We start from the raw sequence: 72,089 nt of genomic DNA on the forward strand, positions 1-72,089 counted from the left end.
ATCAATATTCTCACACAGTTCCATTTTTGTAATAATCCATAAATATTATCTTGCTCTCATTAATTTCCTCTTGCTTTTTTTTTTTAAAAAAATCTTTTTTAACACAGTATTTCCAACATTCCAATAACAAACAAATATACTTTTTGCTCTGCCGAGCTTGTGACTTCCCTCCATCCCTTCAACCGTTTTTTTTTATTTTCAGGTCTTTATACTGCACTTAAATTGTGATTCGAGGACCCATTCACCGCATAGTGGAATGAAAACACAAGGACACGTGATATAAGGTTAATGGGCAAGAAAAGGCCACAACTTTATTGATTACAGCAAGTGAAAAGGTATTGGCTTAGGCATTGGATTATGTCAGCTGACTTCACCCACTCGGAAAGGGGTGAGTCTAAAACAGGGGGGTGTATTCACCAGTAGGTGGAGCCTGTTGATGCTAATCCAACTATAAGCTCTCCCCTGATGTCACCGAGGGTCGTGCCATGGCCTCCCGCCACGCAGGCATCGGACAGAATACACGACCGCCGGATTCCTTTAACGGAATACCCAAAAATTGACGGCGTAGGCGATGGCCACACCTAGCCCTTCCACACACCACAACACATTATTCTAATGCCTAACCTACCCACCAATACCACGAAAGTTGTGACGATTGCTACAAAGTAGGCGAAAAAACCAAAAAGCCTAATGCCAAATGGAAAAATTCCTACCAGGCCCCCTGGACAACCAGGGCGACCAACCTAAGGTCCATAGCAAGGCCAAAAGAAAACTGAGACCCTGAGCTCTAAGGGAGTGGAGGGTGGGTAGCTCGCGACGGGACGATGAAGAGTGAGGCCGGGAGGCTGGTGCCACAGCAATTTACGCTGCCGTACACGCCCCCTCGAAGGCACCTGGTTGGGTGCCTGTCAGTGGGCGTGGGTGCCAGCCAGGTGAGTGGGAGGCAGGGGGCTAACGCCCCCTGCTTGAGGTGGAGACTGGCTCCCGCCCACAACCACTCCCCTCTTTTGCAGGAGGAGAGTCTTTTTTGACTTCTGACCTTTGTATCCTTATAATCAACTCTGTCTCTTTGGTCTAAAAAGTTTTTTAAATTTTCATTGCAGGGTTTTTCAATCCCACTAGTGTCTTCACATTTTTACAGTAATTATTCATATACCAAATAAATTTATTCCAGTCTCTTTGAATTTTTTGGTCATCTTGGTTCTGGATTCTACTGGTTAGCTTGGCTAATTTCACATAGTCCATCATATTCATCTACCACTCCTCAATCGTTAGTAATTCCTGCAATTTCCGCTTTTGGGCTAATAAGGTTCACCGCTGTTGTGGCGTACATAAATAATCTTTTATCTACCTTTGCAATTTCCTCTCCCATCAAACCCAGCAAAAATGCTTCTGGTTTTTTGGGGAAGGTATATCTAAACATCTTTTTTAACTCATTGTAGATCAGTTCACCAAATGCTTTTACTTTATCACAAGTCCACCACATACAATAAAATATCCATCTTTCTCTTTACATTTCTTTGCCTTAGCCTTTACCGATTTAACATTTATCCTAAAATAGGGTTACCAGATGTCCCCAGTTCCTGGGGACAGTCCCCAGATTCATCAATCTGTCCCCGGACAAAATCTGTCCCCGGAATGTCCCTAGATTTTAATTAATGTCCCCAGATTTATGCCTGGGGACTTCCAGTGAGGCAACATGGTGAGCGCCATGGCAGCAAGCAGCACTGGAGGACCCGGCCACGTCAAAGTTCCAGCCAGCCAATCCGCTGACTGGGGGGGCTATTTAAACAGAGGTGCGAGCCAGAGAGCTTCCTTCTGGCTTGCTTCCTCGATCAGCACTTGCCCCAAACCTGTGCAGAGCTGCCCGTAGCAGAAGAGCCCACAGTGCTCTTCTGCGGTGGGCTCTGTGTGCCCAAGTTTGGGGGGTGAGCGAGGCACTGAGGTGGTGAAGAAGAGGAGGAGAAGCATAGAAAAGAGCTGTGCCGTATTGCAAGAGAGAGAGAGAGAGAGAGAGAGAGAGAGAGAGAGAGAGAGAGTGCGGCTGTGGCTTCTCCTCACGGGAACAAAGAGGTGTGAAAGTGAAGGCTGGGGGGGGGGGACAGGGGGAGGAAGGAAGGCGGGCGGGTAGGCTCCTTTGCTTTCTCTCCCTCATCTCCCTCCAATGGCCACTGCGGAGATGGTCAGTTTAACGGGGTGAGGAAGGTGCCTTGTCCCTGCAGCAAGTGACCAATATGGTTTTAAATGTTTTAAGTGCTTTTAATTTGCTGCACCTTAAATGGTGGTTTTTTAATAATATTATATTATTTTATTATTTTATTTCTGCTTGGGGTGGGATAAGTATTTAGTCAGGGTGGGGAGTAGTTTAACATAATTGTTCCTTGCTTTGTTTTTATTTTTTATTCTGTTAAATTACTATATAGTTTGTATTTTGCTTTTTAAGGGGAAGGGTCAGGGCTGCCTGGGAGTGGGCCTCAGCCAAAAGAATGGCTAGGGCAGGTTCCACAGGGGGGGGGGATGTATTGGGACACGCGATCTCAGTGATCACGGGCAGGAGGAGGAGTTATGCTAAGACCAGATCATGTCATTACCGAGGAGGCAGGTTTAGTCGTTAATTGAGGACTATCCCTGCCTCCAGGTCTTGTCCTGACTGGAAGGATACTGGAATCAGCAAGGGAAACCCACATGACCTGAAAGTGTTGTTGTGCAATGCCAGGTCAATGATGAATAAAACCACTGTCATCCATGACCTGATTGTGGATGGAGGATTTGACCTGGCATGTGTGACAGAGACCTGGTTGGATGAAGCAGATGGGCCTGTCCTTGCCACTGCTTGCCCACCAGGTTTCTCTTACGCACACCAACCCAGGTCAGGTGGGCAGGGGGGGGGGGTCGCAGTGATTTTTAGGAAGTCATTAGTCTGTACCAGGCGTCCTATTGGGAAGACCCAGTTTTCTGAGTGCATGTTCTGGGTTCTGGAAGCTGGGCAAATAGGGGCAGTACAGGATTCCTCTTGGTGTACCGACCTCCCCTCTGCACCAAGGATTCCATGCCCTAGCTGCTTCAAGTCATGGCGGATATGCTCCTGGAGACACCTAGTTTGGTTGTCCAGGGGGATTTTAATATCCATGCCGACACAACCTTAGAAGGGGCTGCTCAGGACTTCATGGAAAGCATGGCCTCCATGGGGATGTCCCTGAATAAGTTTGGTCCAACTCATAGCCGTGGACATGCCTTAGACTTGGTGTTTACCTCTACGGATGTTGGTGATCTGACACTAACTAAAAGCGAAACAAAAGAAGTCAGCCATGGTCAGATCACTTCCTGGTGCAACTGGACTTCTCCACGACCCTTCCCCTCTGCAGGGAGGTGGGACCGATTTGGATGGTCCGCCCCTGCTACTTAATGGATCCAATTGGCTTCCAGGCAGTGGTAGGGGATGTTTTATCCCAAGTTGATGGCCTTTCAGCTGATTCCCTCATGGCCCACTGGAATGCGGAGTTAACCAGGGCTATTGACTGTCTGGCTCTGAAGCGCCTTCTCTGATTGCATGGAGCCCAGACAGCCCCGTGGTTTTCCCCGGAGCTGAGGGTGATGAAACAATCGTTGAGACGGCTAGAGGGCCGGTGGCGGAAAACCCATTCTGAATCAGACTGGACACAGGCTAGAGCTCAACATTGAGCCTACCAAGTGGCAATGGCGACAGCAAAGAGGGCCTTCTTCGCCGCCTCCATTGCATCTGCAGAAAACAGCAGCAAGATACTTTTTCTGGTGGTTCGCAATCTATAGGAACCACATGCACCACCGGGGCCTGGTAGGGACCCCAAGAGCTCCTGCAATGCTTTTGCAAAGTTTTTTGCAGATAAAGTCTCTCAGATTCAGAACGAGGTAGACTCCACCGTGGGAGCTGGGCCAGGGCGGGAGAGTGCTAGAGTTCTGTCTAGTCTTGTTACATGGGATCAATTCCAATCTGTTACCTCCGAGGATGTGGACAGGCTGCTTGGAAAAGTGAAACCGACCACCTGTCTCCTTGATCCTTGCTCATCCTGGCGGATAAAAGCAAGCCGGGAAGGGCTGGGCAATGGGCTCTGCAGGGTGGTGAATGCTTCCCTCTGTGAGGGAGCCTTCCCAGACCCGCTGAAAGAGGTGGTTATTAAACAGCTTCTTAAAAAAAATCTTTAGACCCGGCCAATATGGCCAACTATCGCCCAGTCTCAAATCTACCATTCTTGGGCAAGGTGATTGAGCGGGTCGTTGCCAAACAACTCCAAGCATGCCTGGAGGATGCGGACCATTTGGATCCCTTCCAATTGGGATTCAGGCCTCACCATGGGACTGAAACTGCCTTGGTTGTGCTGGTTGATGATCTCCGGTGGGCTAGGGACAAAGGTGAGAGCTGTTTCCTAGTTCTGCTGGATCACTCATGAGTTGACATTTTTTGTAATTTGGACGTATTTAGGTCATATTGAATGAACTAAAAAAATCCTCATGCAGAAATAAACTAGGTTCATTTTCTTATTGAATTCTTTGCATCCCTCATGTCTGAATACTGTAATGGATTATAGTTGCTTTTTGTGAATGTGTACTAATGTTTATATGTAGAACACCTGAGCATGGGCTAAGTTTGTTTTACCTCTGTGGGACGAGTGGATTACTTTGGGGGGGATTTGTATCTGTGGACTGCTATTACTTTAGATCTGAAAATTGATTACATTTATGTATGAGTTTACATGTATAACATCTGAGCATGGATTGCTTTACTTCTGTTGTGCCATATGGGTCACTTTAAGAAAGAAATTTTGTATCTGTGGATTGCCAACACCTGTTACTCAAACCGATATTGTGCTTGTCCATATAATCCTGCTTTGTAACAGTCACTGCTTACTGCACCACTACTATGCCATAAGATCCACTATCCTGTAATATTACATATGGTATATACAATGGTTTATGGTTTTCTATATTTTTGCTGTAAAAAATATGTGAGATTACTATGTTGTATTTATTTGCATTACCTAGAGCCTGATCTACTGATGAAGCCTAGGATGGTGAAAAAAGGCTAATATTCCAGAAATCCTTGTCTTAGACTCTGTGAAAGGATTCTGTAGAACTGTAACAACCCTTCATGTGGATTATTGGACTCTATGAACAAACAGGTGGAATAGATACTTGTACATGTATGAACCTTATGCATGAACTGATCCACTGGGTCTTCTGCTTTTTTCCGTTGAACTTTATGAGACTTCTGTTGAAATCTACAATTTGATACAATGAATATTATATATTATTTATTCAAAAGTACAGCCGGTTACGTCTTGTGTGTTTATTGATTACTGTTACACATGGAGCTTTGCAAGTCATCACAAGCACCTGATTGTGCATAAAGTAAAACAAATAAAATGGATCACCTCACATCATTGTGACATCATGTGACTGAAAGTTGGAGGAGATAACATTCCAGCCTGCTGATGAGATCCACTCCCCCCCCCCCACTGCTCTACGCTGACTGGCAGCAGTTCTCCAGGGTTTCCAAAGTGTCTCTTTCCTGCCCCTCCCTGGAGATACTACAGGTAGAACATGGAACCTCCCTGGGGTGAAGCAAGTGCTCTACTACTGAGCTAAGGTCCACCAAGGACAGTAGTCTAATACATCCTGAGAATCAGCATTCCAGCAACTAGGGGCTGACATCAGTGCAGGTATTGAAAGTCACTTCCAATTGTGCTTGGTCTCAAGGTGCCAGTCTTCCAGTGTGACAAACCAAGTTGCTTTCATTTACTGTTTTGGAACATCTGAATGTCTTCCTAATTCTCTGATGGGCAGTGGGGGTGGCATTCAACTTAGTCATGTTCATTAATTTCAACAGATCTACTCTGCATAAAACTTAGTTCAATACCACCCAAAGCATGTTTTCATATTGCCAATTCCACAGATGTTAGCAAAGAACTTGTCTCCACCCCACACTGCAAAACAAAGTTTGGGAAGATCAGAATTCCTTTCTTCATGACTACTGTTTTTAGAAGTCACTTGAGTTATGTCTCAACACCTCTATTAAAAATGCATGGATTTAAATAATGATAATCAGTTCAAAAATGTTATTTCCAAAGGGATTATTTTGTGTGAACAAACATAGGGAATTTTCCCCAAGGTGATTTTTTAAAAAAATTGTAGTAGTTATAGTTGTTGTTGTTGTTGTCGTTGTCATTATCATCATAGACTGATGGTGATGGTTTTTGGAGGACTATTTTAGGATCCCAAACTCACTCATAATTCTGCATAAACTCAATTATCTCTTCATACAAGTGCTGTGGAGCATCAAGGCCCAAGAAGAAATCTGTGTGTTGCCAGTCAGGAATCATCTTGTGGTAAACTAAGTTTGAGACCTGAGGCAACCACCGGGCAATATTCTTTGGGGTTGAAACCCAGTCGTTCCCACCATTCCAGAGAGCTGTTGGAGCAGTCATTTTTTTAATATCATAGGAAGGTGCTGTTTCCTAAAAGAGGGGAAAATAACAGGTTAAAAATAGTTTGTAAGTTAGGACTTTGCAGAAACTTCATGATCAAAGCAAACACACACACACACGTCATGGGGAATATAAGTTGAGCTGTTAATGTGCATAACAACTGGACGTTGTGCAGATTTGCAAGGCATCATTTAGAATGTGCATATCATCCATGAAGAGGAAATTGTGCACTTTCCTGGTTAATATACATAGTCTCCAACCGGCTTTGGACAATTCCTTGAAATCACTTGAAATTGTGAACACATTCCTTCCACAGGTTGCACCAGCATCCATTTACAGTTTCAGGCTTGATAGCATCCACTGCCTGCTCAATGCAAAATGATGCAAAATAAAAAAATTCCTTCCAGTAGGACCTTAGAGACCAACTAAGTTAGTTATTGGTATGAACTTTCATGTGCATGCACACTTCCTCAGATACACTGAAACAGAAGTCACCAGACTCTTATATATAGTGAGAAGGTGGGGAGGGGTATTACTCAGAAGGGTGGTGGAGATGGGTGATTGGCTGATAGGTGTGGTAAACCAGTTGATGACTGTTAATGACTGCAATTAGTCTTACAGGAAAAAGCAAGGGATGAGATGGCCAAAAATAGCTTTATCATGTATAATGAGATAAGAATCCAATGTCTCTATTCAGACCAGGTCTCTCCATGGTTTTAAGTTTGGTAGTAAGTTATAATTCAGCAACTTCTCTTTCCAGTCTATTTCTGAAATTCTTTTGTAATACGACAGCTACTTGTATAGAATGTCCTGGGAGATTGAAGTCATCAGGCAGATATTCTAGTTCTAAAAAGGTTTGCTGTAGATCTCTTGGGTGAGAATCTCTGTTTGTAGAGTTAGAGCAGATGTGGCTGTGATGTAGGGCCTGGCTATATACAATGGATTGTTTGGGATGTTTGGGATGGTAGCTAGAAGCATGTAGATATGTTTGTTGGTCAGTTGATTTATAGTATAAGGTGGTGTCTATACACCAATCCTGTATTTTTATAGTAGTGTCCAAAAAATGTATTTATTGCATAGATTGGTTCATAGTTATGTTGATGGTGCGGTGAAAGCCATTGAACGTCTGGTGGAAGGTGTCCAGGGTCTGTTGATCGTGTGTCCAGATAATAAAAATATCGTCAATGTATTGCAGGTACAAGAGAGGTTTGAGTGGGTAGGAGGTTAGGAAACATTGTTCCAAATCTTCCATGAAGATGTTGACATACTGTGGGGCCATGCGGGTGCCCATTGCTGTGCCACTGATCTGGAGGAATAGGTCATCACCAAATTTGAAGTGGTTGTGGGTAAGGACAAAATGGCAGAGTTTGGTAGCAAAGTCCACTGTGATTTTATCTGAAATGGTGTTCCTTATGGCTTGCAAACCATCATTGTGTGGGATGTTGGTATACAGAGATTCCACATCCATAGTGGCTAGTATAGTATTGTTAGGAAGATTATTCAAAAAATGTATTTTCCTCAGAAAATCTGTGGTGTCATGTGCATAGCTGGGAGCACTGATGGCATACAGTTTCAGAACAGAGTCCATATAACCGGAAACACCCACTGTAATAGTGCCAATACCTGAGATGATGGGGTGTCCTGGATATCCTGGTTTGTGTATTTGAGGTAGAAGATAGAAAGTTCCTGGTCGAGGTTCTACTGGTGTGTTAGTAAGGATCTGTTCTTGGATGTGTGGGCGTAGCTCCTTAACAATCTTGTTCAGTTCTTTTTTGTATTCCTGTGTGGGGTCTGAGTCCAATTTTATGTAAAAGGCGGTACTGGAAAGTTGTCTGTGAGCCTCCTGGATATAATCAGTTTTGTTCATGGTGACGACAGCTCCACCCTTCTCCGCCTCTTTAATCATAATGTCTGGGTTGTTCCTGAGATTATCTATGGCTCTCCTTTCAGCATGGTTAAGATTTTGTTGTAAGCAATGGTGTTTTCTGGTCACATCCGTTTGGATTCTGTGGCTGAAGTAATTGATGTACAGGTCTAGTGTGGTATTGCATTCATCAGGAGGGGTCCATGTGGAGTCCCTTTTTGTGTAGCATTTATTCGGTGGTAGCTGGTGGTCAATGTTCTGTTCATTAATATGTTGGGAGGGTGGTGGTTGTTCCCCAGTAGGCTGAGAGATGTTGTGTTGTGGAGATGTTGTTTGTTCTACTTTGTCTTGTCCTTGTGTGTGTTGAAAGTACTCCTTCAGGCGTAAACAGCGGAAAAATGCTTCCAAGTCTCTGCAGAACTGAATCACGTGTGGGGATTTGGCAGGGGAGAATGATAGTCCGGGTGAAAGGGCTGATTCCTCAGCTGGGCTGAGTGTTTGCTGAGAGAGATTGACAATATTGTTGATCTTGTTATTTTGATTAGTAGCCTGTAGGTTGGGAAGGTTAGAGAGTTTTTTGTTTTTCTGTTTTTTCAGTAATTCTAGTTGAAAGTGGTAAATGGTTTGTTTTTTTCATTGTGGAACTCTTGCCAAGCTGGGTGATTCCTGACAGAGTTGTCCAGTGCAGAGAGTTCCTTCTTTATAAGCTTCTGTTTAGAGTACAGAACACCAGTCAGATGTTTGAGCAGCTTCTTGGAGAAAGCAGATCAGTACCCATCGTGTTAATCCTTCACAGCTTTAAATCAAAGGGCTAACTGCTCTGCTTTGGCAATGCATGTCTGCTCAGGCATCTTCTTCCAGAACAGGCCCATCTTGTCTGTGTTGAAAACCTGCTCTTGAAGATACTCCTTCTGCTGCAACAGCCTCTTCAGCAGCCTCCATGTCTGCAAATGCAGCTTCACCAGTGCTGGGGATGTTCTTCAAATTGAAGCAACCTTTGAAGCAGTTCAGCCAACCACAGCTGGCATTGAACTCCTTCTCAGGCTGCTTGCCCTGTACCAGTATCTACCCTCATATAAACACACAGAGAGAAAGAGAGAAAGAGAGAAAGAGAGAAAGAGAGAGAGAGATGCATGCAATTAGTGGGAAATTCTGACCTGATTGTAGTGAGCCATGTTTTCTTCCTTGCTACCCCAGTCAAAGGCTTTGAACTTCCCACTCTTCAAACCCTGAAAAAGAGATGTACCATATTTTGAAAAATAAAATGGGGAAATTATCATTATATTTATTCATTAATTATATTTCTATACTGCCCTACATCCAAGGATCACAGTTCAGTTTACAATATACATAACATAAAAAAGCAACAATTCCCCTCCTTTCCCACCCAGTTTAAAAGAGGTGTAATTAGCCAAAAGCCTGGAAGAAGAGGAAAGTTTTTGTCTGGTGTCTAAAGATACCTAATAAAGCCATCAGATGCGCCACCCTGGGGAGAGCATTCCACAATTGGGGATTTGCCACAGAAAAGGCTCATTCTCGTGTTTCCATCTTCCAGACCTCTTGTGGAAGAGGGCACATGTAGAAGGGCCTCAGATGATGACTGTGCCATCTGGGTTAGCTCATATGGAGAGAAGCAATCCTTGGGTACAGCAGCACTGAGCCACTTAAGGCCTTAGAGGTCAAAACCAGTACTTTAAATTAGGCCCAGAAACTGATTGGCCACCAGTGCAGTTGGGCCAGGATTGATGTTATCTGCTCAAACTTGCCTCTCTGTGCAAACAGGCTGCTGAATTCTGTATCCTCAACTTTCTGAACCACCCAAAGAAAGGCATGCAAAGCCATTGAAAAGCCACTGGTATCATTTCAGCTTTTGCAGTTTTTCACTGAGATGTCTAATGAGAATTAATAGGGACACATTTCCCCTGTCTAGATCCAGCAGAAGTCATCATATCAGGCAACCAAAGCAGCTTCTCTGTCAAAACTAGGCCTAAACCTCAACTGAAGTGGATCTAGAAAATCCACTTCTTTCAAGACTGCCTGGATCTGGGCATGATCTTCTTCTTCTCTGGCGATCACTCATAGCCGAGTAAGATTGTCTTCCATGAAAATGGTTTTAACAATGACTCCGTAAATGACTGTGGAGGCCAATTCTGGATCCACACGTCCTTCCGCAGTGGGGACATTGGTTTCCGGATGGGAGTTGATCACAGTGTGGATTTGCCAAGCGTGCCTTCCTCTTAGCCTGTTTATCCCTTGCATCCTGAGTTTGAGTGTCTTCAAAGCCAATGACACCTTTGGTAAAGGCTATTCTCCACTTGGAACGCTCACAGGCAAGTGTTTCCCAATTGTTGGTGCTTACACATTTTTAAAAATTTGCCTTGAGACAGTCTTTAAACCTCTTTTGTTGACCACCAGCATTACGCTTTCCATTTTTAAGTTTGGAATAGAGTAGTTGCTTTGGAAGACGATAATCAAGCATCTGCACAACATGACCAGTCCAACAAAGTTGATGTTGAAGAATCATTGCTTCAACACTGGTGATCTTTGCTTCTTCCAGTACACTGGTATTAATTTTCCTGTATTCCCAAGTGATGTGTAAAAATTTTTGAAGACACCGTTGATGGAATCTTTTGAGGAGTTGGAGATGCCATTTATAAGTAGTCCATGTTTGACAAACATACAGTAAGGTTGGTACTACAAAACCTTTGTAAACAAGCATTTTGGTTTCTCTGTGAATGTCCCAGTCTTCAAACACTCTGCGCTTCAATCTGGAGAAAGTCGCACTCGCAGAGCTCAGGCGATGCTGGATTTCGGCCTCAGTGTCAGCCCTTGTGGAAAGATAACTGCCCAGGTAGGAGAAGTGATCAACATTTTCCAACATTGCACCATTGAGTTGGATCTGTGGTGCTACAGAGGGGTTATTTTGTACTTGGTGCAGCACTTTGGTTTTTTGGATGTTCAGTGATAGGCCAAGTTTTTCATAACCTTCTGCAAAGATATTTAGGATGGTTTGGAGGTCATCCTCTGAGCGTGCGCACACTACGTTGTCATTAGCATACTGAAGCTCTATGACTTTGCTTTCAGCCTGCTCATTAAAGAGCTTTCCATCTGTTCAACAGATGATTTCTACTCCAGTGGGGAGTTTCCCTTTGACAAAGTGTAGAATCATGGCAATGAAAATAATGAATAGAGTTGGGACAATAACACAACCTTGTTTAACACCTGATCCCACTGTTAATGGTTCACTTTGAGAGCCATTGTTATCTGCGATTGTTGCTGTCATACTATCATGGAGGAGCTGAATGATGTTCACAAATTTATCTGGGCAGCCAATTTTCAGAAGGACAGTTCACAGAGTATTATGATTTACAGTGTTGAAAACCTAAGTCAGGTCAATAAACGCCATATACAGGGGTTGGTTTTGCTCTCTGCATTTTTCTTCAAGCTGTCAAGTGGCGAAAATCATGTCCAATGTCCCCCTAGAAGGCCGAAAACCATCAGGAATACTCAAAGGCTGACCTGCAATCTCTGAAAGGCTATCTGTAGATTCCTCTAGGCTGGGAGGTGAGCTTTTGCCTCGTACCTACGGGACCGTCTTTTCCGATACGCCCCACAGAGAGCCTCAAGGTCCATAAATAGCAACACCCTAGTGATCCTGGGCCCTAAGGAAGTTAGGGCCCAGAGCCAGGGCCTTTTCAACACTGGCTCCGGCCTGGTGGAAGACTCTGCCTCATAAGACCAGGGCCCTGCAGGATCTGATTTCTTTCCGCAGGGCCTGTAAGACAGAGTTGTTCTACCTGGTCTTTGGCTTGGAGCCAATTTGATTCCCTCCCCCTCCTTTTTTTTCTTTTTCCTTTCTCCTCCTGTGATGAGGCTGCATTTTAATATTTTAATGATTTGATAATTTAATGTTGTATTTTAATCTTGTTTTTAAGTTGTATTCATTCTCTGACAGGACAGTATCCAGCTGAGCCTAATTTTTTTTCTTTGATGTCTGCATCGGCATCCAGTGTTGGTGCATAAGCGCTCATAATAGTAGCCATGTAAATAGATCATGGCCCGGGGCATAAACAGGGATTAGTGAATGAATCAATAGTCGTGCTGTAACTCAGGTTATGCAATAATGTTTAACCTCCTCCCTTTAGGGAGCAGAACAATGTTGTAAACACCCAAAGAAAGATTTGCAAAGCCATTGAAAAGCCACTGGTATCATTTCAGCTTTTGAAGTTTTTCTAGACTATTCATTCTTAACTGACTTGCTGTTGTGAGAATGATGGAGAGATATACTGCCACTTAGGAGTCGTCTAATTTACACTTAGGTAAAGGTAAAGGTAACCCCTGCCCGTACGGGCCAGTCTTGCCAGACTCTAGGGTTGTGCGCTCATCTCACTCTATAGGCCGGGAGCCAGCGCTGTCCACAGACACTTCTGGGTCACGTGGCCAGCGTGACAAGCTGCATCTGGCGAGCCAGCGCAGCACACGGAACACCGTTTACCTTCCTGCTGGTAAGCGGTCCCTATTTATCTACTTGCACCCGGAAGTGCTTTCGAACTGCTAGGTTGGCAGGCGCTGGGACCGAATGATGGGAGCGCACCCCGCCGCGGGGATTCGAACCGCCGACCATGCGATTGGCAAGTCCTAGGCGCTGAGGTTTTACCCACAGCACCACCCGCGTCCCCTAATTTACACTTACTTGGAAGTAATTCCCATTTAACTTATGGGCTGCAAATTTCTTTTGTCATGTAATCTGAATTTTCATTTCTGCTCCCAGCAGCTAGATTACATGGATAAGTAGCTCGGGTAACCCCTTGTGCAGAAGTGAAATATATTGCAGAGATCAGGAACTTTCACTCCACAAGACAACCTTATTCTGCCAGGGGACCCAGGTTGGCCCACACACTTTCTCCAAAGACTCCCACCCGCTAACCAGCTGAGATTGCAGCTCAGAGAGGCGTTCTCATTGAAATACTTGGGGAAACAAATCAGCAAGAGGTTTGCATCAGAATCCCCAACTAACACTAAAGGGAGGGACTTGCAACATGCTTTGATATCCTCCATTGTTACATCAGGTAATTGACAGGTAGGCGGTCCCACCCTGCTGTTAAATGTGACCTATGATAATAATAATAATATTTTATTTATATCCTGCCCTTCACAGCTGAAGCTGGGCTCAGGCTAACAACAGTAAAATAATACAGCATTCTAAAATCAATTCATTATAAAATCAGTTCAAATCAATTTGATGGCAACCATTGGGCTAAAGTTCTGTGAAGAATTACCAAAGGAGGGGGTCAGCTCTGTCTTGCTCTGTCTTGCAGGCCCTGTGGAAAGATGTCAAGTCCCGCAGGGCCCTAGTCTCTTGTGACAGAGCGTTCCACCAGATCAGAGCCACAACCTAAAAAGCCCTTGCCCTGGTTGAGGCCAGCCTAGCCTCTCTGTGGCCTGGGACCTTCAGGATGTTTTTGTTTGAAGACCGTAAGGTCCTCTGTGGGACATAACAGGAGGTGGTCCCATAGGTACAAAGGTCCTAGGCCGTGTAGGGCTTTAAAGGTTAAAACCAGCACCTTAAACCTGATCCTGTACTCCACGGGAGCCAGTGCAGCTGGTATAGCACTGGGTGAATGTGATCCCGCAGCGAGGACCCCGTAAGGAGTCTCGCCACAGCATTCTGCACCCGTTGGAGTTTCTGGATTAGTCTCAAGGGCAGCCCCACGTAAAGCGAGTTACAATAATCCAGTCTCGAGGTGACCATCACATGGATCACAGTGGCTAGGTCAGGGCAAGAGAGATAAGGGGCCAACTGCTTAGCTTGGCGGAGATGAAAAAATGCCACCTTTGTTATAGCTGCAATCTGCACCTCCATGGAAAGAGAGGTGTCGAAGATTACACCCAAACTCTTAACAGACGGTGCTGGCACTAATTGCGCCCCCGCAAGAGATGGGAGTTGCCCCCCCCCATCCCATATCGTCCCAAACCAGCCAAAAGACCTCTGTCTCCGAAGGATTTAACTTCAACCGGTTCCCACGTAACCATCCAGCCACAGCTTCCAAACATCTGATCAGTGTGTCTGGGGCTGAGTCAGAATGGCCATCCATCAACAGATAGAGTTGGGTGTCATCAGCATACTGATGGCAGCCCAACCCAAAACTCCGGACAAGCTGGGCGAGGGGGCACATAAAGATGTTTAAAAGCATCGGGGAGAGAATCACACCCTGAGGCACTCCACACACCAAGGAGTGGCGCGATGACAATTCCCCCCCAAGTGGAAGATTCGAAACCGGGCAGTAATTGGATAGCTCTAAAGGATCTAACGATGTTTTCTTTAAGAGCGGGCGCACCACTGCCTCCTTCAATACCCCTGGGAATGTCCCGGTGCCAAGGGACAAATTGATGATATCCCCTAGGGGGGGCCGCACCTCGTCTGCACACGCTCTAATCAGCCAGGACGGGCACGGGTCAAGAGGACAGGTGATTGGCTTTCCAGCTTGGAGGAGTCTGTCCACATCGGCTGGGGATATCCGGTCAAAGTGGTCCAATACTAGACCAGAGGACAGTCGAGGGGCCTCCAGTTCTGTTATTGTATCCAAATTGGCAGGGAGGTCACGGCAGAGCAACAGGACCTTCTCTGCAAAAAAGCTTGCAAATGCCTCACAGCTGTATGTCAATTTGTTATTTAAATTTGATTGTCCCTCCAGGGACGTTAAAGACCTAATTATACTAAATAATTGCGCCGGGCGAGAGCTAGTGGGTGCAATGGTGGCCGAGAAGTAAGACTTCTTAGCGGCCTTCAATGCCATCTTGTAGGTTTTCATAAAAACCCTATAAGATGTTCTTGAAGCTCCGTTGTGGGCACCCTGCCATACTCGCTCTAGCCGTCTCAGGTCCCGCTTCATTTTCCGGAACTCCTTGGTAAACCAGGGAGCCCGGTTTCTGCGGGGTCGCAGAGGGCGCTTAGGTGCGATCTCATCAATGGCCGCCAGGAGCCAGATATTCCAGCCCTCAACAAGCTCAGTCAATGAGTCGCCAGGGGGAGCAAGGCTTGGCGGAATCTATCAGGGTCCATCAGCCTCTGCAGGCGGGCCCAAATCGGCTCGCCACCTAAGCAGGGTGGGGGTGGGAAGTCAATCCTGGCTTTCAGAGCGTAGCGATCAGACCATGGCACCTTCATCAAAGGAGACATGATCACATCTATACCTGTGCCAAAGATCAAATCCAGCGTGTGGCCTGCTTGATGTGTGGGGCCCGAAACAAACTGGGAGAGCCCTAGTGTTGCCATGGAAGACACCAGGTCCAGAGCCTGAAACTAATCCTGATAAAAAACTATCCTGTGGTGTCAAAAGGATTCCCCAACCCCATTCTTTTCACAGGGCCACGCAGATGTTACCAGTGACTACATTCAAGACCACGTACTCCCAAATCATAGCCCTTCTTGGCCTGCCTTATGCTACAACACACAGCCTTCACTAGCCTGGAGTCCTCCAGATGTTCTGGACTACAATTCTCATCAACCCCAGCCAGCGTGGCCTGGCTGATGGGAGTTGTAGTCCAAGCAGGTTGGCAGAGGTTGCGGTTGCACTCACAACACCTGGGTTATTTATTAAAACACATGTCAACAAAATACCACAGAAAATTAATATATGTTCATCTACATACAGAGGAAATATATTTTCAATTTTAAAAAAATCCACTGGGGGAATGATTATATCTGTTGCTGGTGAAATACTTCTGTTTGGTAAAATACTAATAATACTACTACTAATAATAATTTTATTATTTCTAGCCTGCCCATCTGGCTGGGTTTCTCCAGACACTCTGGGTGGCTCTCAACAGAATATTAAACAGAATAAAACTTCAAACATTAAAAACCTCCCTAAACAGGGAAGTTAAAAACACAAAAGCACCCTTGGCTTTAAATCCTTTAGCTTAAAAGCAAAATATATTTGTTAAATATGTACAAAGAGAGGCTGAATTATATAGTTGAATGCTTCCTTCTGTTATATTTCTAGATTTCTTTCTAATAGTCTGTTCTTTCGAATACAATCAGCAGTGCTATTTTTATAGAAAAAGAGGTGCCAGAACTCATCACTTGTTCTCTTATAATGGCAATGGCGCCCACCTGAGAGGTTCCAGAACTGAGTTCTGGTGAGTTCCGGCTAAAAAAAAGACCTGACAATCATCCATTCAAAGCTTCAATCAATACATTAAGCTTCTTTTAACATAATTTAGGATTTAGGTTCTACCTGAGCCCAGTGAAGCAAGTTCTGAACCGATATCCCAGCTGGCCAGTGTGATAGATACACATCACTACGACTCTGTAAGAAAGAAGAGCAAAGTGGTTAGCTGAATTCATCACAAAGTACAACAACCAACTTCACTTACATTTGGTTTGTTTGAAGAAAACAAGTACACCAGAGCTCAACATCTGGATATTATGAAGGAATCAGTGTTTAGTTAGTAAGTCCACTCACTATCTAAGGCTCTTCCAAAGGCCCAGATGAGGGAGCGCAGCATTGGCAAATGAGGGTGCAGGCTTGGATGTGGGTGAAGCCAGGGGGCAGAGCTGACAGAAGAAGAAAGCTTCCCTCAGGTCCGTATTCAGGACATCTAAACAGCTTGCACCTGGAGCCCTTACCTGAGTTTTTTCATCGGGGTCCCCACCCACCCTTGGTTCAAGTTGCTGCTCAATGACCTTGCTGTGGTTATGATGGTCACCACTTTCTGGGCCAGGTAGGAATTTGTCCACCAGGCAAACTGGCTCTGGCCTAGTGGTTTTCCCTATCTCATGGCAATCATCACAACCAGGCTTTCTTGGCAGTGGTGCCACCCTGTGGAACACCCTCCCATCAGATGTCAATAAAAGAAACAACTATCTGACTTTTAGAAGACGTTTTAGAAGGGAAGTTTTTAACGTTTGATGTTTTATTGTGTTTTTAATATTCAGTTGGAAACCACCCAGAGTGGTTGGGGAGGCCTGGCCAGATGGGCAGGGTATAAGTAATAAATCTATATTATTATTAATTATTATTATTATTATTATTATTATTTATTACTGGGTTGGTCACTGGGGTAATCTTAGTCTTGGATGGAGGGGAGGTTATAGTCTCTGCCTGCTCCTCCAAACCCTGGGGTATTCAGTTAAAGGGATCCAAGGGAAGTTGCCATGTCCTTCTGCCCAGTCAGGGGCCAGAACTCTCTCCCAGACGGCGGTCCCTGTTGGCGTCACCCTATTTGTTGTAAGTATTAGGAACCCTAGCACAGATTGACCTATGGCATCACTTCCAAAAGGTAGGACAGAAGTATTTTGATTGCCCCATGCCCAAGCCAAACCCTTCATCTGTATTCAATAAAATTGTGGCCTGTTTCAATCCAAAGCAGTCTCGGTTGTCCATTAATTCTCCAGGGGGTTGGGGACTGAGGTGCCTGATGCCTGGCCTGCAATTACATGCACCTCTTTATGGAGATCAGTTTAACACTCTAAACTAGCTGCCATTCCCAATATTATGTTACCAAACAAAATGGAAATTTGGCATTTCACCTTTAGCTGTTCCACAATGTAAATGCATTTCTTTCTTTTTTTCTTTTTTTAAAAATATTTTTATTCAGCAAATTTAACAAATCAAATTATAAATCAAATATAACCAATTACATTTCCCCCCTCCCACCCTCTCCCACCCTCCAGAGACTTCCCTCAGCTCCCCTCTCTGATTTGTTCATACATATTATTCTCTGCATGTTGTAAAGTTGTGTCATATATTCTACTAATAAATTTGTGGATGTTTATTCAAAACCTGCCAAGGAGTCCAAATCCTTTTCTTGTCTTTTTAAATAGTTTGTAAATAGTTCCCATTCCTCCTTAAAGTCATGGTTGTCCTTCTCACACAGTTTATGTGTTAACTTTGCCAACTTCGCATAGCTCATCAGTTTTCTTGCCATTGTTCTTTTTTTGGGATTTCCTCATTCTTCCATCCTTGTGCTAACAAGACTTTTGCCACTGTTGTTGCATACATAAATTTATTTTTCTTGGCAGGTCTTGTCCTAAAATCCCTAACAAAAATGCTTCTGGGTTTTTTGCAAATGTTATTTTGAACATTTTTTTCCAATTTATTGTATATCATCTCCCAAAAATTTTTAACTTCTCTACATTCCCACCACATATGATACAAAGTACCTTCTTTTTCTTTACATTTCCAACATACACTTAACCCAGTTTTATACATTTCTACCATTTTCACTGGTGTAATATACCATCTATACATCATTTTCATAATTTTTTTTTCAAAAGAGGACAATCTGTAAATTTCCAATCTACCTTCCACAGCTTTTCCCAATCCTCAAATTGTATAAAAGGTAAAGTGGCCCCTGACCATTAGGTCCAGTCGTGACTGACTCTGGGGTTGCGGCGATCATCTCGCTTTATTGGCCGAGGGAGCCGGTGTTTGTCCGCAGACAGCTTCCTGGTCATGTGGCCAGCATGACTAAGCCGCTTCTGTCAAACCAGAGGAAGCACACAGAAATGCTGTTTACCTTCCCGCTGGAGCGGTACCTATTTATCTACTTGCACTTTGTGCTTTCGAACTGCTAGGTTGTCCTATATCTTGTGCCCATTTAATCATGACTGATTTAACCTCCTTATTTTTCATTTCCAATTCTAGCAGAATACTATATGCTTTCTTCAACAACTTCACTTGTTCTTCTATATGCCTCCACACACTCCTGTAAATAATCAGAAATCTTACCATATTTAGATTTTTCATATTAAAGCCAGTTCCTAGGTGGATAATAAAGCTACAGAGATATTCAATTAAGAAACGGTTACACACATGAGTAGCCATCCATTTTACAAATTTGCTTTGAGGTAACAACTGCTTAGTTCCAAATATTCCCTGCCAAAAGAAAAACATCAGTACATAGGTCATTTTGTTATTCAAGCCTGTTTTCCTAGAGATATGTCTAATAATATCAAGTAGCAACAAAATACCACAAAAAAATATTGCCCACTCATGGTGACTCCCCCCCCCCCCAAGCAAGGCCTCAGCTCCAAAAGGGAACAAACTGGACAAGACAATGTTCTGGGATTTTAGAAACTGGCCACAACTTTGTTGGTTCCAGATGTAGGTTGGATTTGGCTTAGGTGTTGTGTGTATATCCCTCATAGCCCCCTGGCAGAGAGCTGTGCCATGGCAGGCAGTGGCGGAGGTTCATGCTCCAGCACCGGGGGGCAGAGAGCAGGCGGGGGCAGGGTTGGCGCACGTCCCAGGGGCATGGCGTGCATCCTGGGTGCATGGCGTGCTGCCCGCAGGGGCATGATGCGTGTCCTGGGGGCATGGTATCACGCCTGTGGGGGCATGGCGCCCAGCGCGGGTGGGGAGCAGCTGCGATGGCACCCCACCAGGATCACGCTGCAGGGAGCAGTGCGCTTCCCCCACACTCCTCTTCCTCCGCCAGTGACGACAGGGTCAAGCCCAGGATTAAAGGGTTATCCACAAACTGCAGGTCTGCACATATAAACCTCCCAAGCTGCTGAAGGAAGCTCTATGGCCCATCTGCTGCACCCCTTAGCTTCTGGACAGAGACTTCCTACTAGACCCCTCTAGTTCCCTGTTATTGCACTAGTCTGGGTTAGGGGTGATACGTCACATCACATCACCCCCAGGCCTTACCCATCACCCCAGACAGTGAAATTGCCAACTTGCCACCAAACCAACCTACAATTGCAACCAATCAAAGATCCTTCAACTAACATTTATTTCCTGCAGGGGGCAGATGTGTGCCATCAGGCCTGAATAAGTCCATTCTGTCAGGTTTGATGTCCAGGTGTTGGATAACACAGCCACCAAGACCCATCATTGCTTGACACAGTGTCTGATTAATCTTCACAAGGGCAGCATTTTGTGGGCTGGCTTGTTGGCACCAGAATACCCATTAAACAATCTATGGCCTTTTAAACTGTGTGTTGTTTCTGCTTCTTATTATGGTATGTCTTTTTGTGTTTTTAATATTGTAAACCACTCTGTGATGTTGGCGTGAATGGTAGTATAGAAATCTAATTAATTCATTAATTGATAATTCAAATACTACATGCACAGTGAGGCAGAAAAAACCCTTCTATAGTCAAGACACAGACATCGTAATTGTAGCTAAGAGACAAGATGACAGCGGTCAAATGTATTTTGACATGTGTGCAGTGAGCAACTGGCACCCTTCTGAAGTGGTCCCCATAACATTAACATCATTCCAGTAGGAGCTTGAATATGCAAACGACTTGTAGTTATGCAAACATAGCCTCAAAGGGCACTGCTTGCTAAACTGCTTGCCATTTTGCCAAACAGTTGTGCTATAAATTGCATAATTCCTCACTAATTTCAACAAAAGTGCTTTACTTCTCTATAGTCAGCATGGTGACGTTAGGGAGAATGAATTTAGTGTCATGCCTCTCGTCTTCATTCCCAGGTTGAGAATGCGAGGAATGGCTCTTCCACCAATCTGAAAGGGGCATTCAGTCTGCTTTTACCAAGGGTAGAAATAGGTGTGTTTGCATTAGTGAAATCACATAAAAAGGGGAGTCGCCTGTCTCAGTTCAGCTGAGTGCAGGGAAGACCTCCTCGCCCTGTCAATGATGCAAGCTCTGCTGTTCCTCCAGCTCACAGTTGAAACATTACTTGTATGGGAAACATTACTAAGTAGGAAAATGGGTGGGGAAGTGGCTGCTGCTGAGCCACCCCACATTTCAGCTATTAGGTGGGGAGGCCTCCTGCTTGGGAGGAGACCCTTCCTAAAGCCAGGAGAACTCTCCAGGGTGTTTCCCATTTGCAGGATTAATTTGCTGGCCCCGCTTGTACACACAGTTGGGCGCAAATAGAACACACATAATGGGGAGTTACCTGTACCAAACCCTTTAATATGGGCACTTGATACAAACAAAGGTATGAGGATCGTCCTCACACTGGCACCTCTTTTTACTGCCCACGTCAGACATTTTGTGCTGGCACCCATGACACAGCAAGATAAAAAGACAGGCACACCCTCCCTTTTTTTTTTACTCAAAAATAGTCCTAGGTATAGAGTAGCTAAAGCAATACTCTGCAGCATTGGCCAGATTGAGCAGCTTAGGTGTCTAAAAGAATGACAAATGGCCTCAGGTCAAATGATGGGTATATTCCCAAGTTCTTAGCTACAGCCAAAGATATTTGCACACTGTAGTTTAAAGAAGTATTTTGACCAAAATGCATACTTTGAGCTTGTGTTCAGATAACCCAAGGAACATCGTCAATGCTGGGTTGGGGAAATCTTTCACGGTGACTTGTGGTGCCAATCCAAAGACCATTTTTATCTTCTGGGCGAACTGCGGCATGATTGAAAATGCAATGAATGCTAAGAAACAGAATGGGAAATAGAAATAGAAGAGAAATGAATATGGCAACCAATGCAGTCTTGATCAAAATCCAAAAACAAATGATTAGCCCACTTTTCTCACAACATTATTGCTTTTACACAGTGGTACCTCTGGTTACATACTTAATTTGTTCCGGAGGTGCATTCTTAACCTGAAACTGTTCTTAACCTGAAGCACCACTTTAGCTAATGCTGCCTTCCGCTGCTGCCACGCGATTTCTGTTCTCATCCTGAAGCAAAGTTCTTAACCTGAGGTAATATTTCTGGGTTAGCGGAGTCTGTAACCTGAAGCATCTGTAACCTGAAGCGTATGTAACCCGAGGTACCACTGTATTGCGTATTGTAAGGCTTGTGAAGAAGTGTTTGCCATCGCAGACACATGATGGCTATGACAAGTGCAGGGGCAGCCTAAAGAATGGACACTGAGGCTGGTATTGGGTTGAATTAAACCACAACGTTATTGATTACAGGAAAGAGTAGGTATGACCAAAGCACTGGGCATGTATCCAGCATAAAGGCAGCCCACCTGCTATCTGACAGGAACCTGGTCGGGTAGACTTTGGCCTGGGGAGTCACCCCTGACATGGATTGGGTTCCACAACTTGGGAGAAGTGTATTGGCCCATCAGTCCCCCTGTGAACTCCCAGACAGAGAAACCCCCCTAACAGGGTGCCCCTGAAACTAAGAATGTAGCCCAATGGGTGGGTGGGAAATCACAACGGTCAGTCAAGCAGGCAGCTGCCCCCTTAAATAGGCCAGGGGTGGGCTGAGCACAGCCTCCAAGCCCCTGCCCCTGATAGGCCTTGGGGTGTTGCCCACCCACACCTGGTTGCTGCCAGTACGTTTCCGAGCACAATTCAAAGTGTTGGTGCTGACCTTTAAAGCCCTAAACGGCCTCGGTCCTGTATACCTGAAGGGGTGTCTCCACCCCCATTGTTCAGCCCGGACACTGAGATCCAGTGCCGAGGGCTTTCTGGTGGTTCCCTCATTGCGAGAAGTGAGGTTATAGGGAACCAGACAGAGGGCCTTCTCGGTAGTGGCGCCCAGCCTGTGGAACGCCCTCCCTTCAGATGTGAAGGAAATAAGCAGCTATTCTATCTTTAAAAGACATCTGAAGGCAGCCCTATTCAGGGAAGTTTTTAATATTTAACGCTGTACTGTTTTTAACACTTGATTGGGAGCCGCCCAGCGTGGCTGGGGAAACTGAGCCAGATGGGTGGGGTATAAATAATATATTATTATTATTATTATTATTATTATTATTATTATTATTAATGCCACAGGGAGTGGCACCAGGTGGCCATCCTGGACCCTCCATGGACCCACCACAGCTGTGCCATGTGGCAAAAGCTACCACCTAGAGCCCCAGGTGACCAGATATTACGGTCACACACTTCAGGCCAAAATAAACTATGGCAAGAGTATTGAGCCCACACTCATATCCCCTTCTCTTGTAGGCCTTAATGCAATACTTCCAGGGGTTGCTAGACTACAGCTTCTTGTTATATCCAGACTGGGAAACTTTTATTTAAATTGCAAGTACAAGCCTGTTGATCCTTGCTTGAAATCCAGGATTTCAATGACATTGAACAACAGTTTGTCAGCTCAAGGAACCCAAAGCAAACAAATACACAGTTAGCAAGGTGTGTAGGGATAATAATAATAATAATAATAATAATAATAATAATAACAACAACAACAACAACAACAACAACAACAACAACAACAACAACAACAACATCCTTTGTTAGGCATAGCTGGGATTATTATACTCCACACACCACTTTTTGTCAATCCATAGCAGCTATGAAACATTACTTTTATGGGAAACATTACTAAGTAGGAAAATGTAGGAAACCTACACAGAGATTGTTATTTACAATGCTTCTCCATAGGTCTCCATGGTCTCCAAGTGAAATCTCTACCATAAACAAGATCTGTATTGAAATTAATATACGACACCAACCATACAAATAAACATGTTGCTATTAGAATGGCCTATGTGTGTTTAAGAAGCCTTCTAACCTACCCATTGTGGTGCCTTGGGAATGACCAATATAAAATAATTTCTCCTGCCCGGTTTTGTTAAGGATAAAATTTATGAAAGCTGGAAGGTCATATTTAGCCATTTCATCTTGACTGCAAAGGAAAAGAAATAATAGACTATGTTTTACAGATTTGAATATGCAGTGAGATCTACATTGTGGAAGCCAATGTTCTCCTGACTACTTCTATAAACATTATGAAACATAGTAATTATGATTAAGCAATAACTCATCCTCCTTAGAAATTTCCACTGGCACTGCTCACTATTAGTCTGTGCCACATTATGAGTTGTTCACTGCAAACTAAAAAAGCCCACTACATAGTTAAGAGCAAATATCAGCACCTAGAGAGCCAAATAAGGCAAACCTGCAGAACACCCCTGCACAGAATAGGGGCTGCCATCAGAGTGCCAGCTAGGCAGCTAGGCAGTATAAAAATGCAACACAAACAGATTAGAAGAGGGAAATGAGTCCATCTGTTGTTGACACTTTTCTTCATGAAAAAACATATAGCACAACTCTAATACAGGAAGAAAAAAGAGAAAAAAACCATCTTTTTTTAAAAATGGGAGTTTCAGGAGGAAAAATGTTTTTCCTGTGGGCAGCCAATGGCTCTGCTTCCCCTCCCCCCAGGTCTGAGGAACTTCAAATTCTGGCCCAGTAACTGTACTGGGAATTCGCAGGACCCACGGTGGGTTCGTCCACACCCAATCTAATTACACCTAAAGTGCAGCTAATCTACTAATATCTGTGGAGTTCACCCAAGACCATATTTCATCCTTTGGTGCTTGAGTTACCCCAACGGTGTGGGTCATATTGTTGTTGGCAACCGCCTGTGTCAGGAGATAATGGAAGGGTGTGAGTTGTGGGGTGAAGTCAAGCCACTAAAGAGTTAGGATGCCTGCTGTGGCTGTAGAATCCGATACAGATATATTGTGGCAGCTGGGGCAAATGAAGGCATCTGGATGTGTTGTTGCAAGTGCACCATGGTGCTCCTTCTTTCTGCTCTCCTCCTCTGCTGTGGATGTATGACCTGAATGACTGTCTCCAGGCACTACAGCTATCTGCAAGGGATTCCTACACAGCAGTGTTAGCATCGCCAGCCTTCATGCCAGATTTGCGGACAACTTTGTAACACAGAGTTGGTCTTCCAATGGGCCTGGTGCCTGAAGCCAGCTCTTCATACAGCACATCTTTTGGGAATCCTGCCAACTTCCATTCTTGATCAAAGCATGTAATTCCCCAAATGAATAATATATGCAATTTGTTTAAAGAAACAACTACCAATTATATAGTATATTTGGAAATGTGTGTGTGTGTATATAGACACACACACACACACACATTTCTGCTCCTTCATATTTTGCATTATCAGGGCACTGTTCAATGGTGAAACAGAGTAGAAAGAGGATGGCAGATTAATCATCCTAAAAGGAAGACTAGGAACCAGAAACACATAATGAAGTTTAGAAAGCTCCCTCTACCTGAATCGCCAGAATTCTTCTTGCTCCACAGTATAGTTGATGTGTTTCATGGACCAGGTGGTCCCTCTACTGTTTCCTAGCCAAACATCATAGCCAGCATCAGCCAGTACGAAGCCCAGGCTGTTGTTGTCCAGATTTGCCACCCAGTTACTGCCAGAGCAAAACATGCCATGTTGCAGAAACACTACGTGCTTTGGATCTGAAACAGAAGTGTTTTAAGTATAGTCATAAGAAGTAACTTCTGTGTCTTTTTCCAAACAAGACAGTGATCCATCAGAACCTTGAATGGCATCGTTATCATTCCATATTGCAAGTAGCAGCCAGTGAAGTGGTGCAGGTGGGGCACTGTTGCTCTTGTGGCTTCCCAACAAACTGGGTTGCTGGTGCTTACGGAGAGGGAGAGGGAAGGAAGCTGTGCATATTGGCACAGCCAATCCAATTCTCCCATCTGTGCATGCCATACCAAGACAAGCTCCCCCAACCTTGCACCTCCCCTCTTCCTCTCAATGAGCTCCAGTGAAGTGAAGTGTTGGGAAATCAGGAAAGCAATGGTACCCCACACATGCCATTTCACTGGAAGCTACTGCATATCACCCACTATAAACTTGGGGCACAGAGCATGCATGGCCAGCAATTTCACATGTCTGGAATAAATCACTCCTGAATGCAGTATGAAAAATTAGAGGTCCCTCCCTCCAAAGAAATATTTTATTGTTTTTACTTATTTGTAAAAGACGTAAAAGTCAATACTGAACCATTCCAGCAACCTGCCACAGAAGCACCAAATGTCTATTTAATTGCATTTAACTTTTAAGTCATTTCAGTTTTTATTTTTTTATTTTTAAAAATATACATTTATACAACACTCTCTGTTTTTGTTTGTAACAAAAAAGAAAATGATAGCAGCTGAAGCAAAGATACATTGTATGGCTCACACTACACATGACACTACAATTTATGAAAAAAGGAAAAAAGAAAGAAAATGAAAAAATAAAAATAAAATAAAGAAGAAGAAAAGGTAGTTGAGGTTTTACAAAGACTTCCAAACATTCTCATTGTATATTATCTGTTAAATACACTTTTACCACAGTTACTTATTTCTTTTATTTTTTTATCATATTTCTATGTAAATTGTCAATTAGCTTTATATACTACAAGGCTCAGTCTAAGTCTGCCAAGACATTACCCTTTATACAAGATCCTACAAACAAGAAGGAAAAAGAAATTCAGAACTGAAGGAGAAGAAATCATAATTATGAAAGAAGTCCCACTACGTTTACTAAGAAAAAGAGACAAATACCACTTTCTGACTAGAGCCCTAAAAGTGAAATCAATATTTTGTCAGGATTCAACCTCAAAGAGTGTTTTTTATCTGTTAATAATTCGTATTTTATTCTCGGTTTCTCCCCGTTCCATATGAATCTCGCCATATCTCTTGAACTAATGCCCAACTACAGACCAATATCTTTACTAAATTGTGACTATAAACTTTTTGCTGGAATAATTGCAAATAGATCAAAAGAGATATTAAAAGAAATAATACACCCCAATCAAGTTGGTTTCTTACCAGGGAGACAAATATTGAGTAACACCAGGAATATTGTAGATATTTTGGAATATTTAGAATTTAAAACTGATAAAAAAGCAGCAGTTTCCTGCTGGATGTGTAAAAAGCATTTGATAACGACTCCTGGCATTTTATGAAAAAACAACTAGAAATATTGGGAGTAGAAGGGCAAATGGGAAAGGCAATAGAAGAGGTATGCCAACAAAAAAAGCACGGTTAATTATAAATGGAAATATGACTGAAGAATTTCCAATTACAAAGGGGACAAGACAGGGTTGCCCCCTTTCACCCCTTATTTATATTAGCTTTGGAAGTTTTGTTGCAAAATCTTAGAAAAGATAAAAGGAATTACAATTGGGGGGAAATCATATAGTTAGAGCATTCGTGGATGACTTGATAATAACAACACAAGACCCAAAAGAATGTATCCCAGAAGCGCTAGAAGTAATTAAAGCATACGGAAAAGTGGCAGGTCTGAAGGTAAACTACCAAAAAACTAAGATATTAACTAAAAATCTAAATATGGAGGGGGGAGAGAAATACAACAGCTGACAGGATTAGCGATTAAAGGCAAGGTAAAATACCTAGGGATCTGGATATCAACAAAGGGTATTAAACTTTATGAAGATAACTACACCAAAGTATGGAAAGAGGTTAAAGAAAATATGGAAAACTGGACAAGATTACAACTCTCTCTATGGGGCAGAATCTCAGTAGTTATGATGAATATACTTCTCAAAATGATAATTTTACTTCAAACAATTCCGATACTGGGAGGGATGAAGTGTTTTCAGGAATGGAAAAGAGATATGGCAAGATTCATATGGAACAGGGAGAAACTGAGAATAAAATACAAACTACTAACAGATAAAAAACACTATTTGAGGTTGAATCCTGACAAGACAGAAGTACTGTTTTTGGGGGACAGGAGGCGGGCAGGTGTGGAGGATTCCCTGGTCCTGAATGGGGTAACTGTGCACCTGAAGGACCAGGTGCGCAGCGTGGGAGTCATTTTGGACTCACAGCTGTCCATGGAGGCACAGGTCAATTCTGTATCCAGAGCAGCTTTCTACCAGCTCCATCTGGTACGCAGGCTGAGACCCTATCTGCCTGCGGACTGCCTCGCCAGAGTGGTGCATGCTCTGGTTATCTCCCGCTTGGACTACTGCAATGCGCTCTACATGGGGCTACCTTTGAAGGTGACCTGGAAACTACAACTAATCCAGAATGCGGCAGCTAGACTGGTGACTGGGGGCGGCTGCCGAGACCACATAATGCCGTTCTTGAAAGACCTACATTGGCTACCAGTACGTTTCCGAGCACAATTCAAAGTGTTGGTACTGACGTTTAAAGCCCTAAACGGCCTCGGTCCAGTATATCTGAAGGAGCGTCTCCACCCCCATCATTCTGCCCGGACACTGAGGTCCAGCACCGAGGGCCTTATGGCGGTTCCCTCACTGCGAGAAGCCAAGTTACAGGGAACCAGGCAGAGGGCCTTCTTGGTAGTGGCGCCCTCCCTGTGGAACACCCTCCCACCAGATGTCAAAGAGAACAACAACTACCAGACTTTTAGAAGACATCTGAAGGTAGCCCTGTTTAGGGAAGCTTTTAATGTTTGATGTATTACAGTATTTTAATATTTTTTTTGGAAGCCTCCCAGAGTGGCTGGGGAAGCCCAGCAAGATGAGCGTGGTATAAATAATAAATTATTATTATTATTACTACTATTCTGAAACTAAATCAACTCCCACAAAAAACTAAATTAAATAAAAAATATCACAACCAATTCATGACTTGCAGTCAACATGGACTGTGAACCACTTACTCTAGCTTCCCTTTCTCCCTGCCACCATACTTTTCCATTTCTCTAATAGCTCAGGAAAAGAGTAAAATATGCTTGACCACATCAATTTATACGGCCCATCTCTTTCAAATTTATAGGAAAAATAGAACAAGGACACACTCAGAAATCATAAGAATAGTCACAAATTACCAAACAAATGCACTATGTGTTCTTGCAATAACTCAAACTTTTGCAAAGCAAGGAATTGTCATATTATAATTATAATGAAAATTCCCCACACTATTGAACATTTGTATATATGCACACACACAAATTATAACTCCAAACACAAACTCACCCTTGTTTGACTGATTTCTTTTCCCATGAGGAATTCTGTTAATACTCAGGATATACCCATCATCTGTCACCACTTCATATTCCTCACTGGGATATCCTCTGAAAGAAATAATTTCGCTCTGCGAGGCCGAGAGAGTTTGGTTGAGAAGGTTATAAAGTGACTAAAAAATGCCTAAACGCTTATTTTCACAGAAAACAATTGGTAACTAGAGTACGCAGATAGGTGAAAAGCCAGTTAAAGTAGTAAGATTGTGAATGTGTCAAACACAATCAGTTGTTTGCCAGTTCAAAAGAAATCTAAGAATTGATTTCCTGACTCCCTCTGGCGTAATTAGAAATGAAGGGAGCCTTCTGTTGCTGAGGGTCTTGGTGTACCACTTAAATATTTTTCTTCTTGCAGTTGAGCAATTATAATGAACTCTACAAGATGCTAAAGTTGCCACTGTTGGAGCAACTAAATGAAGCTCACAGAGCACTGGCGTTCCATGAAGCACAAGCTGGGAACTACTTTAGGCTGCTTATTCTTTTAAAGAAAATATTGTAAGCTATGCTGAGCAATGATGCATTGGCAAGACAAAGTATGTATTCAAAATAAAAGAATAATAAATACTTTCTTGCCCTCTAAAATCCCAGCAGCCCATTAAAAAAATGAACTTCAGTTATATGGAGTATAGCACCATTAAGCACCACTTATTGCCAAAGATTCCTTGAGGTAAGAAGACAGGAAAGAAAAGGTTAATGGCTTACAATATTCATGGTAGCTTCTGGATTTACTTTTCTTCTTTTAAAAAGTATTTCTGAAGTAAGGAGGACTAGGACAAGCCCTGCCCCCAATATGAAGAGCCACATCCTTGACTTGCCTGGAAACAAATCCATATTCCAGCACAGATATATGACTCCTGCTCCACAGAGCTAGATTGAAGCAACTGTCGATGAGATGCACTTCATTATATTCCACAGGAAGAAATTACAGGTGGCTTAAATAGCTTGCTACTGTTTGTCAATTACAAGCAATGCCTCCCTGGTGAGAAGAAAAATTTTAATGTAATGGTGTGATGGAATTGTTCCTTGCTTAACTTCCAACCTACTCAGAAGTCATTTCCACTGAGTTCACGCAAGTGAGCCTTGATAAACCTGCTTAATCTCAGGAGCATGCTTTTGAGCCCTATATTGGGCAAAAAGATTCCTGGGTTTTACGAGATGTACTCCATGGTCCCTTCCAACTCAACAGTTGTACGAATCTTACGAAACTCTTTCCTTGGATCTATGCTCTCTTTTCATTTGCCATCGCAATTCATCTGCTGACCTGATGAGTAAAAAGCAAACAGAAAAACCACACCAAAGTCTCCCAAGTAAGCAGAGCACTCAGGGAGTAGGAGAAGAGATCCTCTTGTGGATTGGAAACTGCTAAGAAACAGGAAATCTTAATTTCATATACTGTATAAGCTCCTGGGGTCTGTCCTGACAGTGATTGAGATCATGGGGTCATAGTAGATCGCTTGCTAAAGATGTTGACCCAGTGTGTGGCTGCTTTGAAGGGGGGAAAGGTGGATTTCATGCTGGGGATCATTAGGAAAGGGGCTGTAGATAAAGCTCCCAATATCATAATGGCATGAGGACCCAAGAACCCGTTGAGGTGCTAGACCAGTATTTGGAGACAGTGACAGGCAGGATGTGGATCAATTTTTAAAAAACTGAATTCTGAAAGAACATAAGTGCTATGTGTTTCAAGTTCTCCAGACAGGAAAGTGTGAAGATGGACTGTTCAAGATGGAGTTGCAGTCTCCTGAAAGGAATAGACTTATTGTTTAGTGATTATCCTGGATTATTTCAATCTGTGCTACATAGGCTGCCCCTGAAGATGATTCAGAAACCTCAACTTTACAAAAGGAAGCAGTCAGGATATTGGCTAAGATTGCGTATACAACCTGTTTTAAAACACATGGGTACAGACATCTGGACCCAATTCAAGGTGCCCACATTAGTGTTTAAAGCACAGAATGAATTAGGCCCCAGAATATCTGAAATATCATGTCTTTCCCTACAGATCCTTGCAAATGTTAATCTCAGCAGATGGGGCCTGCTTGGTAGCAGAGGTTCGGGGTGGTGAGTGCCTAGCAGAGAACAATCTCTCTGGCAGCTTCTATTCCTCACAAAAGTGCATCTGCCATCTTACTTGTATAGTTTCCATCATATGGTGAAGACATGTCTTTTTGCCCTGGCCTTTGACATCTGAGATATACATTTTCTTTTAAAGTGCTCAGGTTAAAGGTTTGGTGTGCATAAAATGTGATGTTTGTATGCATGGACGTTAACTTATGTACCAGTGTGTATTTGGAAAGCAGAGAAGTTTGCAGTTCAGGAGATGGTCCATTCTAGGTGAAAGTGAAAGCCTAGTGGGGTGGTTTTTTTTCCCCATTCCAGAGGGTTTAGGCTACTCAGCAGTCTAGCTGCCGCATTCTGGATTGCTTATAGTTTCTGGGTCACCTTCAAAGGTAGCCCCACGTAGAGTGCATTGCATTAGTCCAAGCGGGAGATAACTAGAGCATGCACCACTCTGGTGAGACAGGTAGGGTCTCATCCTGCATACTGGATGGAGCTAGTAAACAGCTGCCTTGGACACAGAATTGACCTGTGCCTCCATGCACAGCTGTGAGTCCAAAATGACTCCCAGGCTTCACTGAAGCAGAACCTGGAGGAATTTTACCCTTATGCTTTTCATATAATCAGTTATCCATATAATCAGTTATCAGTTATCCATATATACATATATAACCAGATATTTCTATGATGATTTTATATAAACCATGTTTGAATCGTGAAAGCTTCTGCTTAGCTTATAGCAAACTGCTTAGAGCTGAAAGGTCCTAAATGAACTCTGCCCTAGTACCCTCCCTTGTTCTCTTCGATGTCTCACTGAACAAAAGGGGGGGAAGCAATAAATCTGATGTGCTGGCACTTCCCCCCTGTACCAGACAGGGTCCTGAGCAGCTAAACAGGATGATGCTAACTGATGCCAACCCCAGTATGTCCCAGTATAGCAGATGGTCGTGTAGGAGCACAACAGCCAAAGTTCCCTTTTTGCCTTAAGTTTCTGTTTCTTGCCATAAATCTGGGGGAAAGGTTAAAACTGCATGTTCAGACTGTAAAAGCAGAAGTTGGGAGGGAACTCTTTACATGATCAGGGAGCAAAGCTTGAATGCGCTCATTCGTTTATTTTTACTGCCGTTTGCGATTGTATCCGATTATGTCATGATCTATGATGTATGCACTCAGGTATAAAGACTCTGGGCACAAGAGCCCAGTCTTTTGTAAATGATTCCACTGGGTCAATTATTGCTCAGCAATAAACATCACTTTCTTTTTCTCCACTGCTGCATCTGTCAATTCTTGGACACTATTTGAGTTGGTCACTGGTACCTTAAAATCCTTGATACACACACCTGGTCCTTCAGGGGCACAGTTACCCCATTCAGGACCAGGGAGTCCTCCACACCAGCCTGCCCCATGTCCCCTGAAAACAGTACATCTGTCTTGTCAGGATTCAACCTCAATCTGTTAGCCGCCATCCATCCTCCAACTGCCTCCAGGCACTCACACAGGCCCTTCACAGCCTCCTACGCTGACTGGCAGCAGTTCTCCAGGGTTTCCAAAGTGTCTCTTCCCTGTGCCTCCCTGGAGATACTACAGGCAGAACATGGAACCTCCTTGGGGTGAAGCAAGTGCTCTACTACTGAGCTAAGGTCTAATACATGCTCAGAACTTGCAGTCCAACAAGTAGGAACGGATATCAATGCGGGTATTGAAACTCATTTCCAATTGTGTTTCATCTGAAGGTGCAAGCTTTTAAGTCAGTGTGACCCATCAGGTTGCTTTCAGATTTCAGCTTTATTGTTCTGGAATACTCTGAATCTAGAGTGGGTAGCATTCAATTTAGTCATGGTAAATAATGATAACTTTGTAATATGGTAATTAATGATAACATGGTAACTTTGTAAAACTTAGTTCAATACCATCCAAATCATGTTTTTGAGAAGCTTCATTAAAATAGTTCATCAAGTGCAGGTATGCCTTTAAAGAACAAAGTACAAGTTGCAAACATGTAGAGCTGTGAAGTTACAAAAAGTGGCTTCCCATAAGTTAGTTCTGCAGAACAAGTAAAGGAAAACTATTCACAACATTTCAGTCTTGAAAATATTACTCTAATAAAGTTAACGCCCGAAGATGTACACAGGTTCAGACATTGCTAGAACAAAGATATTAGCAGAGATTGGCACTCTTTGGAAAGCCTCGCTATCAGCCGATTGCTGGAATTGGCATATTGCTACACACGGAGCTTTGCAAGCCATGACAATCAGCTGGCTCACCTCACAGGATTGTGACATCAGGTGATTGACAGTTGGGGAAGATAAGGCCCGAGCCTCCTGATCACATCCACTTCCCCACCACTGCTCTGCACTGACTGGCAGATGTTCTCCAGGGCTTCACAATGGGCTCTTTCCTGATCCCACCTGGAGATACTACAGGCAGAACATGGAGCCTCCTAGGTGTGAAGCAGGTGTTCTACCATGGAGGGCAGCATTCTAATACATGCACAAAACCTTCATTCCAACAAGTAGGGACTGATATCAGTGCATATTTCAAAAATTCTTTCCAATTGTGCTTAGTCTCAAGGTGCCAGTCTTTCAGTAACTGTGACATGTCAGGTTGCTTTCAGGATGCAGATTTAGTGTTTTGGAACACTTGAATGTAGAGCTGGTCTTCCTAACTGTGTTATGGCCAGTGGGGTGGCATTCAATTTAGTCATGGTAATTAATTTCAATACTTCTCTGAGCAAAATTTAGTTCAATCCAAGATCATGTTTCAGAAAAAATTCATTAAAATAGTTTGCACATCATCAATACAATACCACAGGTGCTAGCAAGGAACTTATCTCCACTCTACCCTGCATGATATTTGGGAAGATCAGATATACCTTCCAATATACATTACTGTGCAAAATTAGGGGCAAGTCATTTCCCTTCTCCATGACTACTATTTGTGATGAGAAGTCCACTTATGTTTCGACGCCTCCATTAAAGGCACTTCCAGGTCTGCAGGCAGACTGCTCGCTCTGAGCATCCTGATTGCTGTGAGGAAGCGGGAAGGGTGCTCAGGCAAAGCACCTCCTCAAAAAAGTCCGAAGGAAAAGTTTGGGTTCCAAAGGGTCCAGCAGTGTCAAAGGACGCTCTCTAGGAGCTCCCAAAACTTCCAAGGGAGCCAGGGAAGATCCAAGATTGAGCACAGACACACAGCGCGATCGAGACCCACAGCAAACTGCCTTAAGGGCCTCCGAAACCTCTCCCCCCCCCCCGGCTGTGGGTATTTATCTGCATGGAAAAAATCTGCAGGGACTAAATTAAGTATGATAAAAATACTGGCTAATGGTTATTTTTAACAAGCATTCCAGGCAATGAGCTGAGTTTAATCTGTGATTTGCCTAAAGCACTGGATGCAGAATTTTTAGACTTTATAAATATTTTCTAACAAGAGAGCCAAACTGGAAAGAATTCTAAATATTGTGGAGGGAAAGAGAAGAAAGTGGGATGTTGACATTGTGTGTGTTTTTAATATATATATTCTAAGGACTATTTTTTATTTCCTTTGCTCCTTTTTTACAATTTAAAAGACACTGACACTGTGGGATTGAATTGAATTTTGTCTGTTTTCTGCTTTTTTGCCATCAAGATAGATGGTTAATTTCTCTTTATTATTATTTATTTGGATCTGATGGGGACTAGATATAAACTGGAGCAGGTGTAATTTACTTTTATTTACCGTATTTTTTTGCACCATAACACTCATTTTTTTCCTCCTAAAAAGTAAGGGGAAATGTCTGTGCGTGTTATGGAGGGAATGCCTACGGGTGGCATGCCTACGGATTTTCCTCCTCTAAAAACTACATGCGTGTTATGGTCGGGTGCGTGTTATAGAGCGAAAAATACGGTATATATGGATTAAGAGGTGGGCTTAATCAGTTCTTAACTGACTTGCTATAGTGAGAATGATGGAGAGATGTACTACCACTTAGGAGTTGTCTAATTTACACTTACTTGGAAGTAATTCTCATTTAACTTATGGGCTGCAAATTTCTTTTGTCATGTAATCTGAATTTTCCTTTCTGCTCCGGCAGCTAGATTACATGGATAAGTAGCTCATGTAACCCCTTGTGCAGAAGTGAAATATATTGCAGAGATCAGGAACTTTCACTCCACAAGACAACCTTATTCTGCCAGGGGACCCAGGTTGGCCCACACACTTTCTCCAAAGACTCCCACCTACTAACCAGCTGAGATTGCAGCTCAGAGAGGCGTTTTCATTGAAAGACTCGGGAAAACAAATCAGCAAGAGGTTTGCATCAGAATCTCCAACTAACACTAAAGGGAGGGACTTGCAACATGCTTTGAAATCCTCCATTGTTACATCAGGTAATTGACAGGTAGGCGGTCCCACCCTGCTGTTAAATGTGACCTATGATAATAATAATAATATTTTATTTATATCCCGCCCTCCCCAGCTGAAGCTAACAACAGTAAAGTAATACAGCATTCTAAAATCAATTCATTATAAAATCAGTTCAAATCAAATTGATGGCAACCATTGGGCTAGAGTTCTGTGAAGAATTACCAAAGGAGGGGGTCAGGCTGTGCCTTGGCCAAAGGCCTGGTGGAACAGCTCTGTCTTGCAGGCCCTGTGGAAAGATGTCAAGTCCCGCAGGGCCCTAGTCTCTTGTGACAGAACGTTCCACCAGATCGGAGCCACAGCCGAAAAAGCCCTTGCCGTGGTTGAGGCCAGCCTAGCCTCTCTGTGGCCTGGGACCTCCAGGATGTTTTTGTTTGAAGACCGTAAAGTTCTCTGTGGGACATACCAGGAGAGGTGGTTCCGTAGGTACGAGGGTCCTACGCCGTATCGGGCTTTAAAGGTTAAAATTAGCACCTTAAACCTGATCCTGTACTCCATCGGGATGAAACTAATCCTGATAAAAAGCTGTCCTGTGGTGTCAAAAGGATTCCCCAACCCCATTCTTTTCACAGGGCCACGCAGATGTTACCAGTGACTACATTCAAGACCACGTACTCCCAAATCATAGCCCTTCTTGGCCTGCCTTATGCTACAACACACAGCCTTCACTAGCCTGGAGTCCTCCAGATGTTCTGGACTACAATTCTCATCAACCCCAGCCAGCGTGGCCTGGCTGATGGGAGTTGTAGTCCAAGCAGGTTGGCAGAGGTTGCGGTTGCACTCACAACACCTGGGTTATTTATTAAAACACATGTCAACAAAACACCACAGAAAATTAATATATGTTCATCTACATACAGAGGAAATATATTTTCAATTAAAAAAAAATCCACTGGGGGAATGATTATATCTGTTGCTGGTGAAATACTGCTGTTTGGTAACTTTAAAAACCCAAAAATCTTATTTGGCTTTAAATCCTTCAGCATAAAAGCAAAATATATTTGTTAAATACATTTGTTAAATATTCTACCTGACTCCAGTGAAGTATGTTTTGAACCGATGACCCAGCTGGCCAGTGAGATATGTATACTTCCATTTGACTGTATGAAAGAGCAAAACGCTTAGCCAAATTTATCACAAAGTGCAACAGCCACTTCACTTCCATTTAGTTTGTTTGAACAAAAGCAGTGTACCAGAGCTCATAATCTGGATATCATGCAAGAATCCTTGTTTAAGTAGTAGTTATATGAACCTCTTTATGGAGATCACCTTAACACTCTAAACTAGTTGCCAGTCCCAATATTGTGTTACCAAACAAGAGGGAAATTCGCTTAGAGCAAAGCATATAACTGCTCCACAAAATAAATTCATTTTTACTTTGTACATTCCAAAATACTTACAGTGAGGCATCTGATCAAGGCCTGTATTTTAAAATGAGCTTAAAAAGATATATTTGCAAATGTTTGTATGTTTCATGCCAGGCAGAAACCAGCTGTTTATCTGGCAGCTGTTTATCTTCCTAAACAGGACCCCTCTGATTTATAGCATTAGCAGGAGACGAGTTTCTCAAAGTTGTAAAAGGAAATTACAGGCTGGGAGCAAAGGTTACAGTGACCCTACATATTACAGAATACAATCAAGCTGCAAAAACACTAAGAGTTGGTAAATAGTAAAACCATGTGCTTCCCATTAGACTCGAGCCATATTTTCCTAAGGTTAAAGGGCAAGAGCTAATAGGAACAGCAGCTGGCTGGGAAAGGAGGGTTGTAAATTGAAGAGGTTGTTTTTGAAGCTGTTTCCTTTTTACTTTGAAAAGGCCTTTCCTTCTAAAAATCTATCTATGTTAATGTATGAAATATATTGGCTTAATGTAATTATGCAAAGGATTTAGAAAGTAAGAAATGTTAGATTCTTATGTTAGATTCTTATTTCATTGATGGTGTGTGAGAAGGTGAACCCAAGATCTCTGTTACCATGAGCCATCTGTTTTAGCCATCTGTTTTGGAGTGAATAGGGCAATAGGGCAATAGGGCAATAGGGCAATAGGGCAAAGATGATCTGGTAATTAAGGTGCCTTGTCGAGGCAAATGTAAGATATATGGCTACTTGTCTGCCATTTATGGATAGAAGGAAATATAGCTCTTTGTCTCCCATAAAAGGTAATAGGAAATGGCTGTATCATAACTGCAAAGGAAAAGGAATATTTACAGACTTGAATATGCAGTGAGATCTGCATTGTGTAAGCCGAGCATGCCATGTTCTCCACCCAGCGCAATACAAGAACAGGTTTGGATCTGGCACACAAGAGGTCACCTCCTCCATGTACTCATCAACTACCAATTTCATAAACATTTGTAAAACATAGTAATTATGATTAAGCAATTACTTATCCTCCTTTTTAAAGCTTTTTAAAATGCCAGTTTCACGAGTAACAGTATTTATGATGTGAGCTTCCCCTCCCTTCCCCCCTCCCCATGTCTGGCCTAGTAAGTTTACTGGGAATCACCAGGAATCACACTTGGTCCTCCCACATAAAATCTAATGGCACCCAAAGTTAACCTGATCTGTTGGAAGAGGAGGAGGAGGAGGAGGAGGAGGAGGAGGAGGAGGAGAAGGAGAAAATTTTGGATGTGGTATCCCGCTTTATCACTACCCTAAGGAGTCTCAAAGCGGCTAACGTCTGCAGAGCTCACCGAAGTCATATTTCATCCCTTTATGCTGGGGTTATCCGGCTTCATTTTGCTGTTGACACCCATCTGTCTCAGAAGACAATTAAAGAGTGTGCCTTGCGCTGTGAAGTCAAAGCGTTACAATGCCTGCTGTGGATGCAGAATCTGATACATATATCTTGTTGCTGTTGGGGCATCAGGTTGTACTGATGCAGCTATACCATGGCACTTCTTCTTTCTATGCTCCTTCAGTGGTCATTCCTCCTCTAGTCAGTGCTGTGGATGCATGACCTGAATGACTGTCTGCAAGGAATTCCCACACAGTGGGTTTAACACTGCCAGCCTTCATTGTCACATCTGCAGGCAACTTTGTAATGCAGAGTTGGTCTGCCAAGGGGTCTGCTAAAGCCAACTCACTGTAGAACACATCTTTTGGGAATCCTGCCATCTTCCATTCTTCATAAGAGCATATAATTCTTCACTTGAAGAATGTATGCTATTTGTTTGAAACAACTACCAATTATATTTATTTGGAAATTTATTTTTATACCTGCATATCCTGTATTTTCAGGGCACTGTTCAAGGTTGAAACAGAAGAGAAAGAGGATGGCAGATTAATCATCCTAAAAGGAAGACTAGGAACCAGAAACACATAATGAAGTTTAGAAAGCTCCCTCTACCTGAATCACCAGAATTCTTCTTGCTCCACAGTATAGTTGATGTGTTTCATGGACCAGGTGTTCCCTCTACTGTTTCCTAGCCAAACATCATAGCCAGCATCAGCCAGTATGAAGCCCAGGCTGTTGTTGTCCAGATTTGCCACCCAGTTACTGCCAGAGCAAAACAAGCCATGTTGCACAAACACTACAGCTTCGGATCTGAAATGGAAGTCGTTTAAGTATAGTTATAAGACGTAACTTCAGTTTCTTTCCAACAAGACAGTGATCCATCAGAACCTTGAATGGCATTGTTATCATTCCATATTGCAAGTAGCAGCCAGTGAGGTGGTGCAGGTGGGGCACTGTTGCTCTCGTGGCTTCCCAACAAACTGGGTTTCTGGTGCTTACGGAGAGGGAAGGAAACTGTGCATATTGGCACAGCCAATCCAATTCTCCCACCTCTGCATGCCATACCAAGACAAGCTCCCCCAACCTTGCACCTCCCCTCTTCCTCTCAATGAGCTCCAGTGAAGTGAAGTGTTGGGAAATCAGGAAAGCAATGATACCCCACACATGCCACTTCACTGGAAGCTACTGCATATCACCTACTATAAACTTGGGGCACAGGGACACAGAGCATGCATGGCTAGCAATTTCACATGCCTGAAATTTGAGTCTGGAAGGAATTACTCCAGAATGCAATATGAAAATCAAGTCAGAGGTCCCCTCCCTCCAAAGAAATGTTTTATTGTTTTCACTTATTTGTACAAGACGTAGCAGTCAATATGGAACCATTCCAGCAACCTGCCACAGAAGCACCAAATGTCTATTCAACTGCATTTAACTATTATGCTGCTGGAGGAGACTCTTGAGAGTCCCATGGACTGCAAGAAGATCAAACCTATCCATTCTGAAGGAAATCAGCCCTGAGTGCTCACTGGAAGGACAGATCCTGAAGCTGAGGCTCCAATACTTTGGCCACCTCATGAGAGGAGAAGACTCCCTGGAAAAGACCCTGATGATGGTAAAGATGGAGGGCACAAGGAGAAGGGGGCGACAGAGGACAAGATAGTTGGGCAGTGTTCTCGAAGCTACCAACATGAGTTTGACAAAACTGCGGGAAGCAGTGGAAGACAGGAGTGCCTGGCATGCTCTGGTCCATGGGGTCATGAAGAGTCAGACACGACTAAGTGACTAAACAACATTAAGTTATTTCAATTTTTAAACTAATGTATCATTCCACAAACAGTCATGTGTTCTCCAATTCCTGTAACCGTGTTCTATCAATGTTGCGTATTTTTTTTAAAAAAACTATACCAGGTTGATTGAAACATAGTTGTTTTCTTCTCTAAGTGGTAAGATCCAGATCTCAAAGCAAGTCTGCCTTTAGAGACTTCCAATTCCTTGCAATAGCAAGCCACGCTGTGGTCATCAGATCACTAATGAGATATTTGTGGGAAAGTTGTTGAACAATTTCTGACTAATATGATAGAAGTGCTATTTTAGGATTCAAAGTGATATGTTGTTTTGTGATAAGGTTTGCTTCATGAAAAACTTCTTTCCCAAACAAAAAAAAAACTTGGGAGTATTGCTACCACATGTGCATAAATCAGCCAGTGGCAATACAAATTCTTGAACACATAACTAATATGTTTTTAGTCAGTTTACTCAATAATAATGGGTATACATTTGAGTGCATTTCCCTGGAATCTTACATAAACATCTTTAAAGGGAGTTTTATCCAGATTCTGTTACATAAAGTATCATCTAATGGCTCACCGAAATCTTTTTTGCATCGTGTCGTTAGAGTTATGAGGGGTGGAAGCATTTGAGAGTTTAATACTTTATAGATTTGAGAAACAAGTGGATTATAAGTAGACAGTAGCAAGACTGGGGTATTTTTAAGAATCAACATATAACATCAATTCAATGTTCCTCTCATTTGACTAGAAGTGTGAGGAACCAGAGCACCAGCCTTGAAATCATACACCTTTTCTTTCCTCCCTTTGGTACCATTTACTGCTTCTTAATTAGAGCAGACCAAATATGTAGGCTAATTTTACATTGCAGTGGATGATAAGGTTCATGATTATTTGTTCATCTTCACTCCCTCTTTCATCTTATAATTGATACTTGACACTGGAAGCAGGAGACTCAGTCCACGGGCCCGTACTTCATTGCACCACCTTTACTCCTGTCACCCTCTACTCGGCCTCAGGTTGTCTATCTCATTTCACTCCTTACTCCTCAAGAAAAGCTGAATACAACACACACAAAGGCACTGGGCAACCAAACTGGCAGTGCCTCTATCTCCACAGTGAACTAGGTTCTCACTCCTTTTTTAAAAAATAAAACAGTGACCCTCTATGAATGGCTGAAGCAGATATATCCGTGATGAATACAAAAACACTATTTTGAAACTAAATCAACTCCCACAAAAAACTAAAATAGATAAAAAAAATCACAACAATTCATATGACTATCTCTTTCAAATTTATAGGAAAAATAGAACAAAGACACACTTAGAAATCATAAGAATAGTCACACATTACCAAACATATTCACTATGTGTTCTTGCAATAAGTCAAACTTTTGCAAAGCAAGAAATTGTCGTATTATAATTATAATGAAAAATCCCCACACTATTGAGAATTTGTATCTATGCATACATACAAATTATAACTCCAAACACAAACTCACCCTTGTTTGACTGATTTCTTTTCCCATGAGGAATTCTGTTAATACTCAGGATAAACCCATCATCTGTCACCACTTCATATTCCTCACTGGGATATCCTCTGGAAGAAATAATTTCACTCTGCGAGGCCAAGAGGGTTTGGTTGGGAAGGTTATATAGTGACTGTAAAATGCCTAAACACTTATTTTCACAGAAAACAATTGGTAACTAGAGTACACAGATAAGTGAAAGGCCAGTTAAAGTAGTAAGACTGTGAATGTGCCAAATACAATCAGTTGTTTGCCAGTTCAAAAGAAATCTAAGAATTGATTTCCTGACTCCCTCTGGCGTAATTAGAAATGAAGGGAGCCTTCTGTTGCTGAGGGTCTTGGTGTACCTCTTAAATATTTTTCTTCTTGCAGTTGAGCAATTATAATGAACTCTGCAAGATGCTAAAGTTGCCACTGTTGGAGCAACTAAATGAAGCTCACAGAGCACTGGCGTTCAGTGAAGCACAAGCTGGGAACTACTTTAGGCTGCTTATTCTTTTAAAGAAAATGTTGCAAGCTATGCTGAGCAATGATGCATTGGCAAGACAAAGTATGTATTCAAAATAAAAGAATAATAAATACTTTCTTGCCCTCTAAAATCCCAGCAGCCCATTAAAAAAAATGAACTTCAGTTATATGGAGTATAGCACCATTAAGCACCACTTCTTGCCAAAGATTCCTTGAGGTAAGAAGACAGGAAAGAAAAGGTTAATGGCTTACAATATTCATAGTAGCTTCTGGATTTATTCTTCTTTTAAAAAATATTTCTGATGTAAGAAGGGCTTGGACCAAGCCTGCACCCATTATGAAGAGCCACATCCTTGATCTGCATGGAAGCAAATCCATATTCCAGCACAGCTGTGCAAGACTCCTCCTCCACAAAACTAGATTAAAGCAGCCATCAGTGTACTGAACGCCACTTCATAATCCACAGAAGGAAATGGCAGGTAAAATGGCTTAAATAGCTAGCCATTGTTTGTCAACATCTACCAGGAAGGGGGGGGGGATTCAATGTAATGATATGGTTGGCTTGACCTTGCCAAACTCCCAGCATAAGACTATGGAACCACTGAATTCCATGTGACATTCTTCCAGGCAAGCATGGGTGTCAACCTGGAAAAAAATAGTGGTTAAGAAAGTTAAATATTTGGGGATTAACATGACAGCTGAAAAAGGGGAATTTATTTAAAGATAACTATGAAAAATGTTGGACGGAGGTTAAAAAAGATTTAGAGATATGGTCAAATCTGAAGCTTTCCTTGCTGGGTCGAATTGCTGCTATAAAGACGAATGTATTGCCAAGAATGTTGTTTTTGTTTCAATCATTACAAATTTTAGACAAGATGGATTGCTTCAAGAAGTGGCAGAGAGATATTTCTAGATTTGTTTGGCAGGGCAAAAAGCCCAGAATAAAATTTAAAATATTAACTGATGTTAAAGAAAGAGGGGGGTTTGCCCTGCCAGTCTTTAAACTTTATTACGAATCAGCAGCTTTCTGCTGGTTGAAATATTGGCTACTTCTTGAAAACACTGATATTTTGGATTTAGAAGGTTTCAACAACGTCTTTGGGTGGCACGCATATTTGTGGTACGGCAAGGTTAAAGCCCATAAAGCTTTTAAAAACCATATTGTCAGGAAAGCATTGTTTAATGTCTGGACAAGATACAAAGACCTACTTGAAAATAGAACCCCAAGGTGGTTGTCACCAATGGAGGCGAAGGCTCAGAAAAAGCACAATATGGAGGCCAAGTGGCCGAAAAATTGGGAAATTTTGGAGCAGGAAGGAGACAAATTGAAGTTGCAGAGTTTTGAGAAACTAAAAGATAAAGTGCGAGACTGGCTTCATTATTACCAAATAAGAGAGGCCTTTAATTTAGATTTAAAAATTGGCTTCCAGGTGGAAAAATCAAAACTGGAAACAGAACTCTTAGAACCTAAAACTAAGATTTTGTCAAAGATGTATAACTTGCTGTCAAAATGGAATACGCAGGATGAAACAGTCAAATCTGCTATGATTAAATGGGCACAGGACATTGGACACAACATTATGTTTGCTGACTGGGAACAGTTGTGGACCACTGGTATAAAATTCACGGCATATAATGCCCTGAGAGAGAATATAATGAAAATGATTTATAGGTGGTACATGACCCCAGCCAAGCTTGCAAAAATCTATCACTTGCCTGATAGCCAAGTCCAAACCTTGGAGTTCAGCCTGTCTATCTGACCTTCTTTCTGCTTCTTCGGTCAATTTTCCAACCACATACTCAAGGGCAGATCTCGGGGACGCATACTCTCCATGCTGTTAATCATAGGCAACCAACTTTCAGGCAAACTTGAAAGGATAATGTAGGTTTGGTCAGTCTCCTCATAATGCTTACCTCTCTGTTGTAGTTGAAGAAACAGAGATTTCAGCATTTGAAGATGAGTTGCCAAACTCTCACCTTCTTTCATAACAGTCCTGAACAGCCTTCTGGTCAGAGAAATTATACTTCCAGCAGTTTCTCTGACATGCATTGCCCTTAATAAATTCCATCACTCATACGCTGTGCTGGCATTTGCAACATGCAATAACTGAGAGTTGCTCAAACACAGCATAATTTGGGCACGAGCCCTTTCATCCAGCCGTTTTTTCTCAGCAGAGTCCCGTCTCAAAACCTCAGTTTCAACACAGTCCCATAGTCCATCTCTCCTTAGCAACTGCTGCATTCTAATTAACCAACTCAGCTAGTTGGTCTCTGAGAGAAGTTCAAATGGGATGCCTCCCCCAATATTTCTAACTAAGGAAGACTAGAAATCTACCATCTCTGCTGGTGCTTGAGGCCCTTCTGTGGGGCCTCCAGCAATCTCTCCTGACTCTCTCTTTAGAGTCCTACTGGATGGTCCTGGCTGGCGCTCACTGGCTTCTAGCTGCTGCCTCTGTTGACCCTCAGGTCCCGCCTGGCTCTGCAACTGGTGTAGCCGCTCTGTGAGTCACCTACTGTGGTCCTTTAGCAATTCAAATTGTTCCAGTAGCCGACGCTGAGTGCTTTCCTGATCCTCAGATCCTAGCCGCTCCAGCATTACTGCAGACAGTTACAGCTTGTCACCAACTGCTCCAACACACAGCCACTGGCTCCATACACCACCAGGACTCACCAGCTCCCTGCTGAGATGCTGTCAGTTGTTTTGCACTCTGCACACGATGAGAAACAATGGGACCATAACCTGTCAGTGTTTGTAAAAAAAAAAAAAGGTTCTGACCTCCCTTTGTTGCCTCAGCCTGGTCCTCGGACCCTTGTCGGCATAAAAGAGTCCACGAGAAGAGTATCTTTGCAGAGTACTTTCTGCTTTTATTCTTAAAATCTTTCTGCAAAAGCGACTGACCAACTGTACACACCTCAACACTACCAGCTTTCACTAACCAACCCAACAGCAAACTAACATTTCTCACTCTATATATACAACCCTGTGCAGGCCACTGACTCATGCTGACCCAGCTTTTTTAAGCACTAAAGAAACAGCGGCCAATTTTTAGCCGTGACATCTATGTTGTATACATTGTTTCTGACAGGTGAGTACAAATTGCTGCAAACCTGTATGAACTGGAGATACTGGCTTTTGACCTGGACTCAAAGCAGCTAGTTGGATCTGATTAAGGTCTTTTTTAGTTTAAGCATTGGTTTATTTGGATATTAAGTACACATATTAAAAAATAAAACAAATTTGTGATAGACTGAGCTCATGCATAAAGGATGCTACATAAAAGAATAGTCCACCGAAAAAGGCTTGTGAGCTAAAATACATTTTGCATTTCAGTTATCCAGGAAATCTAACTGAAGAACATTGAGAGAATCCTATCTGCCAGTGTGGTGTAGTGGTTAAGAGCAGTAGTCTCGTAATCTGGGGAACCGGGTTCGCGTCTCCGCTCCTCCACATGCAGCTGCTGGGTGACCTTGGGCTAGTCACACTTCTCTGAAGTCTCTCAGCCTCACTCACCTCACAGAGTGTTTGTTGTGGGGGAGGAAGGGAAAGGAGAATGTTAGCCACTTTGAGACTCCTTAAAGGGAGTGAAAGGCAGGATATCAAATCCAAACTCTTCTTCTTCTTCTTTCTTTTTATTCTGATTATTGCATGGTTCCTCACACATTGTGGCTCTATTGTGTGTGTTCAGTTCATGGTTTCATCTATTGCCATTACTGTATTATAGAGGTTTCTATAGTCAACTAAATATTTAGTATTTAGCCTGATTATAAAATTCATTTAAGTTTGGACAGCAGTCTTTGTCACCAGTAGCTATTGTGATACATTTCCATTTTTTACTATTATGTAAACAGAGGGAGGGACATGAGCAATTACTGATAAATTTTTCCCTGGTTGTAGTGAGCCAGATTTTCTTCCTTGCTACCCCAAGTCAAAGGCTTTGAACTTCCCAGTCTTCACACCCTGAAAAAGAGATGTGTTGAATTTTAAAAACAAACAAACAGGAACAAGGACAGTGGATGCTTCCATGTTCAAGCTATAATTAAGGCTATGCAATAATGTATTAGCTTCTTCCCTTTAGGAAAACAAAGGTTGGTGTTTTAACCACCCAAAGATACAAAAAACCATCTGAAAGCAGCAGGTCTTATTAAAGCTTTTGGTGTTCTTCTATATTGCTCATTCACCTATGTCTCCTATTTTACTTAGGGACTCCCACATTACTTAGGGATACTTAAGGATAAGCCAGCTGGTGAGCGGGATCCCATGTAAATCAGATCCTGAATGAGTAAGGAGTTTTCATTCAGATGAATCAGGAAGAGGTTTGCATTGGAATCTTCAACTAAAACAGAGAGAGAATTATTTCAAGAGCATTGTGCAAAGTGTTTTGAAGTCATTCATTGTTACATCAGGTTACTGACAAATGCGTGGCCCTACCCCGCTCTTAATTTTGGCCTATAAAACTTATCTTAATAAGAATCTGGCCTGTGGAGCTAAATAGGTTACCCAATCTTGACATACAGGAATAAAAATCTTAAAAAGAGCCATTTCAAAGTGTATTTAGGGCTGTAGTCTAAGGGCTTGTCCACACTTCCTCTTGTCCCGTACACAGAAATGAAGTTTTCTGTTTATCCTGCACTTTCTAGGTACAGATCTGAGTGATTTTGCCTTTGCCTCACTGCCCCCCCCCCGAAAACCTGCTCTTTAGCTATAAACGTGGGGCTACCTTTTGAAGGTGACCCAGAAACTACAACTAATCCAGAACGTGGCAGTTAGACTGGTGACTGGGAGCGGCCACAAGGACCACATAACACCGGTCTTGAAAGACCTACATTGGCTCCCAGTACGTTTCCGAGCACAATTCAAAGTGTTGGTGCTGACCTTTAAAGCCCTAAACGGCCTTGGTCCAGTATATCTGAAGGAGCGTCTCCACCCCCATCGTTCTAGCCAGACACTGAGGTCCAGCACCGAGGGCCTTTTGGCAGTTCCCTCACTGCGAGAAGCCAAGTTACAGGGAACCAGGCAGAGGGCCTTCTCGGTAGTGGCACCTTCCCTGTGGAACGCCCTCCCACCAGATGTCAAAGAGAACAACTACTACCAGACTTTTAGAAGACATCTGAAGGCAGCCCTGTTTAGGGAAGCTTTTAATGTTTGATGTATTATAGTATTTTAATATTGTTTTGGAAGCCGCCCAGAGTGGCTGGGGAAGCCCAGCCAGATGGGCGAGGTATAAATAATAAATTATTATTATTATTATTATTATTATTAATCACAACAAATGACAATCTGCAGAACACCTGATTGCCATTTGTTCCGATTCAGCTCTAAAGATCAGGTTTCCCTAGGGGAAAGTGGTGGAGCAAACAGAGCCCCCCTTGCACAAATCTCTCTGTGCCTATTCCAAACAGTTCAATGGGACTTACTCCCAGAGAAGCATGTCTAGGATTGCAGCCCAAGTCACAAAATCAGAGTCAGAAAAGACCAACTCCTTCAAACCCTACTGCAGCCACCAGAGCCTTAAGGATCATCCTACAATACCACAATTGATCCTAAACAGAGAAGAGGTTCATGGCAAGCCGCATTTAGGAAGAGACAACTCCAGATGGGTCAAAGAAACAAGCCAATTTCCAATACCTCTCTACAAAAACACTCAAATTTTCACAGGCAGAGGAAATACAGATCCATATCATTCACTGTCACAAGTCCACGACATGTGCCATATGTGGTCAAAGAAGTCCTGCACCTCTTTATCAGCCTGTTCTCATGAATATGATCAGCCATTTAAAGCTGAAATCTATACACAAAACTTATTTTAACATAACTGAGTATTTAGGTGCTACCTGAGCCCAGTGAAGCATGGTCTGGACTGATGTCCCAGCTGGACTGTGAGAAAAATATACCGTATTTTTTGCTCCATAAGATGCACTTTTTTCCTTCTAAAAAGTAAGGGGAAATGTGTGTGCATCTTATGGAGTGAATGCAGGCTGCGCAGCTATTGCTGAAGCCAGCAGAGCAAGAGGTGTGCCGCACCTCTTGTTCTGCTGGCTTCCCAGTGAAGCAGGAGGAGGAATGGAAGGGAGCCCTTACGGAGCCCCTTCCGTTCCTCCTCCCGCTTCGCTCAAGAGGCGCTGTGCAGCTATCACTGAAGCCAGAACAGCAAGAGCGAGAGCTGCGCAGCTTGCTCTGGCTTTTCAGGGAAGTGTGATATTCAAGGGCAGAGAACTTTCCTGGCACCTGTCTCCCCCTGCTGGAACTATGAGCCTTCTGTTGTAGCCCAGCCTACTTCTGCTGTTGTGTTGTTGTGCTGGCAGTGGTTCCAAACCCCTGACCACCTGAATATTGCTCAGGGTCTCGGTGGGCTACTAAATTACTTTTCTGCCTTTTGTTGAATAATTGCAATATACCTTACTAGAGCACAGATTAGTAACCCTTTCAGACTTGCTTGGGGGGGGGGACATGTTGTAAGCTGTCTTGAGCATTTGTATTTGGATGGCAGGAATAGTATTTTGAAATTAGATAGTTAGATAGACGGATGAGAGATAGAGAGATAGATAGAGAGATAGACAGATAAATAGATGATAGCATAGGTAGAGTGAATAGTTGTAGAATCCAGCACTTAACTAAAGCAAATACAACACAAAAAGATAAATAGCTTACAATATTCATAGCAGCTTCTGGATCCAGGTATTTTCTTCTTGGAAGTGTTTTTGAAGTAACAAGGGCTTGGACCAAACCTGCCCCTCTTATGAGGAACCACATCCTTGATCTGTGTGGAAACAAATCCATCTTTCAGCACAAATATACAAGACTGGTCCTCCACACAGCTAGATTAAACCAACTGTCAAAAAGATGCACCGAAAGCTATATTATATTTCACAGAAAGAAATGGCAGATAACATGGCTTACATACAGTGGCGTAGCATGGGGGGTGCAGGGGTGGGCTGGCCGCACCGGGCGCAACATCTGGGGGTTAGGGTTAGGGGCGCAAATCCACGGGTTAGGGGGCGCAAATTACTTGCCTTGCCCCGGGTGCTGACAACCCACGCTACGCCACTGCTTACATAGCTTGCAACTAACTGTCCATCAAGAACAGACAGTGCTTTCCTGGATGGGGTGGGGGAACCCCAGCCAGTTCTCTCCAGTTAATATGATTAGTTTGGCCTTACCCAATTTCCAGCAGCATCTGGAGGACCAAAGACTTGACCCCCCCCCCCCCCGTGTTGTTAAGCATTCAATAGTGGCTGAAATTGCATAGGTTTAGTAACAAATGTGGTAGCTTCAGCTTTTGGAAACTGGAACTCACTTTGCTCGGATATGTGACTTAATTTGGAATGTGGTGGAGAGGGGCACGTATGATGCCTCGAGCTCTTTCTAGGAAAGGTGTGATAAAAAGGAAAGATTAAAAAAAATAAGGCTACAATCCTACGCACATTTACTTGAGAGCAAGCTCCGCTGAATGATGAAAGTTATTTTTGAGCAAACCTGTTGAGACACATCTCAACTTCAAGCAGTAACTATTGTCCAACAAAGCCCAAAGCTTCCAATATTATTATTTTTATGGCTGCCATGCACTGTGTTGCCTAACCATCAAGTTCTTACAGTTGTGACAACAGCTATTATCCATGTCACATGGGTTTAGAACCTGTTTTAAGCAGCATGTATGTAATCTGTTGGTAACGCGATTCTGGAAAGTAGCAGAAGAGTCCCATGATGACACACTGAAGTTTTAACAGACCTATTTTAAATGCTATATTATTTATTGATGCATCAATAAAAGGGAGGGGGAGAATGAATTCAGTTGTTCAAGGCTGTGATTCTATGCTCAGTTATTCAGGAATAAGCCCCATTAAGACACAGAGGGCCTCACTTCGGAGTAGATGTGTGAAGGATTGTGCCATTTACATTAAAAAGTCAAACTGTCCTCCAATCAAATAATTGTCTAGTAACTGTCCTCCAATCAAATAATTTTATTATTTATACCCCCACCCATCTGGCTGGGTTGCCCCAGCAACTCCGGGTGGCTTTCAACACATAAAAGCATAATGAAACGTCAAACACTTAAAAAAAATTGGTTGCTATAAAATAAAGTTTCCCCTTAAAGTGGTGAGATTGTCATTTCTACAAGGCTGCAATTGCAGGCCACATTACAAACTGAATGGGGGTGGCTTCTGACTGAGGATGGTTACAACTGCAAGGTGACTTCATCCCACCTGCCCGGCAGTCATCGGAGTAAACATGGTTAGGATTGTAGTGGGAGATTTGGGAAACCCGCCCTCCTGCCCGAGAAGCTCCTCCCGCTCGGCTCCTCCGCCCCTCCGCTCCGGAGGAGAGAGTGAGAGAGAAGCCACTTCATTCCCGCTGCTCGCGTCGGCAGCACCAGACTGAAACGCCCCGTCGGAGCGCATTTCCGCTTGGCGGCTGCAGCTCCATGAAGACCCAAGCTGCCCCAGGGAAAAGGGAAGCTGCACGCGACGCAGGCAGGGAGAGGCAGCGCTGCCACTCGGGCTCTTTCAGGGGGCGGGTGGCTTTTCCATGCGCCCCGGGGAGACGGCCTCTCACGAGCACCTCCGCGCAGCGGCGTAGCTAGCCGCTCGGGGGCCCGGGGCGGTGCGCGCGTCCTGCAGCCAGGGGCGAGTGCCATGGGGGCGAGCCATGGCAGGGCGCGCTGCGTGGAGCCTTGCTGCAGCCTCCCCCTCAGCTGTAGGGCGGCTGAGGCGGTGGGCAGAGGCCAGCGCGGAGCTTGCGGGCAGTTCGCCCGCAGACGCATGGCTCAGGCACGCTGCAGGCACCGAGGTGTGGCGCCCATTGCCCCCCGCCTCGCCTAGCTACCAGTGGCATAGGAAGGGGTGCGCGGTGGGTGCGGGACTGAAAGGACAGACGAGGCTCCAGCAACCACCCCCACCGCCAAGTCCGCCGGTCCTGCAATCCCTGGCACGCTGACTTGGAAGTACAGTGGTACCTCGGGTTACATACGCTTCAGGTTACAGACTTCGCTAACCCAGAAATAGTACCTCGGGTTAAGAACTTTGCTTCAGGATGAGAACAGAAATAGTGCTCCGGCGGCGCGGCAGCAGCAGGAGGCCCCATTAGCTAAAGTGGTGCCTCAGGTTAAGAACAGTTTCAGGTTAAGAACGGACCTCCGGAACGAATTAAGTACGTAACCAGAGGTACCACTGTAAGTCCCGTGGCTTTCGATGACCCTTATTCCCCGCTAAGTTTGCATTGGATTGTGTATTACAACGTGCTGCTTTCATGAATGAGATCCTGTCAGCATAGAACTCCTGCGGCGGAAGATCAGCGCTACTTCCCCATTTGCTACGAGGCCAAGCTCAAGGTATCACTATTAGTACTGTATACTGTATAAAGCCCGTCACAGCTAGGGAGCAGTTTACTTCCAGGATTGCCTTTCCCCATACTGTATGTGCCCACTCCAGCAGTTTGATCTATTGAACCAGCCCTGTTGCATTTTACAGGTACCCCATAATACCAGTTCTGCACGTATTGAACCATAGAATTGTACAGTGGAACCCACACAGGAACCCACAACGCATTGGTCTTCTCCCTAAACATACAGATTTAATCCCCCCCCTCCCCAACAAGCAATGTTGCGAGACTGGCTAGATATTTGTATTCTTGCTTTCAAACATTAGGGAAAGGTTGGGGCAGCGTCTCTCTTTTTTGATACACGTTACAAAAGCAGTGTCTCCCAGCTAAAAATGTTACGGACCAGTTACAAAGTATCACTGGTAAGTGACAATGCACCATCTTGTGGCAGAAAACAGCATCAACTTGCTTTAAATTGTAGCTTGCTCCAGAAATGCTTCCAAATTAAAGCAGAAAGGACAGCATTAAGAATTCCCATCTAGGATTTTCTGAACTTCAGACTTTGCATATTCAATCACAATGAAAGCTGCTTCTGGGGTACTTCCTCCCTTTTTTCAAATTCACCTGCCCGCCACCCTATGTCTGCTGGTACCACTCCTTCTATCGGATCACTGCTGGGGTGGCTAAGGGAAGGCCTGTGAGTATAACAGGTTTGTGGCCTCAGATAGGAACACCTGTTAACGCCATATAGAAGAAGAAGAAGAGTTTGGATTTGATATCCCGCCTTTCACTCCCCTTCAGGAGTCTCAAAGCGGCTCACATTCTCCTTTCCCTTCCTCCCCCACAACAAACACTCTGTGAGGTGAGTGGGGCTGAGAGACTTCAGAGAAGTGTGACTGGCCCAAGGTCACCCAGCAGCTGCATGTGGAGGAGCAGAGACGCGAACCCGGTTCACCAGATTACGAGACTACCGCTCTTAACCACTACACCACACTGGCTCTCCATTATATAGCATTATTTTAAGTGTTGTGTGTACACTTGTGTGTCTATTGTGGCAGATACACTTGTGTGTCTATTGTGCAGTGCCTCTACAATGCGAAGCAGCAATACCACTGAACGGTCACTGATAAACTAGAATTATGAGGTAAATATTATGCATTGGTTTGTGGGGATGGGAGAGAGTAGGGGTCTATTGTTTAAGACAGACAACAGGAAGCAGACTCTGGAGGCACAGTACTACCTATAAGGGTATCCTGTTATCCAAAATCCTTGTTCTGAATTTTCAGGCATTTCTGCCATGATTGAGCATTCTTACGGACTTTCCAGTCAACTATTTTAAATTAAGCTCATTGAAATTGCACCAGGGATCTCTGCTTTCTGTAACACAAGTAATTTCCTTCCACTATCCAATCTTGTTTGGATAAGACAGGGGTCCTTCATATGTACAATTTTTGTGATTAAAAGCCTTCATTAGAAAGATCTTTTCAGAGTATAATACTTGCATCTGTGGGAACAACACATGGAGACCACTTTTAGTTTCAGTTATATTTTTATTCAATGCTGTCATTTCCTCCCAAAAAAGCTTAGACAAACATGAGACACAGTGCATGGGTTTCCCAGAGTGATTTCTTCAACAAAGTTTAATATTTGCAACTATGCTTCCTTGTTTTTGTTATTAAAATATTAATTTGCACCCAAAGCAGAAAATGGCATATAACAGTAAGATTAAAAAGCGGGCATAACTACAAGTATCAGTTTTCATATTTAGGGAAAGTGATTAGAATGTCTTAATATTGCACATAAAATGTAGAACTGATATTTGCTGATTTTACAAAACAACCCAAAGTAAAAAGTATTTTTATTTTTTTTAAAAAAAAAACTTTATTAAAGCATTATGAATAATGTTAACTTGTCAGAGCCCCATTTCCATCTGTTAATTACAGTTCAGTGCAAAAGTTAGAAAAATTAAGAGAATCAGAGCATAAAGAATCAGAGCATAGACACACTATAATTGAGCATCTTTGGTAGTCAGTCTATGCACTGCCGTTCATTTCATCTCTGCAGAAAAAAAACACGTCTCCAAGTTGCAAACTGAACTTTGCTTTATAAAATCCAAACCATTCCTTTTAATCATTCTTTATGGATCTGTGAAGTTGCAAAAAGAGTCATTTTCCATATAAGCTAGTTCTGAATTTGGTTAATAAAAATATTTCATGTCATCTCAATTCTGAATTCATCTCACAGTTTGAACATATATTTTCACAACACTTCTTTGATATAGAAAAAAGCTCCATAGGGTCTGAAATATCAAGGAGGTAGGTAGTATTGGACGTTTCACTTAGGCTTGGCCTGTGAAACATCAGCCATAGGAAGCTACCTTGCTCTGAGGATGCATTCAGACATGGGGTTTATTGCATTAGTTTTACTGGTTATAATGCTAAGTGCTTCTGTCCTTATCACTAACATTCCTTTTATACTGTAGCACCTGTTGCATTTTAGAACTTGGGCTTTTTGATCAATATGCTGCCATGTTGTGCTTATTTAAATGGTGGTTAAAGAACTATATGCTGGGATAGCGCCCCAAATTTTGTCAATACAAAACTCCAGCGATTTTCCAAATTAAGACAATTGCAAATTATTATTATTATTTCCTGGAGAGAATTAGCATTGGGCATGAGTGCTAAACATCCGCTAGATTTCCAGAGGTGGCTGTTGCATTGCGTGAAAGATCACATAGAACACAAAAATGCACAGGTAGGCAAATGCTAGGAAGACATAACTAAGTGACATCTGAATGCAGCCTTAGTCTGAACATTTAGCCCATCTAACTCCATATTACCTACACCAGTTGGCAGCAGCTCTCCAGGGTTTCAGAAAGGGGTCTTTCCAAGGTCTACCCAGAAATGACGGGTTAAACATGGGGTGTAAAGGATGTGCTCCACCACTGAGCAATGTTCCACTGGGGACAGCATTATAACACATGCTCAGAGCTTGTATTCCAATAAAAAAGGACTTGTTGGAGAAAGTTTCTTTTTCTTTCAAAACCCTAATAAAATGCATTTAGGCTCAACCTGGCAGCCTTTAAATAAGTGCTACGTACCTTGCTGCTTTCAAAACACAGGGTCGCTGCCTTGGAACAGCACCCACATATTTTAAACATGAACACTGGAAGGCTAATACTTTCGTATATTTCCACAGCTACAGAAGCAAGCCCTAGATGCAGCTCCTCTTTGAAAGAGTCACATGCATTGTTCTCCCAATGCAACACAGTGTCACACATTTTAAGGCATGCATTTTAATTCCTGAACACATGCCAGTTTATCTTCAAAGAAGTACCAGCTTTAGAACACAGTTTGTGCTTTGATCACAAGGGCACAGCTAAAAAGCATTTGTCCCTGAGTAGTTCCAGAGCAATCCAGGGAATGCACTTCAGAATAAGGTGGACTATAAGGTCCAACACTCAAAAAAAGAGCCCTAGAGGAATCCCATGCTGGGAACACTTAACCACTGCAGTGTGTTGTTTTCTTCTTGTAATGTGCAGAGTCAGCCAAGATCAGCAAATGATGGAAGCTTCCCACTGGCATTATCAGACACACTTGGAAATAGGCCTACAACACACACCCATGCTCTCTGATCGAAAGTGCAGCTCATCTTCCTAACTCTGCTATGAGAAGTGGGATGAGCAAAGATCTCGTTTTATAAAGCTTCCTGATGTTAGCAAGGCTTTAGCCAGAACATTTCTCCACCCTGCTCTCCATAACAAGTTTGGGCAGATAAGATTTACTTTCAGATACTTATCAATAGACAAGATTAGCAACAAGGCTTTTCCTTTCCTCAAGACTACCACAACGAGAAGAACACTTAAGTTGTGTCTCAACATCTCTATTCAAGATGCATGAGAACACTTATGAGCAGTGCAAAAATGTAAATTTCCTGAGGTATTACTAAACTGCATGTAGACAGGTTAATAAGAGAATACGTATTTAAAGGAAGGAAGGATTTCTTTCCATGATTAAACAAAAAAAAGCAGCGTGATCATGCTAGTTTCTTGAAGAAATGTTTCAGAATCACAGCTCCTAGGATGATGTGGCCTTATTGATATTTCTGCATCAGTTGAATTATATCTTTGTACATGCGCTGTGGGGCATCGAGGCCCCAGATGAAATCCAGATGTTCCCATTCAGGGATATTCTTGTGGTAAACTAAGTTCGGGACCTGAGTCATCAATAGGGCAATGTCCTTTGGGTCAGCAAGCCAGTCATGACCTCCAGTCCAGAGAGCTGTTGGAACAGTCATCTCCTTTACTTTGTAGAAAGGTGGTGTTGACTAAAAGGGATGGGGAAGGAAAACAGTTAGTTAGTTAGCTTGTTTGTTTGTTTGTTTGTTTGTTTGTTTGTTTGTTTGTTTTAAAAATTGGCAAGTTTGTAGTTCAGAATACAACAAAGATTTATGGATAAAAAAACAGCATATGTATACACAGTCTACATTAGGAATAGGGAACCTGTGGCCTTCTAGATATTGCTGGACCACATCTCCTATCACAGGGTGTCCAACTTCCAAGAGACTGTGATCTACTCCCACTATAAATAAACTGGCAGTGATCTACCCATTGGAGAGGATGAGCAAAGTTGTGGAGCTTTTTTGGGAAGGGATAAGTCAAAGTTGTTGAGACTTTTTTAGGGAGAGGGATCAGAGTTGTTGAGCTTTTTTGGGGGGGCTATCGCTGGAGATTGCAGGATCAACTAGGAACGACCAGGGACAGCCCACGATCGACCGGTAGATAGACCTGTTGGACAGCCCTGTCCTATCAATATCACTGGTCGAACCTTGGAAGTTGAATGAAATCCATTCCAGAAGTCCGTTCGACTTCCAAAACATTGGAAAACCAAACTGCGGCTTCTGCAGACAATCAGAAGCCACAGAAGCCCCGTCGGACGTTCAGGTTCCAAAAGAACGTTCACAAACCGGAACAATCACTTCCGGATTTGCGGCAATAGGGAGCCAAAATGTCCGAGTTCCAGAGTGTTCGGGATCCAAGGTACGACTGTACTGGCTAGGGCTGATGGGAGTTAGGAGTCCATTGCATTGCAGGTTTCTATTATGTAAGCAACATGCGCGCGCGCAAATGAGTGAGAAATTCTTACCTGGTTGTAGTGAGCCATGTTTGCTTTCTTGCTACCCCAGTCAAAGGCTTTGAGCTGCCCGGACTTCACAGCCTAAAAAAAGAGGCATGCTGCATTTGTAATGTTTGCATATACCTTCACATATTATTTATTTATTTATTATTTTTATATACAGGAAGCTTCTTTAAACAGAATTAAGGGTATAGGTTCTACCTGAGCCCAGTGCAGCATGTTCTGAACAGATGTCCCAGCTGGACAGTGCGTTGAATATACATCTACTCGAGTCTGTAACAAACAGCAACATTATCGAGTGAAACCATCACAAAATGCCACAGCCACTTAATTTATTTTGTTCCATTTGGTTTATTTGAACAAAAGTACTGCATCAGAGATCATGCAGTTCTGTGTTTATTTGCAGCAAAATAGTAACTACCTACAGCTCTTTACAGAGATCAACTTGGCACTCTAAACAAGCTGCAAATCTCAATATTATGTTACCAGTGACATTACTTTAGGGCAAAGTATTTGAGTTTTTACCTGATTGTCCCACTACATTAGTTTTAACTAACGTCCCACAACATGACTGCATTTTACATATTACGTAGCAAAATTATTTCAGTGAAATCCTATGAGTGTGTTGCGAGAATTAAGTTTTACTGTGTTCAGCAAGGCTTTGCTTCCCAGGTATGTTAAAGCCCTGATAATTCATCCAATGATCCAGCACAACTTCCCTAGGGCCAATGCAGATATGACAATAAACAACTGTGGGTGTGTCATGGGATTGCATACTCTCACCTCTCTAGCACATGAACTAATCCTACCCTTGTTTCACGTTGTATCCAATAGCTACCAATCATGGTTAAGGGGCATTCTAGGATTCTAATTGAGAAAGGCTAAAATAGAATTCAGGAGCACTCTTGACCATGTTCATACTGAGTCAAGGTGGCAAGGAAAGAGTGCCTAATGCCACAGCCTGCTTGCGATCTACAATACATTCTTAAATAGTTCCCTGTGCACCAGCCCTGATTGGTATTCAGGGTGTGGCATAACAACTACAAACATTCACTTCACATCATTGTAATTCTAATGCTGTATTGTGCCACAGATCAATGCATATTTTTATGTGCATTTGTACAAGCTGGAACATAACAATTGTGTTATGTTCCAGCTTGTACAAATGCATAAAAAAATTTCGACATAATCGTATGACTACATGAGTGTATTTTGTTCACATTGTTTATCATTGTAACCCTAGGAAAAGAAGAAATCTGGTAGAAAAGAAAGGAAATAATAATAACTACATCCAGAAGATCACCTAATAATCCACACCAACATTTTTTTCCCCTTTCCATTTTTACAAAGTGGGCAGTCACAACTTAGTTCTATGCCAGGGTCACTGTTTTTTATTTTTTTTATTTGTATACCGCCCTTCATCTGCAGATCTCAAAGCAGTTCACAACAGAAAATTACAATATACAATCCCATAACAGAAAGAGAAACATATGGAACTTTGAGTTATACCCAAGCAATCATGTGTTTTCCAATATGCCAAAGCAACATGTGCAGAAACTTGTAAGATTCAAGCAAATTTTACCCAAGATAAAGTAAGATATGGATGGCATAAGCTGTAATAATTTTAGAAAAGTTCACACACATCCAAATTATTTAGATCATTGTCTGTACCTTTTATTAGGTAGTCAGAAAACTTACCATATTTAAGTTTTTCTCATTAAACCCACATAGTAGGAAGAAAACATTGCCACAAAGATAATCAAATACGAAATGGTCGCATAAGTGAGTAGCAAGCCAGCTCATAACTTTGTTCTGAGGGAGAAACTGCTTATTCCCAAACATTGCCTGCCAAAACAAAAAACAATAGTATATAGGTCACTAGGTTAAGTCAACCGTCTGTTTTCCTGCGGATACTTCCAATCATATCAAGTAACAACATAGCATGACAAAAACTATTATGAGAATCTTCTACTCAGTCACTTAGGATAGAAAACCTATTCAAATCCCACACGCAAAGGCAAAAGGATTCTGCACTATATTCTCAACACAGACATTGTCATTACCGCCCACTGAAGGAAACAGTATAAAGTAGCTACAGCAACAGCCTGATGCCAAGTGGCATCATCAACTAGCTTGAGCAGCTTAGGTTCTGAAGAGCATTACAAGCAGTCTCGGGTCAACTGATGTGTTTACTTTTGAAACGAGCCACTCATTCAGGCCTTTGTTAAATGGTATGTTCCTTCTTTTCTTCAAGTATGTACAGAGCCAACAAAAAAGCACACTCCCAAGTACTTAGTTACATCCAGCAACAATTGCGGACTGTGGTTCAAGCAAGTATTTGGTCCAAAATACTTTGGACGTGGGTGGCGCTGTGGTCGAAACCACTGAGCCTAGGGCTTGCCGATCAGAAGGTCGGTGGTTCGAATCCCTGCGACGGGGTGAGCTCCCGTTGCTCGGTCCCTGCTCCTGCCAACCTAGCAGTTCGAAAGCACGTCAAAGTGCAAGTAGATAAATAGGTACTGCTCCAGCGGGAAGGTAAATGGCGTTTCCGTGCGCTGTTCTGGTTCACCAGAAGTGGCTTAGTCATGCTGGCCACATGACCCAGAACCTGTACGCCAGCTCCCTTGGCCAGTAAAGTGAGATGAGCGCTGCAACCCCAGAGTCATCCGTGACTGGACCTAATGGTCAGGGGTCCCTTTACCTTTACCTTTTTACATACCTTGAACATTAGTTCAGGAAACACTCCAATTTTGGCTAGTGGGCTGGTTGAAAACTTTATGGTGGCTACCGGCGCCAGTCCAAAGAACATCTTTACCTTCTTTGCTAGCTGTGGCATGGTTGAAAATGCAATGAACGCTGGGTAGTGGGATGGAAAAGAAGAGAAGAGAAATGAATATAGCTAGCTGGGCATTCTCAAACAAATCCCAAGATCAAAATTTTAAGCTCAGATCTCTCATAACACAAAAGCAATGAAGTATTTTATGGCCTGTGTGGAACCATTTACAATCAGAACCTTCAAGTCAAAAGGAAGTTGTTTGCATTAAGAAATCTGAACCCTTCTTTTATTTATAAATAAACTCAAAGTGGCTTATGAAATTACTATCACGGCAAACAATTCTAATACAACCAGCATTGGCAAAATTTAAAAGTGGGGGGGAAAGATACATGAAATCAGAGTGAAAACCTGGCAAAATAGAAAAGCCTTAGCAGCACACATAAAGGTTAAAACAGAAGGACTCAAGCACACCCCTCTATGGATCTATGGATGGAGTTTTTTAACCTGGGCATTGAAACAGAAAATACCCTTTCTTGCTTTTGACCAACTTAAAACGTTTACGGTTGCATATATATCCTCAACAGTGTAGTACCATATTTTGCGCCCCATAGGACGCTCCGGCCCATAGGACGCACCTAGTTTTTTGGGGGGGGAATAAAGAAAAAAAATTATTTCCCCCCCAGGTGCGGGGCTGGAAGAACCAGGTCGGGGAACAGTGGGAAGGCACGCTCGGCCTCCCCGCTGTCCCCCGAGCTTGTGGGGCTGGCGATGGGGAGAAGTGCGCTGATCCCGGGACTGCAGGCAGCTCTGCGCCGCCATCCGGAGCGGGGCGGGGCTTCGCCCCCGGCTCCCGGTGGCCGCACAGAGCTGCACTGATCCCGGGACAGCAGGCAGCTCTGCGCCGCCATCCGGAGCGGGGCGGGACTTAGCGCCCGCTCCGGATGGCGGCGCAGAGCTGTGCTGAGCCGGGGACTGCAGGCAGCTCTGCGCAACCCTCGGAGCCGGTCTCCTGAGGGTTGCGCAGAGCTTCCTGAAGCCTGGAGAGCAAGAGGGATCGGTGCGCACCGACCCCTCTCGCTCTCCAGGCTTCAGTGAAAGCCTGCATTCGCCCCATAGGACGCACACACATTTCCCCTTCATTTTTGGAGGGGAAAAAGTGCGTCCTATAGGGCGAAAAATACGGTAACTGTAAATTCACTTGATCAATAAACTTAAGAATCAACAAAACATGAAGTGACAGTCAGTGGTGAGGTTAAGATATGAGTGTGTTGGTTATTCAACTGCAGGTTCTATTCAACATAGCACTGAGGGAAATATTCCATTACAGCAAGGACTTTTCCTTGTGCAACAGAATGTTCTCTCCTTGTGTGCCCCCTGTCATTGGGTTCACCCAACTCTCCAGATCAAATTTAAAGCAGATGGTACAGGGGAAGGAGTAAATCTCCTTTTACTACTACTATTGCCCTGTGACTTTTCTGACTGAGAATGAGTGTTCGGCCCACACACTCCCTTCTTGCCTTCTCTCATGGGCCTTAATGCAATACTTCCTGGGTTTGTTGGACTGCAGCTTCCTGTTACAATTGAGTAATGGTTGTTTTTATTTCCAATGTGTGTCCAGTGACACCATGTGTAGTTGCGGTACTATGAACAAGCTTCCTCCTAAAAGTAATTTGGAATAGCAGCTGTACAAAGAAATAGCTGTAGCTATTAGAATTGTCAATGTGCATTTAAGAAACCTGAAAACCTACCCATTGTGGTGCCTTGGGAATGGCCAACATAAAATATTTGCTCCTGTCCGGTTTTGTTCAGGATAAAATCTATTGAAGCGGGAATGTCATATCTAGCCATTTCATCAAAACTGCAAAGGAAAGGGAAAAAAACAACCTATGTTTAACAGACTTGCATATGCAGTGGGACCCACATTTTGTTAGTCTCAAACGCAATGTTCTCAGCACAATGCAGTCGAAGAAACAGGCTTGGATTTGGTAGATCAAAGTTCACCACAGACCCATCAAGTCCCCAATTCTCTGAACGTTTGTGAAGCAGAGTCTTTTTTTTTAATCAAGCCATTATTCGTCCTCCCTAGATATCTCCACCAGCGCGAACACTCCACCAGTGTTCAGAAATGGTCAATGCCACATTATGAGCAATTCACTGCACATGAAGAAAGGCCACTACCTAGTTCACAGCAACCACGTGGCTACCAAAATGTGACCGTTTTGACAGGCAAGCTGTCCCTAGATGTCAGATAGCAGCACCTGGAAAACCAAACAAGGCAAACCAAACTTCCACCATAGTTCTTATAAATCATCAGGGCGGTTTACAAACGCAACACCGACAGACTGGAAGAGGAAGACAAATCCTGCTGGAAAAGGGAGATGAAAAAGCCATGTTTCTCCCAGTGTGATGAATACTGGAAACAATGTTAGAAACAACTTTTTAAAATGTCAATTTGGGAGGAACAGAATTTATGCAGTGGGCAGCAGAGGGCTCTGCTTCCTCTCGTGCCCATGTCTGAGGATGTTCTCCCACATCAAATCTAATTCCACCCAAAGTCTATTAGCACCACTAAGGATGCTTTTCACCACCATCATTATATATTGAATGTCTTACCTGCACTTCACCCTGAGGTATCAGAGTGGGCTGCAACAATTTTAAAATGCAGTATTAAGAACAGTTAAAAGACATTACAATAAAAGAAAAGAGGGTGGGTCCTAAATTATACACCTCTGGTGTCAAGGGCCAGAGGAAAGAGATGACTCTTCAGCACATAACAAAAGATACATTAAGTGCATCTCTATGAGGAGGGAACTCCAAAACTTAGGGGCTGTCACACAGAATGCCCTCTTCCAGGTGGTCATTTTATGAAGCTCTGAGGGTGGCAGAACTACCAAGAGGTTCCGTTCTCCCCAAGAGGGTTTGTAGGAATGGGCACCAGGATAAATTTTCAGCGGAGTTCAAAACACTGAAATGGGAGCAGGCTAGTTTCTCATTTTTTAAAAAAAGAATAATTGCACCTGTACAATTTGCCACATTCTACAGATTTTACAAATGCTAGAAAGAGTTAACTCTTTAAAAAAAAAATTAAGAAAAGGTAGGAATCAGAAAGTTGTAGTTCATCTGCCATTGCTGCAGATGCTAGTGTCCATAGATATTTTGGTCCTAAGTCGTTTAAAACTTTAAACACTAATGTGAGCACACCAAATTGGGCCCCAAAATGAATTGCCAACCGTTTTCATCCTTTGACGCTGGGGTTATCCCAATTGTGGGCTTCAACCAAGCACACAATTCCCCATATGTGCAATATGTGCAAGTTTGATTGTTTATTTAACTACCAATATGAAGAGCATGAGTCTAAAGGGCAAAACCAGGAACCAAGTAAGTTTAGATATTTCACTCTACCTGAACATCCAGAATTCTTCTTGGTCTGCTGTATAGTGTTTGTGTTTTCTGGACCAAGTGTTACCTCTGCTGTTTCCCAGCCAAACATCATAGCCAGCATCAGCCAGCATAAAGCCAAGGCTGTTGTAGTCCAGATTTGTCACCCAGTTACTGCCATCAGCAAGCAAGCCGTGCTGTAGAAACACTGAAGGCTTGGGACCTGAAAGTGAAATGTTTTAAGCAAAGTTACTGCTTCAGTGTCTGCTTCCAACAAGACTGAGATCCATCAAAAATTTTAATGCCAGTCATGCAATCATTCCATGCCTGCTGTAAACATGGGGCAAAGAGAATGCATAGCCAGCAATTCCACAAGTGGCGTCTTTTAGTCTGGAATGAATAGGGGGGACAGTCAACCAAGTTTTGCTCACCGAAATTAATGAGCATGAGTAAGTCAACAACAGGTCTACTCTGAGTAAAACTTGGTGGAATACCACCCAATCACTTCTGAATGCAATGTGGAAAGCAGAGCAAACACATTTTTTTAATAGCCAACCTTTGCTCAATTCAATACAGCTCTTATTTTATCTGGAGGTGTGAGAAATCAAAACACCAGACTTAAATGTCCTTTGGGAAAACATCCTTTTCATCCATCACTTTGATACCTTGTACTAAAATTCTCTATACCTGCACCTTTATTACAAACAGATCCACAGCCCCACTTAACAGTTTTAACACTGCAAGAACCATCACTGAACGTATCAAAGACAGCGTATTTGACACAAACAGCCACAAGATAAACTGAAACCGAGGGAAACGAGCTACTTTTCCCTAGATACTTGCTGCCTCTTGATTAGAACAGACCAACTGTGTAGAACAAAGTTTTTGTGGTTGTTGAACATCGCTAGGGTATCCATTAAGCTAAACAAATTATTTGTTCAGCTCCCCCCCCCCCATCAAACCTTGTAATGGAAGAGGGGCGGAAAATGAGACATTGAAGCTACAGCTTGGTACTGGAAGCAGGAGGCTCAGACAATCTGCCCTTTCTTCACGATGCCACCTGTGCCTCAACTACCAAAAATCATCACTTGTTAGACTATCCTTTACTCGGGCTTCACAAATGCAATAGCCTCAGATTGTCCTAGACCCATACCTTGGAGCGAACTCCTTTTACTCAAGGAAAAAGCTGCAGACAAGAGAGGCAAAGGCGTTGGGACACTGAGCTGGATGTGCTACCATCTCCACCCTTTTTGAAAGAAGAGGTAGCAGTGAATCTCTGTGAATGGCTGAAGCGAGTGCATCTGTGACAACTGCAAAAAGAATCTTTTGCAACTAAAGAGATCCGCCCCCACCACCCCCAAAAAGATCACATGCACTTCCCTGTCACTTGTGTCAAGATGGTGTGCAGCTCACAGCTACGTCAGGACTGAAAACAGCTGATGTCAACATGGACTATGAACTAGTTATTCTAGCTTCCCTTTCTGCCTGCCACCACACTTCCCCACTTCTTTTAATAGCTCAGAAAAGGATTAAAATATCCTTGACTTCATCTATTAGTATGGCCTATTTTATTGAAATCTTAAAAGAAAAAAAGAACAAGAACATGTTGGGCAATTGTGTGCACTTCCTCCCACATTGCTGAGCAACTGGTGAGACCACAAAATACAAAAGCGGAAGAGGACACCTTGGCTGGCAACCATCACTTTTATAGGAAAAAGGAGACCACCATGTTATTTTGCTACATTGGATAGCAAGAGACACCCAAGAAAGCAAAATGGATAATAATAAAAAGAATAGCAGGCTGCCCAATCATTATCAACATAAAGTATCTATCCTACATCTCCAAGAATGGAGAAGAGAGCCAACAAACTTGCACTGCTTGGGAAGAGACCTGCCAGCACCCTATGGGCAAATCAAGGAATGAGAACTGGGGGTGGGAGACGGGCAAGAGCTTGTGCCTGGCCTATGTCCTCACTCACTTAGCAAGGCTTCCTGTGCTCCTTTGAACCAAAACCCTCTCATATCCAACTTCTGAGGGTGGGTGGGTGGAGTAGCTTTAGCTCAGTCCTGCTCAGTCGAGTACAATGTTTCCACATCTAATGCCTTCGGGAAAAGAAGCAGGGAATTTTCACTTCCCCACATGAAGAGAGAAAGTGCTGTGCTCTCCCATGCCCTTCCGGCATATGTAATGAAGCCATACAAGCAAAACTGGTCCCACTAGAGGCAGAATGGTGCCATGTTTTGGATGAACTCCAAGTGTGGTAATATTCATCTGAATGTCTTGCAAATTCTCTGTGGCCCAGATTATGCTACTGTGGGAGGGGAGAATCCTGAAGATGAAAAAGACTCTGAAAATACACTGGTTTTTTTTATTAAAAAAACAGTAAAAAGCTAAATAATAATACTTAACAGCCTTCCCTTCTATCCTCATGCCCCAATTCTTAGATGGTAAAAGGATTGCTGGCGAGGGGGGACAGATTCATTTTGTAGGAGTGAGCTCAATAGCAAGGTGTGTATGTATATATGTAACAGTATGTAACTGTTAGTTTCGCTGAACAAAGAATCTGTTATTGATAGATCTATAAGAACCCTACATTATCAAACAAACTATCTATTTTCGCACTGGTGAAACCTGATGTTAGCCAAATTTCTCCAAAGCAAGAAGCCTTCATTTCTTTCTCTGTATCTACATCTATATCTCTGCATAGTGTGGGACATTTACATTTACGTGTACACACAATATATTACCTCAAAACACACACTCACCCTTGTTCCATTGATTTATTTTCCCATGGGGGATTCTGTTAATACTCAGGATATACCCATCATCTGTCACCACTTCATATTCCTCGCTGGGATATCCTCTGAAGGAAATAATTTCGCTCTGGAAGGGAAAGGAAAGAATGGGCAGCATTCAGTTGGGAACATTAGCAAATGGCTGTAAAAAGGCCTAGACAATTGTCTTCCACAGAAGACAGTCAGTACCTGGAGTGTGCAAAAAGGTGCAAAGTTAGAAAAGGGAGGAGGACTGACCTACACAATCAGTTTGTCAGTTCCAAAGAAGTCTAATAAGTTATTGCTCTGGCCAAATCAGCAGTCTGTTTGGTGACCTCCTTTAATGCAAAACCGAACAGTATCCCTGAGGCAATTCAGCTTTCTAGAGCTATCCGATTAGGTACTTGAGCAACAGACTCATTGAGCCAGCCTCCAGTTTTCCCAAGAATAATTATCAAGGGAAAGTTTGACACCTAACAAATAGTTTAGCACAAGGTTTTTCAGTGTCGTGCCCTCATATGCACACTCAGAGACCTTCCCTTAAATTTGCAGGATTCCACTCTCTCTCCGCACAAGAGAGAGAGAGAGAGAGAGAAGGGGGAGGGAGAGAGAACTGAAAGAAGTTTGCTGCTGTAGCAAATAGAAGGCATGTTTCAACAGTAAGTCCAACCATCCCTGTGTTAGTGGGTCACGAGAGTGTTGAGCAAGACTTGCCGGACAGAAACATTTTGGAATTTGGGCATATAGTTCTGCTATCCGCCAAGTCTGTCGCTGCCACTTTATATCTTTTATGGGATTATTGTTTTTTGTTTGTTTGTTTGTTTGTTTTGCTTTGATGGCTGTAAGTCACCCTGAGCAATGTAACTGTATCAGAAGGGAAGGTTATGTTCCTAAAAAATAATAATAGTAAGTGAATATTTTCATGCTTCATGTAATCCCAACTTTCAGTGAAAATGCAACTTCAGGAATATCAAGTGTAGCACCAATTGCCACTGATGCCTTTAACTATAATAGATACAACACAGAAGGATAAAAAGGGCTTACAATATTCATAGTAGCTTCAGGGTCAACATTTCGTCTTCTCACAAAGTTTTCTGAAGTTGCAAGTCCTTGGATCAAACTCGCCACGACTATGAGGAGCCACATCCTTTATCTGCATGAAAACAAATTCATCTTTCAGTACACATATGTAAGACTACTTTTCCACAAACCTAAATTAATATTTTTACAGTGAAATCCACAAAGAGAACAGTCAAGGATGTGCGCACACGTTTCACAGAAAGAAACAGTACATAAAGCAGCTTTTGAAGAGTAAGACCAACAGTTTTTACGAATGAACAGTGCTTTCCTAGAGGGAAAACACCTCTGTAATAGAGATAATTGGTTTTGGCCTTGCTCAAGATCCAGCATAATTCCATGCACATATATCCAGAAGGCAGTTCCATGTGATTTACTTTACAAGAAGCGGGTCCAGGTTTGCAGCCTTGGCTTAACACAACTTTACATGTGGTGTGCTGTCTCAGTGTAATGGTTAAGGGACAAGTCATGAATTACAAATATCTTGTCCAAATCTCATCTTATCAGGTGGTTTCACGCAGATTGTTATTCTTTTAAGATAATACTGGTCAACTGTATTTGGGTTTTGAAAAAGGACACTTTGAATATTCCTCTTTGGTTGGCATGCCAAATGGATCATTTGAATTGCAACAGCTATTGAAAAGGCTGAATCAACTTGACATAGAATCATAGAGTTGGAAGAGACCACAAGGGCCATCGAGTCCAACCCCCTGCCAAGCAGGAAACACCATCAGAGCACTCCTGACATATGGTTGTCAAGCCTCTGCTTAAAGACCTCCAGAGAAGGAGACTCCACCACACTCCTTGGCAGCAAATTCCACTGTCGAACAGCTCTTAATGTCAGGAAGTTCTTCCTAATGTTTAGGTGGAATCTTCTTTCTTGTAGTTTGGATCCATTGCTCCGTGTCCGCTTCTCTGGAGCAGCAGAAAACAACCTTTCTCCCTCCTCTATATGACATCCTTTTATATATTTGAACATGGCTATCATATCACCCCTTAACCTCATCTTCTCCAGGCTAAACATGCCCAGCTCCCTTAGCCGTTCCTCATAAGGCATCGTTTCCAGGCCTTTGACCATTTTGGTTGCCCTCCTCTAGACACGTTCCAGTTTGTCAGTGTCCTTCTTGAACTGTGGTGCCCAGAACTGGACACAGTACTCCAGGTGAGGTCTGACCAGAGCAGAATACAGTGGCACTATTACTTCCCTTGATCTAGATGCTATACTCCTATTGACATGTGCAACCAGAAAAAGGAGCAGTCACCATTCAATCATTTGGTGTGGCGGATCTGCTTCTGAAATTTTCCAGTGACCTGTGGAGGCCACCACATGATAGTAATCTTGTGTCAGCTTAACACACTTTGTCTTAAATCAAAAGATCATCCCTTGCTCCCTTTCATATCAGCCATGCCCACACATAATGCTGTGCCAGAAACCCTGACGTAATAAACCAGTGTGTGTGCACCCACATGCAGGACCATCTCCCTGTTGTTTTGCTGTGCCCTCTAAACAAGCAACAAAGCATGCCAAGACCCAGCATTTAACAAGAGATTTCCATTATGTGAAAGCCTGGAAACTATAGATAATGACTTCAAAACAAGCCAGAATATGAAGCCATTATCACCTATAGCCAAACCTCTTCTGGCATATATCAGAATATGTATATGTATATGGCATTTCTACAAGAGCATTATATAAACTCATTATTTTAAAAGTTGTTTCCTTGATAATTTGAATCATCAACAAGAGAGAGATGAATTTCAAAAGTTGCAAATACTGAATTTAAAAATAATAGTAATATTGTTGCAGTTCGCATTCTCTGTCCAAGGAGAGAGTCTTATCTTTCAGATAAAAGACAGGGAGACATGCGCCACCCCCATATGACATGCAAAACATGATTGAGTTTGGCCTTTGATCTGTGACTGTGGCTGTCCTTGTTCTGCAGTTTCCCCTCATGCTTTTTAACAGCACATGACTGAGAGAAGATAAAGTTCATTGCAATCACGCTTTCCTGAAACTGCTCTATGATCAGCTAAACAAAGCCTGTTTTAGCTAAAAGGCCAAGGGGAAAGATAACATAAAAGTCAAGGCACCCAGAGAGTCAATGGTATATTAACATTAATCACATTAAACTGCAAACTTTTCTTTCCTTTTTTTTCTAACCCTGCCTTCAGCAGCAGCACAGAGAGTGTAAAGCATATGAGAACTTCCCCTTCACTTTACATCCATGCCAAGAAATCTTCACCTTCTGATCAAAGATGCACACGCAAGGCCAGTAGATCAGGTAACCTTCTTTATCACAGATTTTTTTAAAAAAGTTTTAGTCAGCTTTTGAGCCGAATTGTCTCTTGTGAAAGGCTTTCAGCTTTCAAGGCCTTGAAGAAGCAAATGAGGAGTTACCGTATTTTTTGCACCATAACACTCACTTTTTTCCTCCTAGAAAGTAAGGGGAAATGTCTGTGCGTGTTATGGAGCGAATGCCTACGGGTGGCAGGGGGGGGGGATCTGCTGCAGTTGTGAGCAGAGGATCCATGGTTCCCCCTCCTCCGTGGCTCGTTTTGAAACAGCAAAGCGGGAGAAGAGCCGCTGAGTGGGCAGGAGAGAGGGACAGAGAGCCTACTTGCTTTAAAGGAGCACAGCGGGAGAGGAGCCGCTTACACGAATGTAAGCGGTTCCTGTCCGGTTGGCTCCTTTAAGGCAAGCAGGCTCTCTGTCCCTCTCTCCTCCCCACTCAGCTCGCTAAATAGCATTATTAGTAGCATCCTTCTCCACACACCCCATGCGTGCTCCTTGTCCCTTGAGTGCTTTTCCTTCCCTCCCCACTTAAAACGTGGTTACAAAGCATGGGTCCACATGGGTCCTCAGGATTTTTGCACTGGGTCACCCCAAATTCACCATCAGATCACATAGCATGTCCATGGCTACATCTTGCACCAAATAAATCACGCACCCACTGTTGCCTGGGGTCGCAGTGGTGCAAAAACGTGGTTACAAAGCATGGATCCACATGGATCCTCAGGATTTTTGCATTGGGCTACTCCAAACTCACTGTCAGATCACATGTCTGTGGCCACAGCATGAACCACAAAAATCATACATCCACTGTTTCGTTTAGAATATTTTTTTTCTTGTTTTCTTCCTCTAAAAACTATGTGCGTGTTATGGTCTGGTGCGTGTTATAGAGCGAAAAATACGGTACCTGCAGACGTCCCAAACCCAAGAGCCACCCAACACAGAGCAGGTTTCAGTAATCCAGCCTCAAGCTTACAAATGTTACCGATGCATGGATTACACTGGTCAAGCTATCCCCATCCTACAGCCAGTCCAGGGAGTTATACTGGTTGTCAGCCTCCTATTCTTCAGTCCCAGTCTTATAGAACTCAGCAAAGAAGAGTAGTGGGAGGTGTAAGGTTTGTCTCCACCTGTCATGGGCCACCTGCTGTTCACCACCCTACTGGTTCCAAGGGGCATTAGCCACCACTGGTAATTAATTCATTTTATTTATTGCATAAAATGTACACACCGCTTGACTGTGTAAAAAAAATAAATAAATCCTCAAAGCCATTTACAAAAAGATAAACCAACACTGGTTTAAATGTATCACTGAAAAAGGAAAACTTCCCCTATTTCTGTCTCTTCCTTCCCATTTTCTTTTCCCATCAGTGGGTGGATCCTTATTTAATCAAACAGCACAAAAGACATGGCAATATTCCAGGTCTGTAGAAGTAAATAAAAATAAAAATTGGGGGGGGGGAGATCCTACAGAGAAAAATGGAACAATTTGTTGATTGCGCAGGGGGGAAAGGGAGGCTGGAATGGCTATCTGGAATGGACAGGAGCACTCCTTGCAACAACATGTTGTTGCTCATCTCTTTCAGAGAACAGAAACATGGAAGCAGCAGGTATTAAGAAACACACAACTGTTCCAAAAGAAGAAGTTAAAGAAGAAGTGTTACTTGCTAGTGGTGCTAACATTGCCATGATTTATTTCTCCTTTCACAGACAGCATCTGACAAGCAGAAGTCTCCTAAGAAGTAGGAAAATACGTATTTTCCCACAACCCTAACTACCTTAGCAATGCTCACTGAGGAAACCACTTTGAAAGAGAAATCCCAAAAGGACCTGGAGAGGCTTAAAAACCAGCAACAAAAACATGACAAATTAATACACGAAACAATCACAAGGTTGGGGAGTACATATGCCTGTACATGCTAAAGTTGTCAGCTAACCAGAGAATAACCAGTCTGGCCTGTCCTTGTGCCTTTTAACTGTGAAAGTTTAACAACTGCTGTGATCTGTAGAAACCAGCAGGCGAAGTATTTCTGGGCATGAAGGTGAGAATCAGCACTGGCTAATGTTTGCAGATGAAGCTGCTCTTATACATGAAGGACCTGGTTAACAAGTTGTCAATTCCAGCATAGCACTTTCTCTCTCTCTCTTAATTGCCCTGGAATAACCGTCATATTCAGAGTCACTAAAATGAGCTAGGATCTCCACTACATTCTGCACAGCTGCAGGGATTACACTGGGAAGTCAGAGGAGCAGTGTTTGAAACTCCCATTGCTCTAGGCGAATTTTGCAACAGGGAATTTCATTAAAATGTGAGCAGTTTCTGAGCTCTGGGCACAGTACTGCCACTGCTGGAAGGAAAGAAGGACCTTTTTCTGCCTCCCCATTCCATTCACTCTCTTTAGCCAGGAGAAGGGGCCTTCTTAAGAATATAAGGGGGGCTGGCAGGGGAAGAACTAGACCATGTGAAAAATGAACGTAAGATTTTAGCTGCAGTTCATTCATTTTCAGGTTTGTATTCTTGTTGTAAAAAAGTGTGCCTAGACACTCCATTGTGGTGTCCATAACCTACGTTTAAGGTGCCATTTAGCTCCTAGCTTTCATATTTCAGTTTCTAACACTGCAGAGAAGAGAGGTACTGTGTGTTGCTCTACCCAGTTTTCTACAGCACCCAGAGTTGGGACCATGAAGTATTCTCTGGTTACAAAATTAGAGCTTCTTTCCTTTCTCCCAAGTTATATATCCCATATATAATTGAAACCTGTCAAGCTACCTTTTACGAAACCAGATCATTGGTCAATCCAGCTTATTACTGCACACACCAGGGGTAGCCAATTTGGTGACCTCCAGATGTTGTTGGATAACAACTCCCATCATTCCTGACCATTGGTCATGTTGGCTGGGGCAAATGGGAATTGTAGTCCTACATTATCTGGAGGACACTACATTGGCTAACCCTAGTCTATACTGACTACTGGCTCTCCAGCATTTCAGGCAGGGCTTTCCCACGCTGGTCCTGCCCGCGGATGCCCAGGACTGAATATAGGATTTTTACATGCAAAGCTTGTGCTCTACCACTGAACTACAGTCTTCAGCTGATGGATCAGGGCTCTTAGGAGTGCACCATTTTCTTATGTGTTTGTTTAGACCTTTAAAAAAAGGAATTATCAGTGTAGCAAAACTTTTCAGAGTTGTTCAGAAGAGGCAATTTCATCAGACGCAGGTGTCTCTTATCATGCAAACCGGAGAAAACCCCCACTTCTGCACAACTCTCAAAACTTGAAAAAGATCTGCTGCATCTGATGAAGTGGCTTCTAGTCCACAGAATGGGGGTGGCCAACATGGTGTCCCCCAGAAGCTGCTGAACT

At 43.0% G+C, this 72,089-nt stretch overlaps 2 protein-coding genes across 4 annotated transcripts in view; both read right to left on the bottom strand.

Moving 5' to 3' along the window:
• Positions 1-5,308: 5,308 nt before the first annotated feature.
• LOC310706829 (putative lysosomal acid lipase/cholesteryl ester hydrolase) lies at positions 5,309-42,266 on the bottom strand. 2 transcript variants are annotated; one of them, XM_083503166.1, is made up of 9 exons: positions 42,230-42,266; positions 28,955-29,072; positions 25,247-25,445; positions 23,747-23,856; positions 21,557-21,696; positions 19,062-19,208; positions 16,566-16,637; positions 9,483-9,554; positions 5,309-6,491 (listed from the first exon to the last, which is right to left on the bottom strand). In XM_083503166.1, exons 1-9 carry the CDS (start codon positions 42,236-42,238, stop codon positions 6,258-6,260), a joined length of 1,101 nt encoding a protein of 366 aa, XP_083359292.1. In that variant the 5' UTR covers positions 42,239-42,266; the 3' UTR covers positions 5,309-6,257. The 2 variants fall into 2 exon arrangements, with proteins under 2 accessions (XP_083359292.1, XP_083359291.1); XM_083503165.1 differs by lacking the exon at positions 42,230-42,266 and adding an exon at positions 29,701-29,918.
• A 10,557-nt stretch (positions 42,267-52,823) lies between these two features.
• LOC310706836 (putative lysosomal acid lipase/cholesteryl ester hydrolase) overlaps positions 52,824-72,089 on the bottom strand; it is a 21,922-nt gene continuing 2,656 nt past the window's right edge. Inside the window, exons 2-10 of one of the 2 annotated variants that reach the window (XM_083503177.1) lie at positions 66,402-66,568; positions 65,349-65,466; positions 62,607-62,805; positions 60,953-61,062; positions 59,148-59,284; positions 58,127-58,273; positions 56,630-56,701; positions 56,438-56,509; positions 52,824-55,619 (exon numbers count right to left, since the gene is read on the bottom strand). In XM_083503177.1, coding sequence (XP_083359303.1) covers positions 55,386-55,619; positions 56,438-56,509; positions 56,630-56,701; positions 58,127-58,273; positions 59,148-59,284; positions 60,953-61,062; positions 62,607-62,805; positions 65,349-65,466; positions 66,402-66,503 — 1,191 coding nt within the window. In that variant the 5' untranslated portion in view covers positions 66,504-66,568 and the 3' untranslated portion in view covers positions 52,824-55,385. The remainder of the gene's footprint in view (positions 55,620-56,437; positions 56,510-56,629; positions 56,702-58,126; positions 58,274-59,147; positions 59,285-60,952; positions 61,063-62,606; positions 62,806-65,348; positions 65,467-66,401; positions 66,569-72,089) is intronic. The other variant, XM_083503176.1, reaches the window with a different exon arrangement.

This window comes from Podarcis liolepis (genome assembly GCF_965112155.1).
Source record: "Podarcis liolepis genome assembly, chromosome: 5".
NCBI classification, from domain to species: Eukaryota; Metazoa; Chordata; class Lepidosauria; order Squamata; family Lacertidae; genus Podarcis; species Podarcis liolepis.

What these genes read in the sequence shown, in the direction of transcription:
- LOC310706829 (XM_083503165.1), bottom strand. Translation starts at nt 29,829, where the DNA reads ATGGATTTGTTTCCAGGCAAGTCAAGGATGTGGCTCTTCATATTGGGG. An exon ending in GAAGAATTCTGGCGATTCAG is followed by an intron (nt 23,857 to 25,246) that starts GTAGAGGGAGCT and finishes TTTCCTTTGCAG; the next exon opens with TCAAGATGAAATGGCTAAAT. An exon ending in ATATGAAAAATCTAAATATG is followed by an intron (nt 16,638 to 19,061) that starts GTAAGATTTCTG and finishes TCTTTCTTACAG; the next exon opens with AGTCGTAGTGATGTGTATCT.